This window comes from Cynocephalus volans, chromosome 15 (assembly GCF_027409185.1).
Source record: "Cynocephalus volans isolate mCynVol1 chromosome 15, mCynVol1.pri, whole genome shotgun sequence".
Lineage (NCBI taxonomy): Eukaryota > Metazoa > Chordata > Mammalia > Dermoptera > Cynocephalidae > Cynocephalus > Cynocephalus volans.
The window spans coordinates 64,711,214-64,783,302 of record NC_084474.1 but is presented as its reverse complement, the minus strand read 5'-3'; positions in this window follow the sequence as shown (position 1 = coordinate 64,783,302).

The window sequence follows — 72,089 nt, the reverse complement described above, 5'->3', positions numbered from 1 at the left end:
CAAGGGAGAGCTACCGGAAAGATACTGTGGGCAAAAGAATATAAATTGCAAAACTGGGGGCAGAAAAGAGAATGAAACCATCAGGTAGTTGAATTTCAGACTGCTAAATAAACCCGATAGAGTCATCCAGTGGTCAATATGCCCTGAAGTTACAAGTTAAATTTGCATAATAATGGTGAAATAGTCCTAATATAAAAATGTATTTATTCCGTTTTTCCATTGGATCACGCACACTGAGATTAAATGTCCCAAAATATTGGCCATATTTTCTATTACAACTGGTTTCTATCACACTTAGTGTTCCAATTACAATGAGTAATAAACTGGTTTACAGATTGAAATAAGGTATGACAAATATTTTGTTAAAGAAATTATCTATTAACCCTGCTCAAACACAGGTGATCAGAGTACTGAATTACTAGTTTTTCTACACAGATTTTGAGAAAATTGTATGGATACAAAGGGGTGTTTATATGAAAGGGGAAAGAGAAAACTATATAAACTATATATTTTAACTATATATTTCATATATTCATACATAAAATATATGACTTTCTCCTTTTGTGTATGTATATGTTTCAGGGAATCCTAAGTATTTTCTAATTGGTAAGCCTTTCCCCTTTTCCACTTGAGAAACTGTTTTAGAAACTCTATGCTTAACTGCCTTAACTGCAGACTCTGGCGTCTGTGACTTAGCTTGCTTACTTCCTGCACCCGCCTTCTGTGGGATAACAACAGTCTCACATACCCCAAGGGCCAGATGCAAATTAGGCTCCAGAAGTGACCAATGGGCTGTGTTGCATAATCAGCCAATTCAAATTAACAGGACTGCATCCCTCATTTTGCACAAGAGGACCTGAAGGGGAACTTGGGTGGGAAAGGTGCAGGAATTTAGGCTCTATAAGATGGTCTTTACCTTTTCTCTGGGAGACACCAGTTTAGGAGTCTTTGCTCCCCAGTGTTCTCCTTGCTTATAAGCAAAAGGGTGCTGTAACACTGAACAAAAATCTGCAACACAAAATAAAGAGCTGTAACACTGACGCCAGTCTTGGATTACTCTGTGCATTCGGCCCACAACATACACACACACACACACACACACACACACACACACACACACACACACACATACACACACACACACACACACACACACACACACACACACACACATTGAAAAAGAGAGAATTTTCTTTAATTTTAAAAAAGTCCTGACAATGAAACATGTAAGAACAATTATAAAATAAATAAGAAATACAAAGATAGTATTTATTCTCAAATAAAATGGTAGTAAAGATTCTACCATAATTTAAAAAACAGTAGTTTAACAGGTTTCAGGAATGAGGTAAGTATCTTTATTCAGCAGTAGATTTTCTGGGTATGAGTTATTTTGGTACCTCAGGGTTTTGAATGGAGAATTTATATTTATAGATCACTAGGTATATGTTGGGCATATTGTGATTTGTGATTTACATTTATAACTTTTCATAACATGAGAAGACAGAGAGGAGGAGAAAAGTACCAAAGGAAACCTAAATAAATTTAATCAATTAGATCTTTTCAAAGCAATTGGGCAAACTAATGTTTGGAGTCCAAAGCATTTAGTACAGTTTGTTTTCACAGATAACTTTGTAAGATATGTTCTCTAACTGTAGCAGAAATTTTCAATGTCAAAGTTTATTGGCCTAATTTGAGTTTGAATTTTCAGAGTGAAGAATACTGCCTGGAAGTAAATATGTATTAAAAGGCAATATTTAAAATCATGTGGATATCTGTGATATTGTTCAGGGTATTTTTCTCTCTTACAGCTGAATGAAATCTAGAGAATAATTTCAGAAAATAGGGGGCAATGACATTTCCTCTCTCTGTGTCAAAGGGTTCAAGTGCTAAGCAAGGTGTTAATAGCTCGTACAATTACTCAGGGTAAAGGTCAGTTTTCCAGTCCCAGCAGAAAACTTTACCTTGATAAATGAATATCAAGTTTAACCACGTATGAGATCTGAACAAACATAACAGTGATAGATAAAATTTGAACTGTATTTGGCACACATACCCACACACACACAGAGGAAATTTAAAAAGATCATGGAAACATGGAATTAAAAGATAAAAATAAAAAATATAAACTTTATTTCTCAACATAAACTTCATCGAGTTTAAGACACTTTTGTAAGAGATGATACCAGCCATTTAGTCCAGCCCAAAAGAAGTGAGGGTACTGGAAATTTAGCTATGTCAATACATTCTTTTCTACATTATTATCTGGAAAAAGGTACTGGGAATTTAACTATTTCAATACATTCCTTTTTGCATTATTAACTGAAAAATAAATGGGTGCCCTTTAAAGACTTTTTAAGATGAAGAAACAAAAATAAGTCAGAAAGAAGGAGCAAAATCAGGACTGTAAGGTGAATATCTAATGATTTCCCTTGAAAGCTCTTGCAAAAGTGTCCTTGTTTGATGAGAGAAATGAGAAGGAGCATTGTCATGGTGGAGAAAGACTCTCGGGTAAATCTTCCCAGGGCATTTTTCTTGTAAACCATTCCAGGGCATTTCTCTGCTAAAGCTTTGGCTAACTTTCTCAGAACATTCTCATAATTAGCAGGCATTATCATTCTTTGGCCCTCTAGAAAGTCAACAAGCAAAATGCCTTGAGCATCTCCAAAAACCATTGCCATGACCTTTGCTCTTAATTGATCTGCTTTTTCTTTAACTAGACCACTTCCACCTCTTGGTAGCCATGACTTTGATTGTGCTTTGTCTTCAGGATCAGTCTGGTAAAGCCACGTTTCACGTCCTGCTACAAGTCCTCAAGGAAATGCTTCAGAATCTTGATTTCACTTGTTTAAAATTTTCATTGAAAACCTTGTTGTTGTCTGCAGGTGATCTGGCTGCAACAGTTTTGGTGCCCATTGAGTGAAAAGTTTGCTGAACTGTAATTTTTCAGTCAGAATTGTGTAAATTAGGCTCAGTGAGACATTTATGGTATTGGCTACTGTTTTGTGTTAATCGTCAGTCCTATGCAATTAGGGCCAAAAAAGATTAAATTTTTCCTCACACGTTGATGTGGCTGCTTCAGGCTTTGTCTTCAATATCATCTCATCTCTTCTTAAAACAACTTATTCATTGTTAACTGCTGATTTCTTTGGGGCATTGTCCTCAGAAACTTTTTGTAAGGCATCAATAATTTCATCATTCTTCCCTCCAAGATTCATCATAAATTTGATGTTTTTGCTTCAATTTCAGCAGAATTCATGTTTTCAAACTGATGTTTTATCCATCTTAGTGTCTCAGACTAGATCCTGTTCAGACAAGCTATATCAAATCAGTATAAGTTTATTGTTGTGCAAATTTTTTTTTCAATCCATACATAGTTTTTTTTTTTTTTAATTCAAAATATTTTAACATTTTACTTGTACATATTTGTGGGGTACTGCATTTTGTTTCAATACATGCATAATATGCATTTTCCATGAACTTTTTATAGACCCCTCTTGTGTGTATATTATGTATTATTATTAATGATATTAATATTATCATCATTGCTATTATCATCATGATTGATGCTGCAAGTTTCAGTGATGCTAATTACTGGTCAACAATACTTATGATTAGGTAGTAGCTAGCATATGCTTTCCACCCGATGGTGGGGCTGACAAAACTGCTTTACAGTTGGTTAACAAAGTAATTGAAAAGTGCTGAATCTGATGCATTAGACATGGATGATTGGAAGAGATGTGACGTAGAGTATTTTGGGTCCAAAGTGGTGATTCACAGCCTTTAGGCCAATGTGTTCTTGTAAGTAGTATGCATTATCTTTCTATTCTTGGTCCAGGGAGGATCATCCCACTTTCTTTTTTCTTTCCTTTGTTCCTTCCTCTCTCTCTTTTTAAAGTTCATAGTAAATTAATTAATATGTATACATATAATGAGAACTGACCAACTTCTGATTTGTGAGACATGTAAAGCTACATTTGTTCTACAAAAGAGCAAATTAAAAAATTATAGCTTTATACTTAGTACAAAATTAAATTTTTATAGAGGAATTAATTAATACTTGTATCAGCATTACTGTGCTGTTTTTTAAAAAAATATCGTAAATGTAAATGTATTTCTGATCAATAATATAAATAGCTTATATTAGATTTGTGAAACTGAAACTGAAGATATGACTCCTTGTTTATTTCATATTTTTAAGACAACGAAGTTGTACAGAACTAATGTATGATTTGTCCTCTGTGAATTGTTTTATCTATTAGGATGGGACTTAAATTTTCTTGACTTCGTGTTTTCATTCTGATAGACCACAGCTAGCCCACCACTAGTTCAGGAGATATCTAGAAATGTCTGTGTTTTTTGTTTGTTTGTATTGTTTTGTATTGCTTTGTTTTGTTTGAGTTGCTGTCACAATGACTGGGTGGGGTGCCACTGTCACTTATCCAGCAGGGACCAAAAAGCTAACTCTCCAGCTATATTCAAGACAGTCTTGAACAATTATTGAAATTGTTTTTCCCACAATGCTAAGTTGCACCCCTGTATTTGAAACACTGAGTGAGTGTAACACTCCTAACCTCTCTCAAAGTCCTGACTAGGAAATTTGGTGAAGGAAATAACCTTGGTCAGCTTAGGAATTGTACTGACCTAGTCGCCACCTGGGAAACTGGACACAATTATTCTTTAGTTCTCCCTGTATTGATTGAGCTCTCAGATTGCAAAGGCACATGGTTGTTCAGTTGTAAAATGGACTGGGTGTGTAAATCTGTTTACAGTAATTCAGAGTTGCAGTTTTAGCAAGGCAAGGTGGTAGCATACCTATGTCACACCCTCACTTCTGTTTTTATCAATAGCGAAGCATGCATTTCAATCTTTACCTGCCTGACTCCACTACTATGCATTTGGATAGATATGTGGGGAAAGGGATAATATTTACTAGCTCTTAAAACTTCCAAAGGTAAATAAAAATTCTGTCTTTTGGTGAGTCTTTTACAAAACTCAAGGTTTGTGATTAAATACAAAAAAAAAAAAAATCATACAGCTACATACTACTTTCTTTAAAAAAAATCTTAAACAATTACTGATTTATTTTTAAAAAGAGTTGCTTCCAGAAGTATACAAAATTAGGTATTAAAATAACCTAATCGGGCATCCATCTTATCCTTCTTTCCTTTCATTTTCTTTCTTTCATTTTATTTCTCTCTTTTTTAAAATTTTTTCAAATATGAATAAATTAGAATTTCTCAGATGCTTACCATTGGTTTGTTTATATTTGTGTAATTCAATTCATTCATATAGCAAGGTTGCAGAATTCTATTGATGTTTAATATCACATTAAGATTTTAATTTTCTTTAGCCCAATGCTGTTTAGTGTGTTTCTTTCTACCTCCCTTGTATGTTTACTTCATTTTAATGGAATGGTTTCTAGTATTGGAAAGAAATGCAATCTTTGAGAATATTAATGCATACCACAGAGGTGAAGAGAGAGAATTGATTTTAGCGGAGAATGAAAAGCGTGCCTCCCTTTTTCACGCAATATACTCTAATAAAACTTCTTAAGTTATTAACTATTTTCTACACCTAGTTTTGTTTCTTTTTTTATGGCCATACACACACACACACACACACACACACACACACACACATACACAGAGGGAGAGAGAGAGAGAGAGAGCAGCAGTAACTTATGAACGAGTGTATTTTGTGATTTTTTTCAACATTCAAACTGCATTTAAACCTGATTAGTTGAAAGTTATCAGAAAGTTAAGCATCTAGTTTTAAAGGGAAAACTAGCATAATTTATTTTTAAGTTCCCTTCTTTGCTATTCTCTTCCCTCAGGCCTAAAGTTATTCTTATTCATAAATAAAAGCTTCAGTAAAATGTCTCCTGGGTCATAAATTACCTCTCAGCTAATGATTTTCAGCCACTTAATGCACACAGTGGTCACTACCAGTTTAAGTAATTGAACTAAGATGTCTATTGAACTTGTAGCCAGACAGTTCAGTCTCTGCCTAATGACTCACTGTCTAGTGCAGTACTGAAAATTGGAGAACACAATCCATAGTTTTAACACAGGTGAAGACTAGACCTACAAATTCACCATAAATCTTCTTTCCTTCCTATTCTAAAAGAGAAAGTAAAATTAAGTGTCTTCTATTACAGCTCTTATTTTATATGACTATCCGGAATAAATAAATGAGTGTATGAGTGTGTGTGTGTGTATATATATATATGTACATTTTAGCTGAGATACTATTTTACAGTGCTAGGAAAATAACGGGGACCACAATACCATGTTGCTTTTCCTTCATTATATTTTAATTAATTTGGCAGACATCTGTTGAGCATAGCAATAGGATAGAATGTAGTAGATAAAAAGATAAATAAAAAATAGTTTTATGTCTTTCAAGAGTTCCAGGTTTGGGGGGTAGACACACATGCAAAGGAGTGATTAAATTACTGCACAATGTATCATATCATTTCAGCTGACAGTTTCAATAACTCACCTCTATCCACTCAGATTTAACATTTCAGAGAGGCCAGTATCAAAATCTTTTGACTAAGGTCTTTCTCTGGCTACTGATAAATTAGTAATTTACTAGAATTCCAGGAAATTGATAAACTCTGGAGATCACAGGAGTTAATGTAAAAATATCCCACTCTTATTTTAGCTACACTGTCCATTTTGGGGGATTGAACCTCAGTTGTCCACAGTGGTAACTTGCTGGATAGCATGTTTTATTGGTTTCCTTCCTTTCCCTGTATCACTTTTCTATTTCCATATGTGTTTTTCCTGATATCAACTCCCAAATAAACTATCTGCACTCAGAACTTGTCTCAAGCTGTTTCCAGAGGAGCCTGCACTAAAATGATTATCTAAGTACTATGGAGCCATTGCATATTTAAGTAAACATAGGTAGTTTAGTGTTTCAGAGAATTGGAGATAGGACAGAAAGTTGGCATAGGCCAGATAATGATGGATAAAGTAATTTACAATGTGATGGGTTATCACTGAAGATTTAAATCAGGGAAATGATTTATTTTGATATACTATTTATAAAAGTAACTTTAGTAGGAAGAGAGATTGAACACATCTGTGCACATACACACACATGCACACAAACAGGAGATTACTGTAATGACTGGCTTAATGATTCTCTTTTCTCTGGAAAGAGAAAAAAATTATCCCTTAATGTCCTCTTATCAATTGATCTGGAGTATCTCTTTAAAGAATAAAATGTGCATAGCCTCTATTAAGTACCAGATATGTGAGATGTACTATTGAAGACAGGCTGACTCTTCAAAGCCAGTCCTTCCTTCAAGTCAAAAATAGAGCAGTAGTGAATACTAATATTTAGGGTACAGAGAAAGATAATTCACAGTGAAAGGGTTGTGAGAGCCTGGAGAAGGAGAAGCCAATGAATGGGAGAGTTTGAATAAGGAAAGAGTGATCAGTAATCACAAAGAGCACAAAAATCATCAGATCTGATAAACACTGAAAAGAGGATATTTAATTTCAACATTTATATGTCACACACATATCCTAATTAAGGAAGACAAACGATATTTATGAAAGTTTTCATTGTAATAGAATAAACACACACCAGAGTTCATAATTTATAAGCAATATTTTTGCATTATTCTATCTTCATATGCTGTTTTCCAAGTGAAAATACCTGTATCTTAAGGTGAAAATACAAAAAAAATGCAGATATTTTGATACTCAAGACAATGTTATGTTCTGATACCATGTATTCTGCATTCTAGTCATTTACTAAATTATCAGAAGAAATCATAGCTGATAACGCAAAAAATATAGTTTGAAATTGATTAATACTAGTTACACGGCCTACAGAGACAATGCATCTAAATGCTTTAACACTTTGTTGATGACTCCTACCCTATGCAAAAACATTAACATTTCACTTCTGTGGTGAAAGAAACTAGCACACAAATTTGCCATATTTCAACTTTGGTCTTTAAAATGAGCTAATAAAAATGAAGGGAGACATAAGAAATGCAATATTGTGTGTGTGTGTGTATGCACGCACACATGTACATAAAAGTGGAAAAATAAAGTTGGGAGCAGAAAGTCACTCACAGAAAAATGAAATCTGACAAAACCATTATATTAGACTATTTCTGTTGCTTATAGCAGGATACCTGAAACTGGGTAATTTACAAAGTAATGAAATTTATTTCTTACAGTCTGGAGGCTGGGAAGTCAAAGGTCCAGGGAACACATCTGGTGAGGGTCTTCTACAGAAACTCTGGGTTTCACATGACGAGAGAATGGCATGAATAAGAGAGCTAACCTTCTCACTTGCTGCCATTTGAAAGCCATCAGAACCATGACCTTTATTCCATGAATGAATCAATCTATTCAGAGGGCACTGTCCTCACAATCTAATAACATTTAAAGGCCCCACCTTTCAAATACTATAATTGGATTTCCCACTCTATTAACACTGTTACAAGGAGAGTCAAGTTTCCAATATATAAACTTTTGGGGGACACATTTAACCCATAGCATCCATTAACACCTGCCAGAGCAGACTCCATCAGACTCCCCAGACATACTCAACTTCTGTTATGAAGAGCCCTCCACTGCTCCATGCTCCTCTCCTTTCCTTTTCCACTTTCTTTCCAGCCTCCTCCAGGACATTAGAGAGTCCAGAAGTGCACACTACTTGGTGGGACCCCTCACCCAGGAGCTCCCTTGCTTTTCTGATGCCTGAATAAGGAATGCACCTTTGAATTATTTGTGATCACTGGTTTTGATGTGGTGTGTTTAGACATGAACATTATTAATGAGGAGAGAAAGAGGCAGACATAGTATTGCTATAGTTGAACAATAACAAAAATCAATAGAATGGTTACACTAAAATACAATAAATATATTTCAAACAATTCTACAGCATAATTATCTTCATATAAAGTCAAAACCTACTAAAGCACTAATTTTTTGGAATTTGCTGATTATATGGAGGTACTTCAATAAGTTCATGGAAAGATTTGCATTCTCTTTTAATTCTATTTTTCTACACCCTTTTTGAAGTATCTTTGTATTTTTTTCATTTCTTTCTTACTACGTGTTTTTTTCAAACACAAGTGGATAGCTGAATAAATAGAAGTTAAAGATTTAAATTTTATTTAATACATCCAATAAGAGCAATCATAAAGCCATAATTCTAAAAATATCGTGAAGTTTGCATCAATTTCTTATTAAAAATTTTTAACGGATTTGGATGGCTTAAAATGTATAGGTACATTAATCATCTGGCACTTTTATCTCTCAAATCCATGCTATTTCAAGGAGTAGACCTGTTTGTTTCTCTTTTATGTTAAAAAAGTTTCTATAACAAAAAACTAGAAAGTTAATGTAAAACCGAGATATGACAGATAGCCATATATTTCCAAGCAATTGAATCTGAGAAGTTCATATTCCAGGGGCAGGTTTTAAGAGAAGAGTTTTGGATGATTTGGAGGCTATCATCGAGTTTAGAAAAGCAATAAAGATGACACTTACTAAAACTGTGGGTTCATGATATTTTATAGACTGCTGCCTCTGCCGAATAAGCAACCCGTATATATATAATGTTTGTCAAGAAATGACTCTCACAGTCACTTGGAGAATAAAAAAAAAAAAAGAGCAGGAAAAAAGCAATTCATATGAAATAGTGAAAACAAATAAATAAGTAAACACATAGAAAAAATCCTCAGGTAGAAGAATAAGTTCAGCACTAAAGATCTCAAGTTATTTGCATAATAGCAAGTTCATCTGTCAAAATAATTTGTATTTATTCTTATGTCATTATACAACTGATAAAACATTAGCTGGGGATGTGAATCACATGCAGCTGTTTCTCCAGTGATCTTAAAAAAAAGAATATATATATATATATATCATGTTGAATAACCAGGAAAGCTATGATGTACATCAAGAAGACAAACTGTCGTGTTATTTTCCTAAAAGTAAACAATTTTTCCATGACTTCTGAAAACTGAAAACCAGAGCAAGCAGAACTCTTAGAAATTATGAACTGATATGGTCTCATTATTAAATTTTCATGTTATTATTTATTTCCATTTGTTTACTTTTAATTTTAATTTTTGAAAAAATAATACATTCTTTTGGCTAGGATTTTTATGTAGAGAACAAGAAATTTCATACATAGGTGTATATGCAATAGATATGCATACATGTTTTCACAAAAAGACATTTACTACAATGATTATAAAAGTATTATGTGTCTTTTAGCTGTATATATCCAATATCCTCAAACTGAAAATTATCCAGATATTTCCACTAAACTTATCCAGATCATCATCAAAATTGTATTGGATAAATATGTCACAGTATATTCATTCAATAGAATATATATATATATATATGTATGTATGTATATGTGCAAAGGAATGAATAACAAATCACAACTCAGAAGAATTTCACAATATATCACTTGTTGAAAGAAGCCACACACAAAGATTACATACTATGTTTATGACTTACAAAGTATATATACATATATATATTTTTTAATTTATTTATTTTTTTATTTTTTTAAATTTAATTTTATTTTATTTTGTCAATATACAATGTGGTGGATTATTGTGGCCAATTACCGAAACTTCCCTCCCCCCTCCCTCCCAACAATGTCCTTTCTGTATGCTTGTCATATCAACTTCAAGGAATTGGAATTGTTATGTCTTCTTCCCCCCCACCGGTTTTTTTGTTTATTTATTTATTTATTTTTAGCTCCCACAAATAAGTGAGAACATGTGATATTTCTTTCTGTGCCTGACTCGTTTCACTTAATATAATTCTCTCTAGGTCCATCCATGTCAATGCAAATGGCAGTATTTCATTCTTTTTTATAGCTGAGTAGTATTCCATTGTGTAGATATACCACATCTTCCATATCCACTCATCTGGTGATGGACATTTGGGCTGGTTCCAACTCTTAGCTGTTGTAAAGAGTGCTGCAATGAACATTGGGGAACAGATATACCTTCGACTTGATTTCCGTTCCTCTGGGTATATTCCCAGCAGTGGGATAGCTGGGTCATATGGTAGATCTATCTGCAATTGTTTGAGGAACCTCCATACCATTTTCCATAGAGGCTGCACCATTTTGCAGTTCCACCAACAATGTGTGAGAGTTCCTTTTCCTCTGCAACCTTGCCACCATTTATCGTTCAGAGTCTTTTGGATATTAGCCATCCTAACTGGGGTGAGATGGTATCTCAGTGTGGTTTTGATTTGTATTTCCTGAATGCTGAGTGATGTTGAGCAAAAAATAAAGCTGGAGGTATAACACTACCTGACTTCTAACTTAATACAAAGCTATAATAACCAAAACAGTATGGTACTGGCATAAAAACAGACACACTGATCAATGGAATAGAATAGAGAATCCAGAAATCAACCCACACACCTATAGCCATCTGATTTTTGACAAAGGCACCAAGCCTATTCACTGGGGAAGGGACTGCCTCTTCAGCAAATGGTACTGGGATAACTGGATATCGATATGCAGGAGAATGAAACTAGATCCATACCTCTCACCGTATACTAAAATCAACTCAAAATGGATTAAGGATTTAAATATACACCCTGAAACAATAAAACTTCTTAAAGAAAACATTGGAGAAACACTTCAGGAAGTAGGACCGGACACAGACTTCATGAATATGACCCCAAAAGCACGGGCAACCAAAGGAAAAATAAACAAATGGGATTATATCAAACTAAAAAGCTTCTGCACAGCCAAAGAAACAATTAACAGAATTAAAAGACAACTGACAGAATGGGAGAAAATATGTGCAATATATACATCTGACAAAGGATTAATATCCGGAATATACAAGGAACTCAAACAACTTTACAAGAAAAAAACAAGCAACCCAGTTAAAAAATGGGCAAAAGAGCTGAACAGGCATTTCTCTAAGGAAGATATACGAATGGCCAACAGACATGTGAACAAAGTGTATTTTTTAAAAAGCCAAAATAAAAATACACTGTTAGAAATCAGTTGGTGGTAAAACTTTGAGTAGTATTTCTGACTATAAGGGGGCACAAGGTGTATTTCACAGACAATGGTAATTTTGTTTGTTGATCTGAGTGTTGAAACGTGGGTGTGTTAACTTTTACAGAAAAAATCATAAAGAAGAAAATTATGATATATTATTTTTTCTACATGCACATTATTTTTAATAAATAGCAAAAATTTTATTGTCCAATCCATTTGCCTTCACAGTTAGCCCTCCACCACTACCAACCCCTGAATAATGTCTTGCTAACCACACAATCTATTTTATATCTTTCAGGTCCTCTCTTACTTTATAGACATTAGTTCATTTTCTGTCTTTAGTTATTGCAAAATTTTGCAATAAGTAATCCACTAAGTCATTTTATATTTGTGAAATTACATTAATAAGACAATTCTCCTAAGTGGAATCATGTCATTTCTTAATTAAGTGTTGTGTGTGTGTGTGTGTTTGTCTATGTCTGTGCTGATATTGCCTTTCATTAGGGATGTACCAGTATATACTGACACCATCATGGAGGAGTATGCCTGATGGAGTTTAAATGTACAGTAGTCCTCCCAGAACTCATGGAAATTTGATCTCCAATGTGGCAGTTTGGGTCATGGGAGTGGATCCCTCATGAATGGATTAATGCTCTCCCTGGGGGAGGGGGAATTAATGAGTGAGTTCTTGCTCTATTAGCTCCCGCGAGAGCTTGTTGTTTAATAGACATTGGCACTTTCTCTCTCTCTCTTGCTTCTTCTCGCCATGTGATCTGCTTGTACCCACGGGCTCCCTGCCACTTTCCTCCATTAGTTGAAACAGCCTGAGGCCCGTGACAGATGCAGCTGTCCCTGAATCGTAAGCCAAATAAACTTCTGTTATTTACAAATTACCCAGTCTTAGATATTTCTGTCATAGCAACACAAAATCGACTAATACAATGCCTCTTCCCAAACAGCTATAGCAGTAGAGTCTATGATCAAACATTTTGATTTTCACCACATTATCACATGGTGAAACTTGTTGCTCACCATGGTCTTCATTTTTAATTAACCTATTACGAGAGAGATTGAAGAAATGTTCACATGTTGAAGGGTCATTTCTATTTTATTTCCTACAACTTGTCTACTTGCATTGTTATTTTTCTCTTAATTTATTGCTGTGTGTATTTCTTTATAATTTAGGAAATTAGTTCTTAATCTATATTGACTACAAATACATTTTCCAAATGTTTTATTTGACTTTGATTATTTCATATTTTAATCATGGGTATTTATGTTTATGTAGTAAAATTTACCAACTTTTTTATGACTTCTGGATTTTTTTCTTTTCTTTTTTTGTATTTTTGTGGCTTCTGGATTTTTAGGTAGTTTATTTTTTTTTTTATTTTTTTAAAAAATTTTATTTTGTCAATATACATTGTAGCTGATTATTGCTCCCCATCACCAAGACCTCCCTCCTTTCTCCCTCCCCCCCTCCCCCCAACAATGTCCTTTCTGTTTGCTTGTCGTATCAACTTCAAATAATTGTGGTTGTTATATCTTCTTCCCCCCTCCCGGTTTTTTTTTTTTTTTTTTTTTGTGTGTGTGTGTGTGTGTGTGTGTATGTGAATTTATATATTAATTTTTAGCTCCCACCTATAAGTGAGAACATGTGGTATTTCTCTTTCTGTGCCTGACTTGTTTCACTTAATATAATTCTCTCAAGGTCCATCCATGTTGTTGCAAATGGCAGTATTTCATTCGTTTTTATAGCTGAGTAGTATTCCATTGTGTAGATGTACCACATTTTCCGTATCCACTCATCTGATGATGGGCATTTGGGCTGGTTCCAACTCTTGGCTATTGTAAAGAGTGCTGCGATAAACATTGGGGAACAGGTATACCTTCGACTTGATGATTTCCATTCCTCTGGGTATATTCCCAACAGTGGGATAGCTGGGTTGTATGGTAGATCTATCTGCAATTGTTTGAGGAACCTCCATACCATTTTCCATAGAGGCTGCACCATTTTGCAGTCCCACCAACAATGTATGAGAGTTCCTTTTTCTCCGCAGCCTCGCCAGCATTTATCGTTCAGAGTCTTTTGGATTTTAGCCATCCTAACTGGGGTTAGATGGTATCTCAATGTGGTTTTGATTTGCATTTCCCGGATGCTGAGTGATGTTGAGCATTTTTTAATATGTCTGTTGGCCATTTGTATATCTTCCTTAGAGAAATGCCTACTTAGCTCTTTTGCCCATTTTTTAATTGGGTTGCTTGTTTTCTTCTTGTAAAGTTGTTTGAGTTCCTTATATATTCTGGATATTAATCCTTTGTCAGATGTATATTTTGCAAATATTTTCTCCCACTCTGTTGGTTGTCTTTTAACTCTTTTAATTGTTTCTTTTGCTGTGCAGAAGCTTTTTAGTTTGACATAATCCCATTTGTTTATTTTTCCTTTGGTTGCCCGTGCTTTTGGTGTCGTATTCATGAAGTCTGTGCCCAGTCCTATTTCCTGAAGTGTTTCTCCAATGTTTTCTTTAAGAAGTTTTATTGTTTCAGGGTGTATATTTAAATCCTTAATCCATTTTGAGTTGATTTTAGTATACGGTGAGAGGTATGGATCTAGTTTCATTCTCCTGCATATGGATATCCAGTTCTAAGATGTCGGCGGCTGCAGCGGCTGGCGCGGAGTAGCTGAGGTGGAAAAGGCGGCCACTGGGCCTCAGGCAGCCGGGAAGCTTGTGGACCTTCCTCTTGCAATCTCTTAAGGGAGGACCGCTGCTGCTGGCCGGTCGTGGGGGGTGACCGCCACTTTGCCCCCGGCAAGAGAGGCTGCCTCATTTAGGTAGTTTAAAAAAACTTCTTCATCCCAAAGTTGCAAAGAATTTCTCTATTATCTTTCAGTTCACTAATGACTTTTAAAAAGCAAATCTCTGATCTATATAAAGCTAATTTTGGTGGTTCTATTTTTTATTGAGATATTGGTTTCACACTTATATTCACATTTAGAAAATTCTTCAAAATGTATGCTTTTTTGTTTGTGCACATTTCTGTAAGTATATCTCTATATACATTATATTTTTTAAAGGCGCATAACATAATAAATCTAATATTTTATTAATTTTGGGTTGTTTTTTTTTTAAATGAGTACATGTTAGTGGAATAAGAGAAATTGTATCTGGGCATGCTAGACTGTCTATAAAAATTGGACAAAAATGTGACTCTCACATGTGATATCCAAACATGATACATTTTTCTTCTGCCTTAGTTTATAACATGCATAGAAACATCATATGTATATATTCAAACAAACCAGTAAGTAAAGAAAAACAAATAGCAAGTAAATAAGCACAGAGGATCAATTGAGAACATATATATTATTAAATGAGTTCTAGAGGGAGAAAAAGGTTGCCAAGAAAATGGGAAGGAGACAATTATTCCAAAAGAAATAGCATGATGAAATTGAATTTCAGTTCATGTTGACCCCTTATTATCTTCATTTCCTTCCACTCTTCTTGCGCATTCTACCCAATTCATACTGAACTTATCTCTGTTTATTCAGCTTCCAATCTTCTTTACTACTAATTGCATTAAGATATCTGTTACCTCTGCCTGGTATACTTTTTCCATCTTCCATGGCTGATTTCTATTCATACTTTATATCTCAAATCGTACTCCTATAAGAAGACTTTTACTGCACTAGTGTTCCTTGTTGCATGCTTTAATTGTACTTCAAAGCTCTCTTCACAGTTTTAAGTATAGTTAAATAGAAGTACGAACACTTTTGCAATCATGAATTGTTGCATTTGTACTCTCCACATAGGAAGGTCTTGATTTTGAATAGTTTACTTTCATGTAATTAGTATATTGATATTAGACTAAGGCTAATTTTAAGTTGGATGTCTTCTCTTTGGCCCTGGAAAATCCTAGAGTTGAGCATAGTGGATTTAATTATGTCCCCCAAAGCTCACTGAAACTTGAATTGTGTCCCCCAAGTTTTATGTATTAGAAACTGAGCCTCCACTGTGACTGTTAACAGGGTGGGAATCCTATTACGGTAATTGAAAGGTGGGGTCTTGAAGACGTGATTAGGTTGTAGGGCCATGTCATAGTGCATGGATCAGGGGCATAGTTCCAAAGGCTTTAAAAGAAGAGAGACAAGAGTCTGTCTCTCTCTCTCTCTGCTTTCTCTACTTCCACCATCTTGCAATGTGAGACCCTTGGGTCACTGTCACCACGACTAGATGGACTTTGGACTTCCTAGCTTCAGATACTGTAAGCAATAAATTTTCTTTTCTTTCTAAATTACCCACTTCCAGGTATTTTGTTATAAGCCACAGAAATAAACTAATACAGTGGGTAAATTTGGCCTGCTCTGTTTTAGGCACAAGTGAAGAAAATAGAGAATCTAAGAAAGTGACAGAATAAAGCAGACTTAAAGAAGATCATGAGAAGTCTGTCTTTTGGGTTAATTCAGAGAGCATCTGAATAGTAAGAAAAATTACCTGTGAGCAACAAAGGAGACTGAAAGATGTAGTGAAAGGACCTAGAAAGAATGCAGTGGCACATACATAAATAACTTGAACATCCATGGAGTCCTGGAAGGCATCTTTGTAGAGTAAACCAATGGAAGATTTTAGGTAAAGCAACAAAGACGTATCCATTTATTCAGATTATTTTTCTCGATTTTCTGCTTGTGCCATAAGTTTTACGGGTAAAGTAGAAAACAAAATAAGCAGTCACATTATTATATTTAGAGGGCTTTAGGTTTAAGTAATATTTATTTGAGGGATTTTATTTATACAACTTACAAATCACCCTACTTTCAGATATACATTAGTGTTTCAGGTTAATAATTTGAAGACTATACTTTTTACTTGACATATTTCTTTCTTGTACTAAAAACATTTTTTTACTTTAATGTGTGGATGACTTTCTTTCTGTCTTGCAAGTTTTCATGGTATGAGATTATAAGACAGTAAATTAACAAAGAAATTATAAAACATTACCTTTGTACATTACATATCATTGCTGAAAGCCTCACCAAACCTCATATTTAATCAGATATATCTATATAATTACAAAACTCAGAGTAAATAGGAAAAAAGGAGGTCAGCCAGAATATTCTCCTTCCAGAAAATTGTATGTCATTCTCTTCTAAGAAAATTGTAGTCATTTTCTACTATTGGCTTGTAGCACATGAATAAATTCTTACTTCTCAGATATGCAACAGAAGGTTTGGAGAAGATGTCCCTCCAAACCTGAATTTCAAGCCAAAAAAAAAAAAAGTAAATAAACAAAGCAACAACAACAAAAATATCAAAAATGAAACAAAATCACTACTTTTTAATACATCTACCATTTTCTACCTTATAATGAAGTGATAAAAACTGTATGAACCTTCAATTTACTGTGGAGAGATAGATTTTGCTCTGGGAACTTCTCAATTATGCTAAGGATCATTAATGTTTATATTCGTTCTCTTTATTATTCATAGCAATCCTCATTATTGGGAAACAATTTTCCATGGATCTCTCATATTTCTGCATGTCTTTCCAGGGAGAAACTAACTGTCCTAAGTTCTGGATGCTTTTCAAGAATGTTTATATAGTGGACAGCCTTAGAGGACAGAGATAGTATCTCCCTCTAAAGCAAAGAACAGGCATGCTTACAAGCCACTAGAAAATACCTGGGTTGCCTAAGCTCAGGGTTCCTCTCCCGTAAAGTAACCCACTGTGTGTGTAGGTGTCTTTAGGCCTCTTCACATCATCTTGTATGGGTTGGAGATTAGGGAATCAACTAAAAATGATGATACTCTGTCTACTGCTACCACTGTGAGTAATAAACTGCCCTTTATCTCTGACCTAAGTCTCATATTGTTTACCAGCATAAGCAAAACTGACTCAGTCTAAATTTTTAACTCGTAAGCCAGGTAAAATCTTGGAACACTCAAAAGTTTTGATACCTATTCCTGTGGGAGTAGCTATGGTTAAAACTATCTTTAAATATTCAATAAAATATTGATATAATTTAACAGCTGTTATTTTGGGAGCTTAAGTTAATTAATCATGAATATCTAGAACCTAATATAAAATCAACTACATGTCTAAATTCTTAATATCAATTTATTAATATATAATTTTATATTTATGTTATAGCTTAAATTAAGTATTTTGTTTGTTTGTTTATCAAAAGTATTGACCTGTTATCTTTTCTGCTCAGATACCACACTTTTGTTGAGAGACAATTCTCTGTACATTTCTGGTTTTACTTCATGTTTGGGGAACAAAGGCATTGACTAGAAGATCTTTTAAAATAAGTTTATATAACAAAACACTTTGGAAGGCAGAGAGAGTATCTCTTCCTTAAGCAGAAGGCAAATTTGTTTACTCTTCATTGTAATAAAAATAAGGACATCCTTGAGGCATTTTGCTTGTACCTGTTATAAAAAAATAGATCCCTTAAGCTCAGCGTTCCTCATCTGTGATACAAGCCCATGGTGTACACAACATCTACCTGGGCAACCCCCCAGGGACTGGTAGGGAAGAGAAAGCAACACAAACCTGAAACTCATGCTGCTTGCTGGGATGTGAGTGGTTTCTGACCAAGGAGCCCAGTGACACTTATCAGCATCTATGAAACTGTAAAATCTTAGACCATCATAGTTTTTGGAAGTTTTATGATATATCAAGATTTACAGTTTTAAACAATTGCATTCATAATCAAGTCCTCAACTAAATAATTTTCTTGCTAAGTTAGAATATTAATTGAAAGCAAGTCATTCATGTCTGAGATAATAAGTAAAATTCCTCATAATTACCACTATATTCGCTAATTAATAACAGTTCACAGCATAAAATCTAAATGTGCTACAAATCGACAACATTTTTTTAAAATCCAGTTAAGTGGCTCCATGATTAAGGATTTGACTTACCTATTTTTCTTGCCTGATGAATTGGCTTAATTTCTCTAGTCAGAATAAGCTGGATACAAGATAGTGAGGTAGTATGTTCAATTTCAGTTACCATGTTCTATTCATATTTCTTTTTGCCTAAAAAGAAAAGAATTACTTAATTATTCCATCAGTTACTGGAGAGCAAGACATGGTTTCTTAGTTGAAAGACATTTTATTAAATATTTTTAAACAAATCTGAAAAGCGGTTTTAACTTACATAATTAAAAGGTCCATATTAAATAAGAAACACTAAACCATTTAGTTGCTTTTTATTTTACATTCATGTTATATCTATAGATCTGATGTGATACCAAAAATATTGTAATATGAATTTGTATGCCTCTTTCCAATGTTACATGAGTTACATATGCTGAAAGTGAAAGTGCTGTTTGTTCAAGGATTCTAATATTGCTCTTAATTATATATAGTGAATAAGTTACAAACTAATTAAGTGTCAAGAAAAAGATTTTTTAAAATTAATTCCCTGAAAAAAATAAATGTTTTGCTTAGCATTTTATCTGTAATTATTAAATAATAAAATTCAAAACACAGCAAAGTTCTCTCGTTCAAGATAATGTACAATCCTAAAGTTAAAAGCTATTATACTATCCTCTATAAATCCAAGTCTTAATTCAATTAATTAGTTCTTGCATGTCACTGACTTTCATTATACAATAAAAAAGTAATGAGTAGACTTTTCTCTGATTTGCTATTTAAATCACAATTTGAGATGCTTGAAGTCATTAAAAATAGTCAAGTACATTGTATGAATCCTATTAACATTACTACTGTACTTTTAATATTTCTGATCATGGCTATAGTACTGAAGTATTATTTATACAGTCACAAGAATAAAGTGAAAACACTAAATGTCTACATTCAAAAAAGAGAAAGTTTTTAAGATTTTTTGTTTTCATTTGGAGTGATGAGTTTTGAAGATCACAAAACTGTCTATAATTGAATATACATGAAAAGTTAGGAAATCTCCCAGATAATTAGGTACAAACATTATTTAACCCTTTAATTGTCCCAGAGGTATCCCCTGATAGAGTATCTTTTCTACTACAGAGTTGAATACATGCTTGTGTCAGTTACTCTTTGCCTCATAACAAAGCAGACCAAAACTTATTGTCTTGGGCCAGCCTGTGGCTCACTTGGGAGAGTGTGGTGCCGATAACACCAAGGCCATGGGTTCAGATCCCTGTATAGGGATGGCTGGTTAGCTTACTTGGGAGAGTGTGGTGCTGACAACACCAAGTCAAGGGTTAAGATCCCCTTACCTGTCATCTTTAAAAAAAAAAAAAATTATTGTCTTAAAACACCGAATGCACTTAGCTCATTATATGGAGCTGGAATGAGCTGGGCTGTGATCTTACCTGCCTCGTTCACGATACCACAGGTTGGTCGTCAGTTGGTGCCATACAGATATCTTTAGTGACAATGACATCTGGCCACACATGATGGTATTGAGTTTCTAAGGAAGAGAGGGAGAAGCATACGAGGCTTCTTGACACTCTGGCTCAGAACTGGCACAATGTCACTTCAGTGTGTTCTATTAGTGAAAGCAAAGTAAAACACTAACCCCATTTAAAATGTTGAAGAAATAGACATTACCTCTTTAAGAAAGGAGAAGATAAGTTCCTTTACAGGAAGCATGGGTATAGGGAGGAGAAAAATTGTGGCCATTTTTAATTTTTTTACCATCTACTCAATGATGGTGCGTAAGATGGTAAATTATCATGGTAAAATTTGACCTTAAAGTTGTGTTGTGTTAATATAATTACAGTTACTTACATTCATAACCTTGAAGATTTAAAAGCTATATGTATTAATCTACATGGAAGAAATTGTTATTGGCACCATGGCAATTTTTGTATTTTACAACCAATTTTGATATTTTTGTTCTCATATTTCTGTGTGTGCACATGTGTGTGCATGTGTATGTTGGTGGGTGAGGAAGGAATAAAATAACACACACACACACAAATCAGGTGCTAGGCACAGAGTATACAATTGAAAACTTATATATGTTACCGGTGTTGTAAGGGAACAATTGCACCATGGAATCCTGATGACTTTGCATGTGTCCACATAGGCCACTCAGGAAAAGGTTTGAACCACAGCTAATCTGAGCTTTGTGATCTTCCTGGAAAGATAGAGGATAGAAGACAATGAGAAGCCACTTTGAGGTCATCCCACTCACCTCCCTATATCCCATGGGAGGCTGCTATGCCTCAGTTTCTCATCATGTCCCAGGTTCTGATGAGGCAAGAGGCTTTCTGCACTGTGCCCCTTCAGTTATATAACTGCAGGCTTTAAATCCACCTAACTGTCTTGTAGAATTGGCTTCTCAGGAACAGTGTCCCACAACTTGCACTGCATTGTCATCTAGCCTCTTTTGTTTGAGTTTTACCCTTTTGAGTGTGTGGGACAAGAGGCACAGTGAGTTGTCTCCTTTTACAACTCTTCCTTTTGCTGGCTATGCAAGTAAAAAACTGTTTAAATCTAAAAGTGGCTTGTATTTATTTTACTGGCTAAATCTGTCTCTCAGACCTTGGCTTTGGCCTTGCCTACTGCTGTGTGCTTAACAGGGATATATTTAGAAATATTGCTGCAGCAGTACTCACTTTGGCTTATCTCCTTTTACTTTTGCTGTTCTTTTCCCATCACGAAAACCTAAAAACTGCAGGTAGTGTTTCTCCTTAACAACATTAGGTAGCATACTATATTGAGCTTCCAAGAAAGTAATTGGCTTGGTTTCCAGAGCCTTCCATCTTGACGGGGACAAATCCCACTGGGATTATTTGAAACCACATGAGCAACTTGACCTAACAAGCTCTTCAGACAGATTCTTTCTCATCAACTATGAATCAATATCATAATAAGAAACTGAAACCTTAATGTTATCCTCCTATATTTGGTGTGATCTCTGCATTCCTCCTAGAGGCTAAGAGAAATCTTTCTTTTCTTTTGTGTTAAGGTCAGCCGTCTCAGCCTCGAATCGAGGGTGCTGAGTGTTTGTGATGAAAACCTGGTTACCATTCTCTAAGTCTTTGGGTATAAACAGTGTCTTGTTTGAAATCTAAGATTTCCTAAGGTGTAGAAACAGATTATCCCCCACTCTTCCCTTCACTATGAACATAACAAGTAGGCTCTGTCAGTTGCATGATGATAAACAAACTTGTTTTATTTTCTAAACATTTTCAGATTGAGTGTTACTGTAAAATGTTTCAGTTTCAACATGACATACTGATAGGAATAAATGCATTTCCATGAAATGCTGTTAGTTTACACAGGCCCCGTAGAAAGTTCTGTGATTCTTAACGGCACAGTCATGAAGCAAAGTATAAATCAAGGATATGTACTCCTAATAACTCTTCAAAAATCACATCCATTATCTATATATAATTTTTTAGCTTTCCTTTGTTTTGGGGGATTTCAGGATCTTTTTTATTTAAAAATCTGGTCATAGGTTTGCAGTGTGCTTTGGCCAAAGCTGAAATATATTGAGAGATTTATTGTATTAAAAACTTCCAAATTCATTTTCCGTATGAAATACTGCCATTTGCAACAACATGGATGGACCTTGAGAGAATTATATTAAGTGAAACAAGTCAGACACAGAAAGAGAAATACCACATGTTCTCACTTATTGGTGGGAGCTAAAAATTAATATATAAATTCACACACACACACACAAAGAAAACCGTGGGGTGGGGGAAGAAGATATAACAACTACAATTACTTGAAGTTGACACGACAAGCAAACAGAAAGGACATTGTTGGGGGGGAGGGAGGAGGGAGGGAGGTTTTGGTGATGGGGAGCAATAATCAGCCACAATGTATATCGACAAAATAAAATTTAAAAAATAAATAAATAAAATAAAAATTAAAAGCTTCCAAATTCATTCTTGAAGTGCAGCTCTTAATATTCTACTCATCTATATTTAGCACAGATTGTTTTAAAATATCCATACTTTTCATTGTAATAAAAAAATCAAAATTTTTGACAAAACATTAGTGTTTTTTAATTAATATAAAAACTGAATGTATAACATAAATTGACCCATCCGTCATACTATTTTCAAAAATAAAGTATGAGCACTTTCTAAGAATTGTGAAGAATGTCGTTTCTTATATTTTAATATTTAATATATTTATGCCTAAATACCACAAGAATTATAATATTTTAAATGACAATTGGGGGTATGATTAACCATAGTGAGCAGAAGAATACAGTTGAATATTCATAAAAAAGATTGCATTTAAATCTGTCAGTTCTGTTTTTTCTTACAGAGAAACCAGCAATTTTTGACAGGTGTGAGTTGCAGCAATGATGCAATTTCCCCCAGAACATTCAAATTGAATTTTAAACAAAAATGTTTCATCTTTATTTTTATAATAATGCACCCTTGTATTCTAGGATACCTCTGAGATTTTCACACAAGAAAATGACTTTGTAAAAGGAAAATGTATCATTGGGAAAGTTAAGCACATAGTCAATTCCTAATGAGTGAATGCAACGCTATGCATATCAAACCTTTTTTTTTTTTTTTTTTTTTTTTAAGAATAACAAGCTCTTCATTATCACACCTGAAATACCTAGGCAGTTCTAAAATTAGTTTTGTGACCGTAGGTTGTTTTAAACAACAAAAGGAATTATGAATCCTTATAAATACAATTACAAGACTTTAATAAATATTTATGATTCTTTTTTATTAATTTAAGGATTATGATTTCCTCTTTCTGTATTCCTTTATATGCCATATTCTCTCTCTAGCATTTATTCTAGAGAAATTTGATGAGGCTTAAAGTCTTAATTGCCTATTAAATTGTCCTAAGGCTAATCAAGTACTCTAAAAAATTATTAGAAGAGAAAAAAAGAGCCTGCAGTTTGGATATTTTTATGACTAATGTTTACTATATATTTTTTACAGTAAGAGCACTCTGTAAACACCTAGGACATAATGTGATATGTTGGCGTCACTGGATCTTTCATTTCTAAATGTGGTTTGTTGCAATAATGTAATTTTATGGTGTTACTTTTTTGGCAATTGTTATATCTAAAATCTTTTTGTATCCCTACTATCATCAAGCTATGAGCATTTTTCTGGGGAAATATTTTGCCTCATTCTATAAGCCTAAAAATTAACATAAGGAATGAATATTATTTATTTAAGATACAAAGTTAATGGAAAAAATATGCTTAAAATATAGATACTGAGTGTGTTTTTGTAAGCCTTTCAAAAATGGCATGATACAGAATCTTATGAATGATTTGGGAAATCAAACATGCTCACAACACTTCTTTCAGGGATAAGAAATTCCTTCATAACTAACTATATAACTTCTTGGCATACTTTGCAGAGGTCAACAGAGAAAAATTGGAACTGGGAGGGGAAAACAGTTTACTTAACTCATTGGTTTAATTCAGATCTGGAGATAATCATGACTATTAATATAGGATATCAACCATAGCCAGAAAGGGACTGTTCTTCCAGAGCTGAAAAAGTAAGGAAGGAAGGAAAGAAGAAAGTAAGGAAGTCAACCCATATCTCATGTGAATTCATACCCCGAATTATCACTGCCTAAGTAATCTGTAGATTCTCAAGCCCAATTAAAGGTGGGTCCCAAGCTACTGGCCAACCCAAGCCATTCACAAAAGCAAACGCAAATTCACTTAAGAGGAACCCACCTTCTCAGGACTTAAGTGATTATCATGGATAAAGTTCTGAAGAAAATGTTCAGTCAAAAATGACAAAACATATGAGGAAACAAGCTATCATTAATGAAAGCTAGTAGAAACAACTGATAGCATAATCAAACCCCAAAGTCTTCAAATATTAGCATTAGAGCAAAGAGATTAAAAATAAGTATGCTGCAAGAAATATAAGATAGCTTTGAAGAGATGAGTAAAGACAAGTAGATTATTAAAAAGTGTCAGAAAGAACTTCTAGGAAATAAAGTACAATACGTAAAATGAAATATTTCATTTAGAGAAGCTAAAAAAAGTGGGGGGGGGAATGTTAACGTAAAATAGTGCTGATTTCTCATAAGGAACAATAGATGTCAGAGACAGAAAAATGGTACATTCAAACCATTTCAGAGAAAATGACTGTTAAGTTAGTGTGTTAGACATATCATATATTCAGATCAAGAAAAAGGATATCATATAGACATTTAAAATCAAAACAAAATAAAACAATGGAGATAATTTATAGTCTGCAGATTGTCACAAAAGGAAATTCTAAAGAATGAATTTCAGGTAGAACATGAATGAAGATCAAAAAAGGGATAGATATATTAATATATCCATACAAATTAGAAAGTATGAAAAAATAAGGTCTTTCGGGATTAAAAAAAAATAATGTGTGTAAAATATCTAAAATGATTACAAATATGAGGATAGTGTGTAAAACCAAAAATGATTCTAAGGTATTCATGTTGTTTAGGAAGAGATAGGGTAGTATATTATATTTTGCTAAGTTATGAGACTAAAAGTATGGAGTTGGTAGTATAGAGAGCTGCAAAAGCAGGCACATGACAAAAAGAGAATCTGTGGTGTTGCTGGATATATTATGAATTTTGGATTTTATCTAAAAATTATTAAGACACCACCAAGCAGGTTTCAGTGTGGAGAATAAATTGGTTAGAACAAAAGTAAATGTGCAGAGAACAGAAGTCTGGACTTAATTTGGGGAAGATGACAAATGAGGAAAATAAGTAATTACGAGATAAAAATGACCAGACTCATTGACTGATTGGCTGTGTAGAAAAGTGAGACCAAGAATGACTCTCAGATCTTATCTTATTTATTTATTTATTTTATTTATTTATTTTATTTTTTATTTTGAGTTTTGTGTTTATTTTATTTTTTATTTTTCTTTTCTTTTCTTTTTTTTTTCTTTTTCTTTTTTTTTTTTTATTTTATTTTGTCGATATACATTGTGGCTGATTATTGCTCCCCATCACCAAAACCTCCCTCCCTTCTCCCTCTCCCCCTCCCCCCCAACAATGTCCTTTCTGTTTGCTTGTCGTATCAACTTCAAATAATTGTGGTTGTTATATCTTCTTCCCCCCCCCCCCCGGAACCAGCCCAAATGCCCATCATCAGATGAGTGGATACGGAAAATGTGGTACATCTACACAATGGAATACTACTCAGCTATAAAAACGAATGAAATACTGCCATTTGCAACAACATGGATGGACCTTGAGAGAATTATATTAAGTGAAACAAGTCAGACACAGAAAGAGAAATACCACATGTTCTCACTTATTGGTGGGAGCTAAAAATTAATATATAAATTCACACACACACACACACACACACAGATCTTATCTTATTAAAAGTGCATACAGAACCTCCAACTTATGCTCCTGTGTGCACAGAGCTTTAAAGTCATCAATCGGTCCTACGACAATAAATAAGCTGAATAAATAAAATATTAATGAGTTTTCTTGAACCCATCAGAGAATTGAGGTCATAGAGCAAATCGCCACCCTGAAATCTGGAAAGAAGCAAATGTAATGAATTACAGCCAAGTTCTGCTTACCAGGAGCAGAGTCCACCAGAGCCATAAACTGGTAGGGATATTTAAACAATACGTACAAAGGAATAAGGATAAGGACATTGGCTCTGTTCTGAAGCCATGCAAGTGAGAAGTGAGTGGAGTGAAATATTTAAAATGTTGAAAGACAAATAATAATTTAAAAAACCCTACCAACCTATAATTTTCTACCCAGCAAAATTGTCCTTCAAAATTGAAGGAAAAATAAAAGAATTTCTTAAACAAACAATGAGAGAATTCATCCCCAGTAAACCTACATTGTAAGACATGCCAGGAAAAAAAATTTATTTTCATGGAGAATGAAAGGGATATAGTTCAGAAACTCAGATCTACATAAAGAAAGGAAAATCTTCAAAGAAGGAATAAATTAATATAAATATATTCCTTAATAATTTATCTAATAGACAACTGCTTAAAGTAATAACAGTAAAAGATGTATTTGATGATTATACTGTATCAATTAGTGAAATGAATAACAGCAAAGTTATAAGAGACTGGATGGATGAATTGAAATGATCTGTTATAGGGTACCTGGACAGTGTGGTGTTATTTGAGATTGGGATTAAATTAGTTGCAAATGTACATTGCAAACTCAAAGGCGAACACTTACAAAAAAAAAAAGCATAATTAATATGCTAAGAGAGCAGAGAAAATAAAGTAATATAAAATGCTCAATTGAAACTAAAGATGGCAGAAAAAGAAGAGAACAAAAAAGATAAAGAGAACACATACAATAATTAGAAAATATTTACAAACATGGTAGATATTAAACAAATTATATTAACAAACGTTTTAAATGTTTAATAACTGCTGGTGAAAAGGCTAGTGGATTTAAGTATGGAAAAGATATTAGGTCCATTTTACACATGATATTGTAACTTAAGCAAAAAGGTAAAAATTTAAAAACTACAATTCTCACCCCAATATGGTGTACAGGAACTTTGTGACAATTAACAAGGTAGATCCAGTAAAAGAAAAATTTTTTTAAAAATGTACCAAATAGGAAAAAGACAAAACAAAAGATGGAATAAAAGAGCTATTTTCATTACATGTGGATAAGGTGCTTAATATTTTTTAAAAACTACATGCATATCCATAAGGCTTTGTAGTCTTTACTAGACAAATTTACAAAGGGATGGCATACAAATGAGAAAACACAAATACAAATCAACTCTTAGAATGGTATTCAAATTTCCTAATATTAAAAATGCAAATTGAAACAATTTTGACATAGTTTGTGCTATTAGATTCATAAAATTTCTAAAAAATTATACATGCCCTCATACTAGTAATATTGCATATTAGTAGTATTTTTAAAGAACTATTTAGAAGAATAAAACAAGCATTCTGTAACATCTATCTTTTGACATAGTAACTCACTTTGAGTAGCATATGACCAGAAAAATATTTGAAAGAAAAAAAAGCTACCTGTACAAAGATGTTTCTAGCAATTCCATTCATAAGAGTTCTAAAAAGAAAAAAAAAAAAATCCTAACAATGGATAAGTAGATTTTGGTGTATCGCTATTGCTATCATAGACTGTTATGTAGCCATTAAATAATATTAATATATGTAAAATTGTATGCAAAAATGTGACTCGAAAATGTTAATTAGAACAAATTATTTTGTTTGCTGATTATATCTGTGTAAAAGTTTAGTTCTCTGCATTGGAAAGAATCAGGAGACATATGAAGACATACTTAACGGATCACACTTTAACATTCTGGTTCTTTATTTTTTTCTGTAAAATATTGATGTGTGCAATAAAAAATAAAAGACTAACTGAACAAAATATTTAAATATGAATGGTCTAAATACAACAATTAATAGACAGAGATTGTCAGGGTGGATTAAAAAAAAAAAAAAAAAAAACAACCAAGACCCAACTATTAACTATTTGTTGTCTACAAGAAACACACAAATAGGTATAAAAAAAGAAAAACAGACACTAATAGGCTGGAAGTAGAGATGAAAAAATGATATGCTATGCTGAGGTGAGTTGAATGTTGGCCCTTCAAAAGGTATACTCATGTCCTAATCCCTGGAACATGACCTTATTTTAAAAAAGGGTCTTTGCAGATGTAATTAAGTTTTTCTGGATGAAATTATCCTGGAACATTTCAGTAGGCTATAAATTCAGTGCCTTTTTTTTTTTTTTTAGTAAAAAACACAGAGAGGAGAGACACACAAAGAAGAAGGAGGCCATATAAAGATGCAGGCAGAGATTGAAGTTATCCAACCACAGGACATGCAATGCCTAGAGCCAGCAGAAACTGGAATAGGCAAGGAAGGATTCACACTTAGAGCCTTTGCTGTGGGTTAAATGTGTCCCCCAAAAGTTCATGTATTGGAAACTTAATCTCCATTGTAACAGTGTTAAGATGGCAGGAAATCCTTTTACGGTAATTGAAAGGTGGGGCTTCTATGATGTGACTAGATTGTGAGGACTGTACTCTCGTGAATGAATTAATTCACTGATTATTTAACTGGTGGTCATAGGCATGGTTCTGATGGCCTTACAAGGAGAGCCAGTGAGGAGGTTAGTCTTCTCTTGCTCAGCCATTCTCACCACGTGGCTCCCTGGTCACCACGGGATCCTGTAGAGTTCCCATTAGGAAGGACCTCACATGATGAGCCTTCTGGACTGTGGACTTCCCAGCCTCCAAACAGTAGTAATTAAATTTTGTTTCTTTATAAATTACCCCATTTCAGGTATTCTGTAATAAGCAACATAAACAGACTAAGACACCCTGAAAATGGAACACAGACTTGACAACACTTTGACTTGGATTTCTGGCTTCCAGAATTGTTAGACAATAAATTTCTGTTGCTTTAAGCCACCTGATTTGTGGTAAGTTGTTATGACAATCCTAGAACACTAATACACATGCTAATAATCATCAAAAGAAAGCTGAAGTGGCTATTTTAATGTCAGTAAACTTTAGAAAAAGCAAAATTTTCAGGGATAAAGAGGGTTATTACACAATGATAAAAAGGTCAATTCTCCAAGGAGACATAGCAGTCCTTAGCATGTATGCATAATAACAACAAATTGTCAAAATGTATGAGGCAAAAATTGATGGAACTGCAAAGAGAAATAGACAAATTCCCTATTATATTTGCAGATTTTAGCACCTCTCTTTCAGCAATTGACAGATTGAGCAGGCAGAAAAACGATAAGGATATGGCTGATCTAAACAGCACCATCCGTCAATTTGATCTAATTGACATCATAGAATACTTTATCCAACAACAACATAATACTCATTCTTCTCAAGCTCATATGGGACATTTACCAAGATAGTCTATATTCTGAGCCATAAAACATACCATAATAAAATGAAAAAGAATTTTTCAATGGATATAAAGGAGGATGCAAGTTGAATAAGTTCTAGAGATCTACTGTATAACATCACACCTATAGGTAACAAATCAGTACTGTACACTTACAAATTTGTTAAGAGGGTAGATCTTTTGTTATCTGTTCTTCACACACAAACACGAAGGGGGCAAAAGAAATTGTTGGAAGAGATGAATGTGGTTTTTTTTTTTACCTTGATTGTGGTGATAGAACATAATGTGTTATCCTACATGGAATTCTGAAACCAAAAACAGTACAAACTAAGGAAATCTAAAGAAAACTATGAATTTTTGTTCAAGATAATGTATTAATATTGGTTTATTAATTGCAACAAATATATCATACTGATGTAAGACGTTAGTAACAGGAAAGTGGGTGCAGATTATATGGAGACTTTCTGTATTGTACTCTTTTTCTGTAAATCTAAAACTGTCCTATGAAATAAAGTCTAACAAAAAGTGGGAGGGGCAGGAATCTGCTAAAACAGTGTATCTTTGAGGATCAGATGAGATCAGGTACAAAACAGATCTCTGAATGTTACAAAGCTTCGTACAAAGGTATAAAATTTCTTGTTGTAAAAGAATAATTTTCACTTGCTTCTGGCTTCACATGTGTGTTAATGTAGGAATTCTCAAATTCTTATTTCTGTATTAATGGAGTAATAGCTAAGTTACATTTAATTGATTAAAGAAGGGAGGATATATATCATAGAATTCTCTCAAAGTATCCATATTTGTTCAAAATGATATTGAGCACTTTAACTCTTTTAGCATAATGATTTGAAATTTACTTGGGGAGAGGAGGTTCATCTTTTAAAAATTGGATAAAAACTGTTTCAATAATGTCTCATTCCCACAAATGTTAGTTTAATAAAGCTGAAATAAAGCTTGAAATGTACTGTTGCTAATCTACTTCCCAACAGCTTTTTAATCGATAATATAATGTTCAGAATTCACAGTGCTACTTTTTTTTCCTTTTTCTATTTAGAATAAGCGAGACAAATAGGATATATTTAAATAATTTGGATTTATGTATAACAAAAAATCTAAACTTAAAGACTAGGTGGTCTTTCTTAAATCAAGTTCATTGTTTGAATTTTATACTACTTTTAATAAAAAGCATCTAATCGGCAATAAACCAATCAATTATTTTTAGCTGGCTCTCTAGGTTTCTCTAAGATAATAAGCTGACAAAAGTTTATATTAAAAGAGGCAATATTCTCTCTTTAAAACTTATAACCCAGAAGATAGGAATAGAGCATAAAGCAAATTATTAAAGTGTTTATTTATAGCTCTTGGCACTCCTGTGCAGTATACTTGTTTAAAGTGTTATTTCTATATGTTACACCTCTATCGAAATTGAGAATTTACATTTGACTTCTCTTTAAAGTGGCTACTTCTGCTTATTTTGCAAGGGTAAGGATAGTTCAAATGCAAATCTCACCGAATATAATGGGGATGAAAAATGTGTTTCAATAGTTTGATTACTTCGAATAGTAGTTTAGAATAGTATTTGTTACGAGATATTGTTAAGACCAGTGGACTTAATAAAGAGAGAGAAAGTGAAAGAGAAACAGAAACAATCATTGTTTAGCTATCTGCTAAGTGTCATTAAAAAGGCTTGGAATTCTTCCACATAGTACCTTACTGAATAATATAGGAGGGAAGTATTAGTATCAACATTTTCAACGTGAGAGAGCTGAGGCTCAGAATATATAAATAACTTAATGTGGGAACGTATGCAGTCAATAGCATACAATGGAGACATCTAGATTCTGGAATATCTGAATCCAAAATCCATCTACTTTTCAGCATACAGCAGGTACTTATAATCATTGACTCCTTCTACCATGTGATCATTACAACAGCCCCCAAGAGCAAATAATTTGTAGGCCAGCCTCCTGTCAAAAGTAAAGAAAGAAGGAAGTGAGAAAAATGTTTTTGCAGGGAGGGTGAGTAATAGCATCTTAAATAAAAGTTTTGTATATTTTCTCAAAAAAAAAGCAAACTGGAGGAAACAATAATGAATATCATAAAAAATTACTAAAATGATAATCATAACCAACAAAACATAAATCAGAAATAGCTACAGACACTTTCATAGACATTGAGTCATCAGGGGGAACTGTATCAATATATATATATTTTTAATAATGGATTGTCCTTGTAGAGTCTTTTAGGCAGTATTTGAAAATAAACATGAATTTAATCTTCTTTTATCTGAAGAAAACAAGTTGGGGGCGGAGTAGGACGTCTCCAAAAATAATCCCTTAGTTAGCACTTTGAGATAACTAAAAAATGTTGTTTGTTTTTTATTTTGTTTTTAGCTTTTTGTTTGTTTGTTTCTTGGTTGTTGCTCTGATATTTCCATGTGGAAACAGCATGATTGCATTAATTTTTTGAATTGAAATGTATTTACGAGTACTTCTTCTATCTGTAATATAATTGTCCATCCTTTTTTTTCATGTATTGCCTATTTAGACTCACGCTATTATCGCACAGCAGACTCTCCAAATCAACAGGCATAATATTTATCTACAGAGCCAGTATGTAACAGCGGCTTTGCTAATACTTCCCTCGGTCCTGTACCCTGGCAGATTTCAAGGGATTCGTAAACACTCACAGAACTGACACTTCCAGTTGGTAATAAAATTGAATTTACAGTTAAACTTAATTTGTCTACATGTGGTGAATTTATGGACCATGACTTTAGAAATGTGAACTTTTATATTCAGTAATATCAACATTGTATTTTCGACAGTGATATTCTCTTCCTTGGCTATATATTAATTTTAACCCAGGCCTGAGACTCATAGGTCAAGCAAAACAAAAGAAAGATATTGCAAGGCTGAAAACATACATAGCTGCATAATTGCATCCACCACCACCTCTTCATTGCCATTCTCCAATCCTAGAAACCCTTCCAGTAAAGCTTCTGCCTTATTTCTTCTGATATCCATTATAGGACACGTTAATTTAACTTACTAATTAAACACCAAATGCTATTCAATACATCCTTCAAATAACAAATACTTCAGTTGCCCATTCTGATTTTCTACGAGACCATTATTTTAAGGGTATAAGGAAATATAGCATGTCCATGTACTATTATGTTTTCTTCAACATTTAGTAGCAGTGAAATATGTATCTTGATAGGAAGAAACTTATCAAAGCAAACAAAATTGATAAAGAATTTGCTGTCTCCAACATTAAGTGTATTTTCCAAAGTTGCTTTGGAATAAGCAGATAAGCAGAGCCTAACATGGTACAGGTGTCATGCCTAGTAATATCTACTTGTGACGCAGTGATGCTACTGGTCAAGTTTAATGTCTAAGATCAAGGTTGTCTGATAAGGGCTGCACCACCCTTCGGAGGGGAGGAACACTGTGGCCTTACATGGTCAAGCGGGGAAGGGCAAGTGAGGGAACACGGCATAAACCCAGTTGTATAAAGATTGTAACCTCATTCAAGATGGAGGATCTCAGATGACCTAATCACCTCTTAAAGGTCCCACATCTTAATATTATCACATAGGCCATTAAGTTTTAAAACTTAAATTTTGGAGATGATACATTCAAACCACAGAAATATACGTGCATGAACCCAGCTATTTTCCTTTATGGATACAACTAAAATATCTGCCATAGCATTTCAATTCCCTGCTAGGTAACCATTGCGATTTTTTTTTTTTTTTTTTTTTTTGCTTTGCATCCACTTGACTCACTTCAACTCTTCCTCTGATTTTCCACATAGATGTCCATAATTGAGTGCTCCCGTAAGAGTGTTTTTCACTAGACATCTAATGTCTAGGAACATAGCAAGGTTATAGGATGTGCCGTAAGATTTTGTGAATATCTAATTATCTATGAAAGCAGGTGCTTAACCCTTTATTCACAGAGAAGTAAACAGCTCTCAACTCTGTCAGTTGTTCAGTCTGTCTTTATTGAGGTTTTACCATTTGCTAGGCATATTGCTTCTAATTTCTAAAGAGCAATTCAACCTTCAATTTAGAAACAGCCCGTTTTAACTGTTGAAAAGATGTCTTAGGACTCAGATTACAGAATGGGGAAGAGAGATCTCAAAAAAGATATATCATTGGCTTAAGAAGCAGAGAAACTGGCTCATGTATAGAGTAGACTGTCTATGAACATTTCCATTAATATTCACTTGACTATGCCACTTCTATTTTATGAATGATTGTGCTAAGTCACCTCTTCAAATTTCTCTGATATTATCTAAGACAAGATGTCTTGAAGATTATCTGATGCTGCTCAGTGGTGGTGGCAGTTTAGAAGTTATCAATCAACTCTCTTTCAAATGCGCCATATGAGCAGTTGCTTAAGGAAGACTTCATATCTAACACCAAATAGTCTTCCCTAAGAAGTCCTATGAAATTTCTGCAAATTGCTGTAATCTACATATATTCTTACTGCATATATGAAAAATTTCATCTGAATAGTTGAATTATAAAGTCCAAATGAGATGCTTGAGCTACCACTCTCCTTTTTTTTAATCATTTTTTATCTGCTTAGAGTCCCCTCAAATTCAGATTTTTCTGACATTGTGAATAGGATCCAAAGTAATTCCTAGTGTATGATTTTTGCCAAGACCCAAATAGCTCTGCTTTTCTCTGGGCTTCTCACTTGCTGGGAGTGTCCGTTAGAGGTAATTTATTTTTTATAATTTGATCACTGTTTCTGTTTGCTCCAGCACATGTAATTTCCAAGAACTCAGAAATTGGTGTGGGACTTGAATTTTAGCTAGATTTATCAACCAGGCTTTGTTTGTTGTACATGCCATTATGATTCTTTATTCCCTCTGATCTTCTTCCTCTGACGAGGCAATTATGATGATATCTTCAATACAGCACACTAACACACTCTTGATGGCTATTAACACCTTCACATTTGCACTGTCCAATATGGGAGCCACCTGCCACAAGTGGCTATTTAAATTTACCTTAATTAGTTCCCCCTCCCCCAAGTTGGCTGAGAAGAGAGGTCTGGCATTAGTCCCTTCCCCATAAAAAGAGACCAAAACAACAGAAAAACAAATATATTTTGACTAGAATCACTGAGGAGACATGCTGCAGAGCACCAGGAGAGTGATTAAACCCTTGTGAAGGGTGGAAGAGGGGGACGGTATCATAGACAGCAGAGCAGGGCATCCGGCCTCCGCCCTGCTACAGGGACTGGCCTGGAATTAGGCAGAGAGAAGATAAGCTGGGAAAGACTCCAGCTGTTCTCACTGCCATCACAAACGCCAGCGATCCCTACCACAAGAGAATCCCCCAATCTTTTTGGGACCCAGGCCCAGCTGGAGAGTTGCTGGGAGTTAGCGTAAGTGTACAGTTTTGTAGTGGAAGTTTGAGGAGATTAAAATCCCTCTTGGGATGAGTGGCTGAGATGCAGCATTATCTGGCAGCCGAAAACATGGGAGTAGTGTGTCCTGCCTTGGACCCAGTGAGTCTGGCATCATTTGTCTAGAGGTTCTGCCTGCATTCTACTGCATTCACACAGGCACTAGTGGGATCATGGCCCAAGCTTCCCAGAGTCTAAGACAGACAGAAAGACCGAGACCCCAGCATCTAAACCCACACAGCACCCCCTCACAGGTGAACAGGAAGACATGCTGAGCAGAAAATCTGCCAAGGTGCAGCAGTTCCCCACATGCACAGCCTGCCCTGCACAGCCCATGAGGGCCAAACACACAAGTATCTGCCTGACCCACAGCAAGCCCGGTGGTAGCTGTGCTTACACCCATGACCCGCCATATGCTCACATGGGTGCCAGCAAGACTGCAACTCCAGCTACCTGGAGCCTAGACCCCTGGGCAGGACCCAGCAAGTCTGACTCCCTTTGTCTGGAGGCCCTGCCTATATTCTACTTTGACCACATGGGCGCTGTGAGACAAAAGCCCAGGCTGCCTGGAGCCTTAGACAGACAGAAAAATCAAGACCCCAGTATCTGAACCTGCAAAGCACTCCCTCCCCCCCAAGTGATCAGGCAGTCTTGCTAAGTGGAATAGCCACATTTGTGACCCTCCCTCTGTGGCCCATGGAGATCAACCCCACAAGTGCCTGCACAGTTCATAACTAGCATGGTGGTAGCTCCACCTACCCCCGTGACCCTCAATACATTTGCTTGTGCACTGGCAGGACCATAACCCCAGCTGCCTGCAGCCTAGACCAGACAGAGGGTCCAAGACCCCAGCATCTAAGCCCACACAACCCATCCCACCCCCAGGCAGTCAGGCTGATGAGCTGGGCAGGGAAGTCACTAGTAAACAGTTATCTCCCAAGTCCGCATGTACCAGCCTTGCACAACTCTTGGTCCTGCTGAGTCCATGGTTGCTTGAGCCCACAGTAATCCCGGTCGTGGTCCTGTCTCCCCACATAGCCCTCCATAGCACTAGTAAGCTGGTGGATCCTGTAGCATCTATGCAACCTTCCTTCAGACTCAACAGACAATCCAGTGGCCCTCTACAGATATGCCAGGACCTGCTGCAATAGTATGCACCTGCTCATTGAATAAGAGCAGACCAGGGAGGAGCTTTGATGCATGAAAGCAGGCCTCTACAGGGCTTCTGGGCTTGGCTGCATCCTTGCAGGCTTGCATTGGCCTCAACAGCTGTTCAGGCAGCCTCCTACAGAGCTGCCATACACTGTACAGCTGTGTGTACCTACTCCAAAACCAGCAGCTGATTGGGTACCAGCTTTTCTTCCCTACAGAATGCCTCTGGAGAGCTCTTGGGTCCTGTGGCATCCATGAAGGCTTCCAACAGGCTCAACAGCTGAACCAATGGCCCTCCACAGAGCTTCCAGGACCTGTTATACTGATGTATATCTGATCCCACACTGACAGTAGACCAAGTAGGAGCTCTGACACCCCAAAGTAGGGTGCTGCAGAGCTGCTGGGCCCAGCTGTATCTTTGCAAGCTTGCATCAAGCTGAACAGCTGACTAGGTGGCCACCTTTACAGCAACCAGGCCCTGTGACAGCTGTGTACACCTACTCTCAATCCAATAGCTGATTGGGTAGCAGCCGTTTCTCCCTACAGCATGTCTCTAGAAAGCTGCTGTGTCTTGAAGTATCCATAAGGCTTGTTCCAGGATTAGCAGCTGAGCCAGTGACTTTCTACAGAGCTCCCAGGACCTGCTGCAACAATGTACATCTGCTCACTGACTGACAACGGATCACCCACACCACCAAGAAACTCACCCCAACAAGAAACTGTCAAGGGCCCCACCACCTAGGCCATAAAGGCACTCACAGACAACTCTAAGATTGAATACAGTTGAGGAAGTCACAAAAAGTCTGCACTACCACACTTACACAGATTCAAACCTAAAATGCTTAACTTGACTGTCAATATAAAATACTTTTATGGGAAAGAGCTTCTCCCTTTAAAAGCCATTCCCAGAATTAAAAGAAGTGGCTACACCACCATATGTCCAGATATGAAAAACATGTAAAAGCAGGGAAACATGACTCTTCCAAAATAAGACTACAATTCTCCAATACCAGAACCCAACAAAAGGAAATTAAAGAATCACCTGAAGAGGAATCCCAGAAAGCAATACAAAGGAAACCCAAAATGATGGATAAAAAATAAATCAAAGTTACAATGAAATAAAAAATAAAGTTGAGGACGAGTATGAGAAATTCAATAAAGAGCTAGAAACAATGAAAAAAAAATCAAGCAGAAATCCTTGAACTGAAGAATGCATTCAATGAAATAAAAAATACAACCAAGATCATAAGTAGCAGCCTAGAACAATAAAAAGAAAGAATCTCAAAGCTAGAAGACAGGCTTTTTGAATTAACACAGTTGGACCAAAAAAGAAAAAGAAAAAAGAATTAAAAAAAAAAAAAAGAAGTCTATGAGATCTTCCTGATAACCATAAATGTACAAACATCCACATTATGGGTATACCAAAAGGGGATATGAAAACATATTTTATGAAATAATAGCTGAAAACTCCCAAATATTGGGAGAGATATGGTCTTACAAATCCAAGAAGCTCAAAGATTCTCAAACAGATTCAACCCAAAAAGGACCTCTCTGAGACACATTATAGTCAAATTATTAAAAGTCAAAGACAGAGAAAGAATTGTAAAAACAGCAGGAGATAAACACCAAATCACCTATTAGGGAATCCCCATCAGGCTAACAGCAGACTTCTCAACAGAAATCCTACAGGTCAGGAAAGAATGAGATGATATATCCAAAGTGCTCAAATAAAAATAAAAACTTCCAGCCAAGAATACTATATCCAGCAATACTTTCCTTCAGAAATGAAGAAATAGTACCTTTCCCAGATGTACAAAAACTCTGGGAATTCACCACCACAAGACTAGCCCTTCAACAAATCCTCAAGGAAGTCCTACATCTGGAATCAAAAGAGAGATATATGTCACCATTAATACATGAGAAAGAATAAAAACCATTAGTAGAAGAGATACATGAATGAGAAAGAGAAAGAAAATGCATCTTATCGCTATACAAAAAAAAAAAAAACAGCAAAGATAAACAATAAAAGGGAAAGAAAGGAACAAAATAAATATAAAACAACCACAAGTTAATAAAATGACAGGAATAAAGTAATACCTTTCAATAACAACCCTGAATATAAATGGACTAAATCTCCCACTTAAAAGGTATAGACTGGATGAATTAATCCAAAAAAACTATACCCAACTGTATGCTGCCTACAGGAACTCACTTCATCAACAAAGACACACAGACTAATAGTGAAGGGATGGAAAAAGACAGTCCATGAAAATGAAAACTGAAAGTTAATTCTAGGAGTCAACTTGATTCAATTAAGTAATATCAAGGAACCTGGTAAATCAATCTTCTTAGGTGTGTCCACGAGGGTGTTTCCAAAAGAGATTAGCAAGATAGCCTGTGTGCACTGAGGGGGAAAGATCCATTATTAGTATGGACGGGAACCATCCAATCTACTGGGGTCTCAGAGAGAACAAAAAATGGAGAAAAAATGCAAATCTCTCTTTCTATCTGTTGAAGCTGGGACACACTTTTCTCTCCTGTCCATGAACATCATAGATCAAGACTCGTCAGTTTTTAGGTTCCAGAACTTACACCAAGGGCACCATGGGCTTCCTTAGTTCTGAGGCTTCAGATGTGGACTGAGCCAAGATACTGGCATCCAGAACTTACACCAAGGACACCATTGGCTTCCCTGGTTCTGAGGCCTTAAGGCTTGGACTGAGCAACACTGCCAGCATCCAGTTTGCAGATAGCCTAACATGGGACTTCTCTTCACAATCATGTGAGCTAATTCCTCTAATTAATCCCAGCTCGTATATTTATAACATATTCTATTAGTTCCATCTCTCTGGAGAACTCTAACTAATACAGAAACTAAAAATAAGCACGAGTTGCTAAACTTAGGTCAGATAAAATAGACTTCAAACCAAGAACTATAGAAAGAGCCAAAGAAGTACACTATATAATGATAAAAGGACTAATGAAGCAAGAAGACATAACAGTCATAAATACAATATGCCACCAATATTGGAGCATTCAGATATGTAATGCAACTGTTATTGGATCTAAGGGGAGAGATATACCTCAACACAGTAATAGTTGTGGACTTTAACGCCACCCTCAGCATTGGAAAGATCATCTAGATAAATAATTAGCAGAGAAATATTGGATTTAAACAGCGTTTTAGACCAAATGCAGTTGACAGACAAATACAGAACATTTCATCCAACAATAACAGAATATGCATTCTTCTCATCAGCACACACACAGATCATTCTCCAGGATACACCACATGTTAGGCCACAAATTAAGCCTCAACAAATTCAAAAAGATTGAAATCATATCAAGTATATCAGACCATAATGGAATAAAATTAGAAATCAACAACAAACAAAATTTTGGAAACTATACAAATTCATGATAATTAAACAACATGCTTCTGAACAACCAATGGAGGAAAGAAGAAATAAAGCAGGAAATCAAAAATATTCTTACAACAAAGAGAAATGCAAACACAACTTACCAAAACCTGTGGGACATAGCAAAAGCAGTAGTAAGAGGGAAGTTTATTGCAATAAGCACTTACATCAAAGGAATAGAAAGACATCAAATCTGAAAGAGCTAGAAAAATAAGAACAATCCAATTACTAAACTAATAAATGGAAAGAAACAAGATCAGAGAAGAACTAAATGAAGTTGAGACCCCCTAAAAAATAAAAAATAAAAAATAAAAAATATCAACAAAACAAAAATTGGTTTTTTGAGAAGATAAACAAAATAGACAAACCACTGGACTGACTTACAAGAGAGAGAGAGAGAGTCCCAAATAACAAAAATCAGAAATGAAAAAGGATATATCACAACTGATACCACAGTTATACAAGAAATCATTAGAGACTATTATGTGCAACTATACAACAACAAATTTGAAAATCTGGAGGAAATGGATAAATTTCTACATACATACAAACTACCAAGACTGAACCAGAAAGATGTAGAAAATCTGAACAGCTCTTGTAACAAAGAAAGAAAGAGAGAGAGAGAGAGAGAGAGAGAGAGAGAGAGAGAGAGAGAGAGAGAGAGAGAGAAAGAAAGAAAGAAAGAAAGAAAGAAAGAAAGAAAGAAAGAAAGAAAGAAAGAAAGAAAGAAAGAAAGAAAGAAAGAAAGAAAGAAAGAAAGAAAGAAAGAAATCACCGAACTATATTGAGCTATCTGAAGAAGAGAACAGAGCTATGGTTAGTAGAGATGGCAAAAGGGGAGGGGGAGGTGGGTTGAGAAGAAATTGGGTAATGGACACAAAGAATAATTAAGTTTATAATGATGAACATGCTAATAATATTGATTTGATCATCATGTATTATACAAAAATACTGACAGTAAACTCTGTAACCCATAAATATGTATAATCAATTATGTGTCAATATAATAAGTAAATAAATAAAAATGCTTCACTCAACTTCAGTGAGCATAAAAGCTTCTGAAAATAAATAAATTTACATTAATTAAAATTAAACAAAACATATTCAATTAGTCTCCCTGTCTCACTAATCACATTTTAAATATTCAGTGGCCACATGAGGTTATTGTATGTCACATTGCAAAGCATAAACACAGAACATTTTCATCACAGTAAAAAGTTTTAGTAGACTGTACTGTAGTAGATTATAAAAATATGTCAACACATTCAAATATCTTTGTGGCAATACAGTAAATATATATGACGTTCCATTTCATGAGGATGCAAATTATACCTGGCTGGATTCTAAAACTCGGTTGGAAAAGATGGTATTAGGTTTAAAATTGCTTACTAGTTCTCCTGACATTTTGTACTTCCTTCATAGTTTTTATTACTTCAGGAATTGCTAAAACAACTAGAAGAAACACCTTACTTAATATAGTCTAGTATTAATCAGTAAAGATCTCTAATTTACTCCCTGGCCAGATGGGACGGTTCAACAGGATATTATTAAGAATCAATATTTCCACAATGTCCTTGATTAGATCAATGAACACTTAACAACATCCTGGAATTCTAAATTGCTTAATGCTTCCTACTCAGGAAGGTCAGTACAATTCCAATGGCTTCCTTACCATGACCAGTGCAAACTACGTGAAAGTTGGACTTAGGCATCTACGTGAAAATGACAAAGACCACAGGTCCCATTCACAAAATAATATTCATCTCAATTATACATTCAGGCATAGATGACAAAACCACGAAATAAAATCTCCAGTCACATATTCCAATTAGTTTGTTTACCCCTACTTTGTTCCTTTCAGCCACAGAGTATCCATTCCTCACAATTTCAAATACATCATCATTTCTATTTATCTTAAGGATTACTGTACTTCAAGCACCTGATCTCACAATCCTGAGAATCTTTGCATATCACTCATAGGTCATTTACCCAAATGTTTGCAAGAAGGCTAATATTCCCCAGATTTTTAGCTGATTGCAACCTTTCAACCCATCTTTTTCTGATTCCTTGGCTTTGGCGGGGAGGGGGCGGGTAACTTCAACCCTCTCTTCCTCCAGACCAGGACAGAAAAGGATAGAGAGAGGGAATTTGCCATTTTGCTTTAACAGATTGGGTTGTGGCAGGACTGATAATAACAACCCATATAACTATTAAAAGACTTTTAAAAAAAATTCTCAAGGGCTGACCCGGTGGCTCACTTGGGAGAGTGCAGCGCTGGAGCGCCGGGGCTGCAGGTTCGGATCCTATATAAAGGATGGCCGGTGCGCTCACTGGCTGAGCACGGTGCGGATGACACCAAGCCAAGGGTTACGATACCCTTACCAGTCCCCCCCCACCGAAAAAAAATTCTCAAAATCCATCTAAAGAGCTTTACCTTGTTTTCCACTTACCATGTTTCATTTCTCTTTATTGTGATTTTTCTTTTTTTTTTATATGGTACTGATCTTTTGCTATTGTGCAATCCTAAGCACTCCAATTCAACTAGCCAGTAGGTAAGTGTCTGGATATATCCTTGTCTTACCAAAATCAAAATGATGCATGATGACCATGAGTCGATAACCCATGCCGCCTCTCTGATTACTTATGTCCTCATCATCAGTGTCATTTGCACTAAATCATGGTCATCATAAAGTCAGACTAATGCTTCCTATACTCACTGCCTTCTAACTGTTTGGAAAAGAATATTCCATTTGTGGGTGGAGGTAAAATGAAGTTTTGTTTTGTTCTCAGGATAGGTTTGCCAAACTATCTGATTAACCCACTGTGCCTGATTTGCTGTCATATCATCTTGAAGCATCTGATCACAAATGTTCAAAAACATTTGGAGATCAGTTATCCTCAGTAGCAGTACTGTGTAGAGGCACAAGATGGCTGTTATGTTTTTGTTGCAGGTAAATGAAAGACTGTCTCAGCTACACAGCTCCTCCAGGTTTGCTTGAAGCCTCAGTCAAAAGTGCACTGGAGATAAACTTTTTCTTTTGTCCAATTTTGTTTTCTTCATTTCCTCATTGTGGACCCACCATACCCCATTAATGTTCTGAATGGACATTTTCATCAGTCTTTCCAAAGAACCTGATATAAGTCTCTGAAAGAGTTGATGGTTGGTGGTGAATTTGTGCATCAAGTGAGGATGCTTTAGTTGGACCATTTTTGAAAATTTTCTGCTGTCAATAATTTTTGGTTCTTCCTTGTGATCTACTCTGATTTCTCAATGAAGAGGCTGTCAATATTCATATGCCACCAGATGGTAAAGGACTAGCTTCCAGGATTCTTAGGGCCACATGGAGGAGGGCTAGGCACTCTCAGTGTTCAGCATACAGTATTCTTATATTCACTGAATTCCCTTGTTTTGGGTACTGTACACATGTCCTCAACTCTGACTGTGGTCGCTCAGTGCATAGACTCTCTGCTCTTCCCTCTACAGCGAGTAAACTTCCAGCTTTCTGATAGGGTGTGGGAAGAGCAATCAACTGGTAAAGATCAAACTTCTTAAATAGGATTCAATTAATCTTTATTTAGTTATCACTGTTCTCTCATCCCTGGTACTGCTGCATTAGTCATTTGAGGATTCTCTCTTAGAGACCAGGTTATGGTTCATCTTCCCCTGTATTCATCTTAGAATTTTGTATTTTCTGGGTCTTCTAAGCCTGTTATTTTCACCCATAGGCCTGCCAAACACTCCAAAATATTTTCACCATTACTGCACCTTGAGGTTCTTTTTTCCCTATTGTTTTACAATTCATTGTTGAAATTGATAATTTGCAAATATACATCCCAAAAAAGAAACATTTTTAAAACATGAATTGGTCTTTGGTGTAAGGAAATTTGTAGGGTTGAAAAACTAATTTATCCATCACATTAACTGGTCGCCATAAAAATTTAGAAAAATAAGTCTAAAACTGAATATTTCTCAATAATTTGTTTTGAGTTCTCAGTCTTATCTAAGTCTTTACATCTTCACTTGAAAGATGAAATTAATGTCTATATTTAATACTCCTTATATTTTTATAAGAATGTACATGATATTTTAAATACATATATCAGTGTTATGGGGTGTATTAGCACACACTAAATATCAGAAAAAAGTGGGGTGTTTTTGGTGTATGTCTTTCTTTAGTCATAAGAGCTTGAAATACACACTTACCTGTTCTTATGTCAGGAAATTCAGAAAGCATTATGGTAAATATATAGTGGATATTATCCAATCCTTAAACATTTAAGCCTAATAAATGCTTTGAATGTATACACTATCTTCAAAAAATTACAGGGTAAGAGTGCTCTGAACATATTAAAAATCAGTTCCCTTACTCGAAATAAAAGTCTGTAAATTATCCAAGTTTTTTGAATTAAATAGAGTCCATATAATCCTTTTTAAAAAAGATTTTGGTCTTTTATAAATTCTCATACTTTAATGTTAAAAGAGAGGTGATCAATGTCTTATCCATGTATCTTAACAAAATTATGTCTTTCACCAATTATACTTTTGTACCATGATCTCAGGTTCATGTTAAACATTTCTAGATATGAATTAATTGCATTGTCTTTTCTTTCATTATCCCCAATAGTTCAAAATAAAATAAATTAAAAATTCATAAAGTATTTATGTTAATCTTTTAAAAGTGTTTTACTTTTGAACTAAGTTTTTATAATTAAATGACACCTTAACATCAATGAAAATCATCTCTTACTTTTTGATAGGTATTTTCTATAATTCAATTCAATGTCTTTAAATATGGAGTGTTAAAGCCAATTATAATATCTATAGTTATTTTGCACACCCTCAAACTGTCTTTGTATTGGTAGACGAATAAGGTAAAAAATAATGCATAAGCCATTTTATCTATTGATCTCTGATGTCAAATCAGTTTATCTGTTTGGCAAAATACTTATCTCCTCTTCCCTTACCAATCCATCCACATCACTACTGAGGCATGCATTAGATTATTCATCTGTAAGGAAACGTCATTTTGAAACATGCATTGCATTTTAATCAATTTTCCTCGGCATTCTTAGGATAGCATTTCTCCCTTCAATACTTTTTTTTTTTCAGTACTGCCAACTGGGGATCTCTAGAGCCCTCTGTTTTAAAAACACATCAGGCCACTTCTCTGCTTAAAAAGCATTCAGTAGCTCTCATGGCGTTTATGATTGATGCCAAACATCTTACCAATTTCTCCAACCTCCCGGTGTACTTTTTCCTTTCCGTCAGTCAATAATTTCTAATCATACCAAGCTCCTTCAATATCTAGGATACACTGAGCTCAGTTCAAACTCTGCTTTCTATCCATAAATATTTACTCTGCCTGGAACAATTTTCCCCCAGTCCACCATATAACTAGCTGTTGCTTCTCCTTCAGGATTCAGCATAGAATTCACTTTTTTCAGTGAGGTCTTAAAAGACCACAAATTGGAAAATAGAAAAATATATTCCCTGTGTTTCTTAGTAATATAGCACCCTGCTGTGGGTTCAATGTGTCCTTCTCAAATTTGTGTGTTGAAAACTCGATCCCCATTTTAACACTGTTAAGAGTGTGGAAAATCCAATAATGATATATGAAAGTTGGAGCCTTTAAGAAGTGATTGGATTGTGAGAACTATGTTGTCATGAATGAATGGATCTTGGACAAGTGCCAGTATTCCTAAGCCTTGTTCTTCTATCTGGAAATTGGTGGTAATTGAATTAAGTTTATCAGGTTGCTGGGAGGATTCAAAAAGATAATACCTGTAAAGTAACTAGTGTAGTTTCTGAATTATATTAATTATGCAACGTACATTAGTTGTTATTGTTAAATAAACATCATTTGGAAGTGGTCTTTTAGTTTCCATTTGTACAACTTACCAATTATATTAACTATACCACGCCGAGTTAATAATACTTTTCAGCTATATTCTAGTTTGGCAAAGCTGTCTATAAACTGGTGGCTTTTTTCACTAATTCAGACTGAGGAACCATTCTCCATTGCATATATCATGTATTATCACAGTCCAAAAGTATAAAAAAAAGCAGTCCATGAACTGATCTGATCTGATCACAACAAAATTATCTCTGTTCTTCCTTCAAATATGGATATTCAAAATGCGAAATATTTACAAACAGTCAAAATTATGGAGATTTTGTTTGGGAAAAATATTCTCAATTCAATAGAAATAAAGTAGAAAAGTAAAGTGAAACACATGCTTACCATATAAGTACTATGGCATTATAAACTGTGAGTACAATATTTTCCTAAGTCATGATATACTGTGGCATAAACTTTTTCAGAAATTGGCTAAGAGAGTTGAAACACTTGTTCTGATTTTTAAACCTTTATTTTAATGTTCTTAATTTCAAGCAATTGGGGTAAGGGTTAGTATTATTTTTCACTTGATTTGTCTAAATAATTATCTCAATTTTCCATGTCACTTCTGCATATCAATATAAACTTGGGCTATTTCTTTAAGGAGTTATTTGACATAGTGTGACTTTCCTCTGCCTTTAAAATAAAATGTGCCACACTTGGGCTTTCATAATAGTAATTGAAGTGAATCTTTAAGAATTAGGCAGTTAATATAAGTTTGATAAGTGTAATTAGCCAAGCTGGGTAACTGACAAATTTTGATTTTATTTTATTGCAATTCAGTGGTGTTGGCTTTAGCAGTTTGAGTGTCATACTTCAGGCATTCTTGCAAACACTTGTTCCCCCTTTGTTACTTCTACAGACCTCTACTTAAATGAATGGTTTTATATATACATTCCATTTATTCTGTTTTAATTTTAGGATATACATGACTGTGCATTTGTATGATACTTTAGAGTTTCAAAGTGGTTTCACATTCAATAAGTGATCTAATTCTATCATTTGCTTTTGTTTTGGTGGAGTGGAAACTAATGGTGATAATTTTTCAGCTTAGAATTGCTTTCTCACTTCTAGGCATAATACTAATTATGGTAGAGTAGTTACTGTTCTCCAATATTTACTCCCTCACTTTGCAATTTAACATTGAGTACCTCTGACTACAGTATGGAAAGTATATTTCTCTGCCCTACTCATGTTTCATTTGACCATATGATTAGATTTGGCCAGCAGAACATTAAACAAATGGATGCAAATAGAAGCTTTAGATGTGGTTAGGCAATTTGGCTTGGTCTCTTTGTGTACTTCTGCCATCTCCATGAGAAGAGCATCTGTTGCTGCTAGTTCCAGAATAAGATATGTACAGCAGAATCCTGTCAGACTCATTGTCTGGAGCCAATTTCAACCCATCTACTGATCAAGGAACAAGAATATACATATTTGTTGTTGTTGGGGTGTTTTTTGCTATGCACCTCTCTTGCAGCAAAAACCTTATACTAATATATAAGATTGAAACTTCAGTGGAAATGTATATAATATGAGACTTTTCCCCCTTTCCTTTACTGATTGTTCTAGGTATTGAAATCTTGGTCCAAGGGAGGCTTAGCACCATGAAAGAAAAAGATAAAGTTATTTCTGTCCTTTAGTTGTTATGTATTATAAAAGCAGCATCTTGCCTGATCATCATACAGCACTGTATACATTCTATATTCTATCCACGCAGAATCAAGAACTCCATACAAAGGAAAATCTGAAATATGAAAAAGAAAGACAAAAATAAATAAATAAATACAATTAAAAAACCTGGGGACTTCTACTTCTAGTAAAGTGGAGTAAAACTACTTTCGTTTTTTTTCCACATTAAATTCAACTAAAAACCTTGGCTGTTATATGTAAAACAAACATAAGAAGATGCTGAATGGTGGAGAAAAGAAGAAAGAATGGCTAAGGACATCAAGATTCAAGGAATGACATGGTTAATACCTGGATTTTCTTTTTGCCTCATTTCCCAGACTTGGAGCTGAAGAAGCTAGCATCTGGAAATACTAACACATGAAGACAAAAATTTTCCCCAAAAGCCTGTATCTATAACCAAATTTCTAGAGAAAGGGCAGCCTCATAAGACAGAAAACTCGTAGACTTAACTCAGCTTTACTCTAGCCAAAGAGTACAGAAAAAACCCAAACCAAACCTACAAACAAAAATCAATGGCTCACACCCAGCCATGTAGCAAAGTCTAAGTGGGAGCTTAGAATTCTGGTATCACCATGCTGTAATGAAGCTTCCCAACGCTCCCACTGGGGAGGTGTTAAAGAAAGCCTGGTAGAGAGCCAAATCCTTCATCCTTGCCAGTAGCAAAGCCACCCTTGTTGTGTCAGAGGGGATTGCATGACAAGCCTAGATTTTTAAACCAATCTGTCTGTAATGAAACATCCCTCCTCCACCCCACTGAAGTGTCAGAAGAGATCAAGCAAAGAGTCAAAAATTTTACCTCTACCCAGCAGTTATGAGGACACTTTTCCCCAAGGTATTAATGGAATACAGCAACAATGTTCTCCTAACCCTTCAAGCCACAGAGGTTTCATTGAAGGCCTAATAGAGACCAGAACTATTGCCTCTACCAAACCATAACAAAGAGCATTCCCTGTTGGATGTAAACATCGTCTGAGTGAGGACTCCAGACGTCTAACCCTCCTGGCAGTAAAGAAGAAGCACACTTCCATTCCCTTGTAGGAATGGTATCAGAGAAAACCAATACAAACAGAAGCTTTAAACAAGGCCCAGGGTCTCATAATCTATATTTGAAGTGTCAAAGTGTTAATAAGCAATCACTGTCATACAAAGAATCTTTAAGATTTCAAACTAAATGAAAAAAGACAATCCATAGAGGCCTACACCAGGACAATTAAGATGTTAGAATTTTCTGACCAAGGTATTTTAAAATAGCCATTATAAAAATGCTGTGATGAGCAACTACAAAAATGCTTGAAACAAATGAAAAAAAGTCTCATCAAAGAAATAGTCTCAAAAAATATATAATAACTGGTAAAAAAATTAATTAGTGGCTCTGCCCAAAACCAGAATGGAAAGAACAAAACAAAAAATTTTGTAAACTTGAAGATACAACTGCAGAAATTATCCAGTCTAAGCAAAAGAGAGAAAATGCAATGAAAACAAAATGAACAAAGCCTGAGAGACCAGTGAAACTATAACAAAAGTTCTAATATTTGTGTCACTGAAGTCCTAGAAGGAGAGAATAAAGAGGGTATAGCTAAACATATCACTCAAAAAAACTAAAGGATGAGCATTTTCCAAACTTGGCAAAAATTTAAACCACAGAGTCAAGAAACTAAACAAATCCCAACCAAAATAAACTAAAAGAAAAAAAAATCCATACTAACACACATCACTGTCAATCTTCTAAAAACTAGACAGAAAGAAAAAAAAATCTGGAAAGCAATGACAGAAAAAATGACACCTTAAGTATAAGAAGAATATAATTCAAAAGATAGTGGATTTCTCATTAAAAACCATGAAGGCCAGAGAAAGTGGCACAACATTTTTCAAGTGTCAACTCAGAATACTACAGCAAGCAAAAATATCCTTTAGGATAAAGATGAAATCCAGACATTCTCAGAAGAATTTAAACTAAGAGAATTTTGCCAAGGAAATCTACCCTAAAAATGGATAAATAAAACTCTCTGGACAGAAAGGAAAAAATGAAATAAGCAAAGCTGAAACATGAGGAAAGAAGAAATATGACAAACAAATTTATTGATAAATACAACAGACAATACAATACAATAAACTTCTCTTCTTGTGTTGCCTAAATTTTGCTTGACTATTGAAGCAAAAATAATGTTTTCTAATGTGGTTACAAATGTATGCAGAGGAAATATAAAAGACAATTATATTACAAAAGGGGAAGGTAAACTGGCATAAAGAAATTATAACTTTTATACTTCAATTGAACTTGTAAAGCAACAACACCAATAGACTGTGTTAAGTTACATACATTTATGCAATCACTAGAGCAACCACTATAAAAGCTATTCAAAGTGTCAAAAAAAAACTTGGCACACCTTGTTAAAAATGACAAAGAAGACTTTATTCAAGACTATGGCAAGGAGGTAGAAAGACTTTTGCAATAGGAGAGAAATTGAACTCATCACTGTTGAAACAAAAGGCAAGAGAGTTTTTAAGCACTGGGGTAAGCTAAAGCAAAAAGTACTTGAGTATATTAAGGGGAAGGTTGGTCAATGGGATTAGGCCATTGGTGTTTGCTAATTGATAATTATGGAAGTTAGGTTACTACTCTCCCACAGATATGGGAGATGAAAGGTATGGGAAACATTAGGAATGCCTTGGTCAAAAGAGATACACTGAAAAATACTACACATAAATCAAAATAAAATTCTAAAATAATGCTTCAAGTTGCCCACAGTAAGGCAGGCAACCTAAACCAAAGAAATTAAACACAGAGAACCAACAGAAAACAAAAAATAAAATGGCAGTTCTGAGTACTAACTTAATAATTAAATCAAGTATAAGTTTTCTGAAATTTTCAGACAATTCAAGACAAAGATAGGAATAGTGAATTAGAAAATTCTATTAGTCTGCTTTCTGTTGCTTATAACAGAATACTCGAAACTGGGTACTTTATAAGAAAATGAAATTTATTTCTTACAGATTTGGAGGCTGGGAAGTCCAGGTCCAGAAAACACATCTGGTAAGGTCCTTCTTCTTGGTAGTCACTTTCTCCAGTGACATAGGGTCTCACATGGCAAGAATGGCATGAGCAAGAGAGCTTACCTTCTCACTTGCTCTCCTTTTAACGCCATCAGAACTACACTCATGGCAACCCAATAAACCATCAGCCCACTACTTCATGAATGGATTAATCCATTCACAAGGTCACTGTCCTCATGATCCAATCACCTCTCAAATGGTCCACTTTTCAAAAACCATAAATTGGACTTTCCATCCTCTTAAAACTGTTACAGGGGGGATCAAGTTTCTAATACATGAACTTTTGAGGAACACATTTGACTCATAGCAAAAATACTACCTGGTGGTAAGCAGTATTGAAAAACTCACTTCAAATACAATGATATGGGTAGACAGTAAAAAGATAAAAAGGATATACCATGTAATTATTTCAAAAGAAAGCAGGAGTGACTATTAATATAAGTTAATATAGACTTCAGAATAAAGAATATTACCAGAAAGAGATATTATATAATGATTAAAAAATAGTTAATATGGCAAAAAAGTCAATCTAAATGTGTATGCAACAAACAACAGAGCAGCCAATTATGTGAAGAAGAAAAAACAAAGATAGAACTAAAAGAAGAAAAAGACAGATCTGTAATTATAGTACAACACTTTCCACTTTGAACAACCAATAAACAAGAGAGAAAAGCAAGGATATGGAAGAACTCAATAACACCGTCAATCAGCAGGATCTTATTGACATTTATAGCACCCTCTACCCAACAAAACTAGAACACTCATTTTTAAGTGCCTATGAAGCATATACTAATAGGTCATATCCTGAACATAAAATAAATCTAACAAATATAAAAAAATTAAAATCATGCAGATTGTGGTCTCTTATCACAGTGGAATCAATCAGGAAATCAGTAACAGAAAGATAAAAAGAAAATCACCAAACTCATAGAAACTAAATTCTACACTTCCATATAATCCATGGTTCAAAGAGAAAGTCTCAATGGAAGTTACAAAACATTTTGAACCAAATTAAAATGAAAATGCAACACATCAAGATCTCTGAGATGCTGCTAAAGCAGTAAAAAGGCAATTTATAGCACTAAATGCTTGTGTTAGAAAAGAGGAAAAGTCTAAAATCAGTCATCTAAGCTGGGATCTCAGTACTTTAGATAAAATAAAACCAAAGCAAGCACAAACAAGAAAATAATAAAGATAAAAACAGAAATTAATATAATTGGATGAAGAAAAATAGATAAAAACAATTAGAAAAAATAGCTGCTTATTTGAAAAGATTAATTTCAAAATTGACAGAGAGCAAGTGCGAGAGAGAGAGAGAGAGAGAGAGAGAGAGAATACAAATTACCAATATTAGGAATGAAACTAGGGATATTACTCCAGGGCCTGTACCACAGTCATCAAAAGGATGGTAACAGGATACTACAAACATCTTTAAACACACATTTGACAGCTTAGATAAAATGAACCAATCCCTGAAAAATACAAATTAGCAAATATCATCCAATAAGAAATAAATCATTTAAATAGCTGTATAACTACTAACGCAATTGAGATAACTTAAAACCTCCTCTAAAAAGAAATCTCCATGCCCAGATCATTCTACCAAAAATTTAAAGAATTAACACCAATTTTACACAATCTCTTCCAGAATACAGAAATAAAGAAAACACTGTCCAATTTATTTTATGAAACTGGTATTACCCTGATACGAGAACCACATAAAGATAGTATAATAAAAGGAAATTGAACACTAATACCTCTCATGAATAGAGTTACAAAAATCTTTAACAAAATATTAGTAAATGCAATGCACTATATGCCTAAAGAATAATACACCATGACCACTTCAAGTTTATTCCAAGTACTTAAGCCTGGTATAGTATTTTAAATCAGTGTCATTCACCACATTAACAGAATAAATTTTTGAAATCACATCATTGTATCAATCGGTGTGGAAAAAGCATTAGACAAAAAATTCAACATACATTCATGATAAAAACTCTCAGGAAAATAGCAATAGAGTTAAGCCTCCTCAACTTGATAAAGAACATCTCTAAATAAATAAATAAATAAATAAATAAATAAATAAATAAATAAAAATTAAAAAAAACTACTAGCATGATATTTCCTCCTATGATCAAGAGTAAGACAAGAATGTCTGCCCTCACCACTCTTATTCAACTTTGTGCTGGGAGTCTCGGCTATGCAATAAGGTAAGCAAAAGAGATAAAGTTATTCATATCAGAAAGGAAGAAATAAAACTCCCTTGTATGCAAACAACGTATCCACAAAGAAAATTCCCCCCCCCAAAAAAAAAATCTAAAAAAATAAGAAAAAACAAAACAAAAGAACTTCCTAGTGAGATAGGAGATGCTCAGTTTCCATGGGTTTTGGTTTAGGGGCTCACCTCTGGTTCTCAAGCCACTCCCCAAGGTCTCAGGCCACTCCTCTAGGATCTCCCCTGGAGGAGAGTTACTATGGCTTGTTAGACATATTTTCAACACCAACACAGGAAATTGAGATTTCACGGGGCTGGCTTATGCAAATCCAGTGTCTGGGCATGCTCACTACAAACGGGTTCTATAACCCTAATAGCTGAGCACACTGTGTAAAGTGGAGTTGATCCTTTGATTGACCTTTCGCTAGAGGGGCTAAAGAGAGCTGGATATTCCTGAATGCATCTAGTGCTTTGATAGAATTTGGCCAATGAACATGCCCTAAAAAGAGAACAACTGAGCATGTGAAAGACTATATTACATAACTGGGGACCACCCCCTGAGGTGAATATTCATTAGATAACATGAATATGCATTCAATAGTGAAATATAAAAGTGGAATCCTGGCAGTAGGTGCTGTTGTTGCTCACTTTTCTGGGGCCACGCCACACTTTGCTGGCTGAGGTGTGTGTGCTTTCTTTTGTATCAAACTTACTTTCAGAGAGTGGCTACTCACTCTCTTGAGCAAGCCTGTACTCCCTTCTAAACTTATTGTATATTTCTTACATTTGTATTAAACTTGGTGTGGCCCCTGCTCAATCTCTGGAGCTAGGCTGCACTCTCTCTGTGAAATCTGTATCTCCTATTTGTTATATTAAACCTGTTCTCACTTTCTACTATGACTTTGCTCTTGAATTCTTTCCTGTGGCAGAGTCAAGAACCTGGTAAGAGGATGGGTTGGGTTGATGCCAAGTATGGGTCCTCTCCAGACCCTCTCCTCTGGCATCATTAGAAATAATAAGTGAGTTTGGCAAGGTTGCTGGATACAAAGTCGACAAACAAAAATTAATTATCTATATAGTAGCAATGAATGTGTGGACACCAAAATAACAATGAAATATTATTTATAATTTCTCAAAATACAAAGAAATACTTAGGTGTAAATCAAACAAAACATATACTGGACTTTTGTGTTGAAGACTACAAAATGCTGTTGGAAGAAATCAATTAAGATGAAAATAAATGAAGATACATATTGTGAATAGGGTTGGAAGATTCAACATAGTAAAGATACTAAGCCCCCCAAATTGATAAACAGGCTTAACATAATTCCTGCCAAAATATCTGCAAGATATTTGAAGGTATAGAAAATATCATTTTATGCCTTAACATAAATGCTTTAACAATACCTTAAAAAGTAAATTGAAAAGAACTTGTTTACCTGATTTTAAGACAAGCTAGCAAAAAGAAAAATGAAGACTGTATGATATTAGCAAAGGGAGAGATACATAGAATGAAGGAACAGGTCAGACAACCAAGAAATAAATCCTCAAAATATCCATAACAGATTTTTGACAAAGTTGTGTAAAACTTAATGCAAGCAAGATGGCCTTTTCAACAAATGGTGTTAAAGGAATTAGACATGTATGGGGAAAAAAAAAAAAAAAAAAAAATGAAGTCACATTTAAAGTTCAAACTTTATTAAAAAATTGAATAAGAGACAATATGAATATAAAACATAATATGTAAAACTATAAAACTTAAAAAAAGCAAAGAAAAAAAAGAAAAACACCAGTAATTAGGACTGGTAAGACTTCTTAGGCTTGATACTGAATGCGTAATCCACAAAAGGAAAAATTTATGACAAACATCATAAAAATTAAAAAAAAAAAACTTGCCCGATGAATGACCCTGTTAAGAAGGTGAAAAGACAAGCAATGCACTGTAAGAAAATATTCACAACCATATATTTGACAAAAGACTACCACCTAAAACACACAATGAACTCTCAAAACTCAACAGTAAGAAAATATATAAAATCTAAAAAAACTATAAACAATCCAATTAGAAAATGGGCAAAAGCCATGAAGAGATATTTCATATCAAAAAGAATATACAGGAAGCATAGAAGTATCTGAAAAGGTTTTTAAATTATCAATTAGACACATGCAAATTAGAACCACAATGAAATACCTCTACATACCTGTCAGAATGGCTAAACTAAACTCTACTGACAACACCAAATGCTGGTGAGGGTCTGGAGGAACAAAAGTCACTTATATATTGCTGATTGGAACGTAAAATGGTAGAGCTACTCTGGAGAACAGTTTGTCAGCTTACTAAAAAAAGTAATAATAACATGCAACCACCATATGATTCAGCAATTGCACTCTCGAGCATTTATGCCAGAGAATTGAAAATTATATTTACACAAAAACTTGTACATGAACACTTATTTATAATAGCCATAAACTGGAAACATCTCAGATGTCTTTCGAATGGTGAGTGGTAAACAAATTACAGCACATTCGTTCATTGAAATCCTATCTAACAACTATTGCTAGCTCAGTTGTGTCCCCCCCAAAATTCATATGTTAAAGCCCTAACTCCCAGGACCTCAGAACTTGACAGTATTTGAAGATAGGGCATTTATAGAGGGGATAAAGTTAAAACAAATTATTAAGGTAGATGCAAATCTAATCTGACTCATGTCTTTATAAAAAAGAGGAAATTTAGACACACACAAAGACCCCAAAGATGTGAATGCCCACAGAGGAAAGACCATGTGAGGACATAAGAGGACAGTTCTCTACAAGACAAGGAGAGAGGCCTCAGAAGAAACCAGTCCTTACAGACATCTTGATCTTGGACTTCCAGCATCCAGAACTGTGAGACAATACATTTTTACTGTTTAAGCCATAAAGTCTGTTGCATTTTGTTATGGCAGTCCTGCCAAACTAACACAGTAATAAAAAAGAACAAACTATTGATGTAAACAACTTACATGGATCTCAGAGAATTATGCTGAATGAAAAATACTAATCCCAAAGGCATAAGTATATACTGTATAATTCCATTTATATAATATTCTTGAGATGACAAAACTACAGAAATGAAAAACAGGTTTGTATTTGTCAGGATAAAGGAATATGTGGGTGTGGATATAAAAAAGCACCATGAGGAACTCATGTGGTACTAGAAATGTTCTGTATCTGGACTGTGTCAATGTCAGTATCCTGGTTTCAATATTGTACCACAGTTTTGTAAGATGTTACCATTGGGATAATGTGGTTAAAGGTACACAGGTGGATGTCATGCCATAAAATTACATGTGAATATACAATATTTCCAAATAAAACATAATTTTAAAAAAATTCTAGAGAATGTAGAAGCAGATAATTCTACAAGCAGCATAGTGTACTTAAATAAAATCTGCAATTATTAGCTTCAGTATTATTTGAAAGACTGACACTGAGATATCAGAATAGGACAGGAAATACAAGAAAAATGCACCCTCAGATACTAAAAGCATGACAGGGAAGATAAACAAAATAATAAGAGTTGAAAATAAAGTAAATTTTCGTATATGTAAAAGGGAAGGATAAAGATATGGAAGAAAATAGAGGAAATTCAAGAGAAAATTACATCTATCCATTCAGAATATAAAAATACCAATTACCAGAAATCCCAAAGACTATTAATAGAGAAAATAAAAAAGGAGATCACTGACAAAGAAAAAAAAGTAATTTACAGGAACTGAAGAGAGGTGAGTTTCAAATTAAAGATTTTCCATAAAGGCAGCATTATAATTTAAAAAAAAAAAAGATAAATAATTCACATATAGTCATGCCACTGAAAAATCTTAGACACATAGAAAAGAGATTACTTAAAAGCATTTCAAAGGGACAAAAGAAGTTCCTATAGAGATCTGGCATCAGAATTCTTCTCAGGCATAACTGAATAATTAAAGAGAATGTAAAAAATCTTCAAATTTATGACAAAAAATAATTTTCAGCTATAAAATCTTTATCCAGTGAAATAATTAACTATGAGACCAGAAAATGTGTGTGTGTGTGTGTGTGTATGAGTATATGCCATGGTTCAAAGGCTTTTTTTGAAGCGTCAGTTTAGCCAGGCTACAAGTCTTCAGTTATTTAATCTAACAACCCATCTAGGTGTTGCTGTGAAGGTATTTTGCAGATATAACTAAATCTCCCAATCAGTTGAATTTAAGGGAGATTATAGTGGATAATTTGGGTGTTCCTGATCAAGGTCAGTTGGAAGACCTTATAAGTAGGGCTGAGGATTCCCTGAAAGAGAGAAGAAATTCTACCTGTGGATAACATCTTTGGCTATTGTTCAAGCCCTGGATATCCCCTGTGAATTTAGGTTTTGCTTAATCTGCCTCATAATTAGTAAGACAATTCCTGATAATAAATCTCTCTCTTTCTTTCTCTCTCTCTCCCTCCCTCTCCCCTGCCTGCCTCTGTTTGCTAGTTCTGCTTCTGTGGTTTATTCTGGTGACAAATCAAGAGAGATAAAAATGATGTAACAGGGAAGAAAAAGAAAAAAAAAACAAAACTGAGAATCAATTTCTTCAGTTCAGCCTAGGAAAGCACGATGGCAGCTGAACAGCAGGACTAGGGAAGAGTAAAGAGCAATAGTAGGATCTTTCTGGGGTTGGGAGTAGAGACAGACTGCATAGAAAATTTGTTATGGTTGAGAGCTTGGGAAAACTAAATAATATAATGTAGTCACACAATGCAAGAAACAAAAAAGAAAATTAGAAAGTCTAAGAGGGAGGGGGATAATGCCATATAAGAATGTCAACATATGTTCAAAATATGAAGACCCTAGTCCAAACTAAATTAGGAAGACAATGGGTTTTGCAAAAAGTTATAGATTGACTTTAAACATCAGACATAATGTGCAATAAATTGTGAAATGCTAGCAACACAAAGAAGGCATATCATTATGCATCTATAAACTAAAAACAAAAAGGCAACAAGAAATTCCAAATAAAAATATGACAAAGAACTATATCCAAATATAGAAGAAACTACATGCATCACTATTTGTGCCATATTTGGGGTGCAAATTTAAAAAGAATTTCAACTTGATGTGAGGAGGATTCTTTGTGGCACGCCATCTGTACTAGCATTGGAGTGACAGCAAAATAACTGTTTTCATTGTGCAGTGCTGGATCCTACCCTTTACAATATAGAGTAGGCACAGTAATTGGAGTGCACTTGATTCATATTCATCTTTTAAAATCAATATTTAGACCTATGATTTCCTAAGTTTTTGATCTTAGTATCCCTTCACATTTTTAAAGATGAACCCCCAAAACACTTGTTAATGTGGGTTCTATCTATTGATACTGAATGGATTAGAAATTTTAAATGATACATTTAAAAATATTAATTAATTTCCAAATAACAATATTATTTTATTAAATGCTAACAGAAATAATACATTTCATGAAAAATAACTACTTTTAAAACAAAATGTTTAGGGATAAAAATTGCATCATTTTACATTTTTACACATTCCTTTAATGTCTGGGTTAAGAGAAGGCAGCTGGAATTTTATATGCTTCTGCATTCAATTGATGCAATATGTTGTTTTGGGCGAAGTATGCAAAGAAAATTCAGACTCACGTGGATTTATATTTTAAAATGACAGGAGTGTTTTATTTTTTTTTATTTTATTTTTATTTTTATTTTTTAAATTTTATTTTGTCGATATACATTGTAGCTGATTATTGCTCCCCATCACCAAAACCTCCCTCCCTTCTCCCTCCCCCCCTCCCCCCCAACAATGTCCTTTCTGTTTGCTTGTTGTATCAACTTCAAATAATTGTAGTTGTTATATCTTCTTCCCCCCCCCCGTTTGTGTGTGTCTGTGTGTGAATTTATATATTAATTTTTAGCTCCCTCCAATAAGTGAGAACATGTGGTATTTCTCTTTCTGTGCCTGACTTGTTTCACTTAATATAATTCTCTCAAGGTCCATCCATGTTGTTGCAAATGGCAGTATTTCATTCGTTTTTATAGCTGAGTAGTATTCCATTGTGTAGATGTACCACATTTTCCATATCCACTCATCTGATGATGGGCATTTGGGCTGGTTCCAACTCTTGGCTATTGTAAAGAGTGCTGCGATGAACATTGGGGAACAGGTATACCTTCGACTTGATGATTTCCATTCCTCTGGGTATATTCCCAACAGTGGGATGGCTGGGTCGTATGGTAGATCTATTTGCAATTGTTTGAGGAACCTCCATACCATTTTCCATAGAGGCTGCACCATTTTGCAGTCCCACCAACAATGTATGAGAGTTCCTTTTTCTCTGCAGCCTCGCCAGCATTTATCGTTCAGAGTCTTTTGGATTTTAGCCATCCTAACTGGGGTTAGATGGTATCTCAATGTGGTTTTGATTTGCATTTCCCGGATGCTGAGTGATGTTGAGCATTTTTTCATATGTCTGTTGGCCATTTGGATATCTTCCTTAGAGAAATGCCTACTTAGCTCTTTTGCCCATTTTTTAATTGGGTTGCTTGTTTTCTTCTTGTAAAGTTGTTTGAGTTCCTTATATATTCTGGATATTAATCCTTTGTCAGATGTATATTTTGCAAATATTTTCTCCCACTCTGTTGGTTGTCTTTTAACTCTTTTAATTGTTTCTTTTGCTGTGCAGAAGCTTTTTAGTTTGATATAATCCCATTTGTTTATTTTTCCTTTGGTTGCCCGTGCTTTTGGGGTCGTATTCATGAAGTCTGTGCCCAGTCCTATTTCCTGAAGTGTTTCTCCTATGTTTTCTTTAAGAAGTTTTATTGTCTCAGGGTGTATATTTAAGTCCTTAATCCATTTTGAGTTGATTTTAGTATACGGTGAGAGGTATGGATCTAGTTTCATTCTCCTGCATATCGATATCCAGTTATCCCAGCACCACTTGCTGAAGAGGCAGTCCCTTCCCCAGTGAATAGGCTTGGTGCCTTTGTCAAAGATCAGATGGCAGTAAGTGTGTGGGTTGATTTCTGGATTCTCTATTCTATTCCATTGGTCAGTGTGTCTGGTTTTATGCCAGTACCATACTGTTTTGGTTATTATAGCTTTGTAGTATAGCTTAAAGTCAGGTAGTGTTATGCCTCCAGCTTTATTTTTTTTGCTGAGCATTGCTTTGGCTATTCGTGGTCTTTTATTGTTCCATATAAATGTCTGGATAGTTTTTTCCATTTCTGAGAATAATGTCTTTGGAATTTTGATGGGGATTGCATTGAATTTGTATATCACTTTGGGTAGTATGGACATTTTCACTATGTTGATTCTTCCAATCCAAGAGCATGGAATATCTTTCCATCTTCTTGTATCCTCTCTAATTTCTCTCAGCAGTGGTTTGTAGTTCTCATTATAGAGATTTTTCACCTCCTTGGTTAACTCAATTCTTAAGTATTTTATTTTTTTGGTGGCTATTGTAAATGGGCAGGCTTTCTTGATTTCTCTTTCTGCATGTTCACTATTGGAGAAAAGAAATGCTACTGATTTTTGTGTGTTGATTTTGTATCCTGCTACTGTGCTGAAATCATTGATCAATTCCAACAGTTTTTTTGTAGAGGTTTTAGGCTGTTCGATATATAGGATCATGTCATCTGCAAACAGGGACAGTTTGACTTCATCTTTTCCAATCTGGATGCCCTTTATTTCCTTCTCTTCTCTGATTGCTCTGGCTAGTACTTCCAACACTATGTTGAATAGGAGTGGTGAGAGTGGGCATCCTTGTCTAGTGCCTGTTCTTAAAGGAAAAGCTTTCAGCTTTTCCCCATTCAGGATGATATTGGCAGTGGGTTTGTCATATATGGCTTTAATTATGTTGAGATACTTTCCCTCTATACCTAACTTATAGAGGGTCTTTGTCATGAATGAGTGCTGAACTTTATCAAATGCTTTTTCAGCATCTATAGAGATGATCATATGGTCCTTGTGTTTGAGTTTATTAATATGGTGTATGGAGTGTTTTAATAGCCTCTTCACAGAATTTTTATTCACAGAGACTTTTTATTACTGATTCAACCTCATTACTTGTTATTTGTCTATTTAAGTTTTTTGTTTCTTCTTGGTTCAGTCTTGGTAGGTCATATATGTCCAGGAATTTATCCATTTATTCTAGGTTTTTATATTTATTGCTGTATAGTTGTTCATCATAGTTTCTAATGATCCTTTGTCTTTCAGTGCTATCTGTTGTAATGTCTCCATTTTCATTTCTGATTTTATTTATTTGGGTCTTCTCTCTTTTTTTCTTGCTTAGTATGGCTAATGGTTTATCAATTTTCTTTATCTGTGCAAAGAATAACTTCTCAGTTGATTGATCTTTTGTACTGTATTTTTCATTTATGTCTATTCAGATTTTTATTATTTCTTTTTCTACTTATTTTGGATTTATTTGCTCTTCCTTTTCTAGTTCCTTGAGGTGCATTGTTAGTCTGGTTATTTTAAATCTTTCTATTTTTTTTTTTTTTTTTTTTTTGATGTCGGCATTTATTGCTATGCCTTTTTCTTTTAGTACTGCCTTGGCTGTATCCCACAGGTTTTAGTACGTTGTGTTTCTGTATTCATTAATTTCAAGAAAATTTTGATTTTGTTCTTAATCTTTTCTTTGACCCATTGGTGGACAAGAGTATGTTGTTTTATTTCTACGTATCTGTGTAGTTTCACAAGTTCCTCTTTTTGTTCATTTCTAGTTTTATTCCATTATACTTAGAAAAAATACTTTACATGACTTCAACTTTTTTTTTTTACTTGTTGAGACTTATCTCAAGGCCCAATACATGGTCAGTCCTGGAGAATGTTCCATGTAGCAATGGAAACGATGTGTATTCTGCAACTGCTGAATAAAATGCTGTGTATATGTCTGTTAGTATGTCTGGCCTATAGTGCAATTTAAATCCAATGATTCCTTATTGATTTTCTGTCTCAATGAACTGTCCAATGCCGAGAGTGTGTTGTAAACGTCCCCAACTATTATTGTGTTGTTGTCTATCTCTCCCTTTAGATCTGATAATGTTTGCTTTACATATCTAGCTGTTCCAGTGTTTGGTGTATATATATCTATAATTGTTATATCCTCTCACTGTATTGATCTCTTTATCATTATATAGTGACCTTCTTTGTCTCTTAGTACACATTTCGATTTAAAGTCTGTTTTATCTGATATAAGTATAGCTACTCCTGCTTGCTTTTGTTTTCCATTTGCATGGAGTATCTTTTTCCACCCCTTCACTTTCAGTCTGCGTGTGTCTTTGTAGATGTGTTTTTTGTAGGCAGCATATGGATGGATCATGTTTTGATTTAATCCATACAGCCAGTCTATGTATTTCAATTGGGGCACTTAATCTATCTACATTCAAGCTTATTATCCATATGTGAGGTCTTAGTCCTCTCATTTTGTTGGTTGTTTTCTGATGGTTTTGTGTATGCTATGTTCCTTTATTCTTTTATTGTTTATCCTTGGAGTTTGGTAGATTTCTATATTGATAAGTTTTGGTTTCTTTTTCTTTCTAATTTGTGTATCTACTCTACCAGTAAGTTTTATATTTTCAGATATTTTCATGATGGTTGTTATCATTCTTTCTCTTCTAGATGTTGGACTTTCTTAAGCATTTCTTGGTAAGTCCAGTCTGGTGGTGATGCATTCCCTTAATTTTTGCTTGCCTGAGTAAGACATTATCTCTCCTTCAGTTCTCAAGCATAGCTTTGCTGGGTAGAGTATTCTTGGTAGGCAATTTTTGTTTGTTTTGTTTGTTTGTTTGTTTGTTTCAGTTCTTTCAGTATATCATCCCACTCTCTCCTGGCCTATAGGGTTTTCTGCTGAGAAGTCTGCTGTTAGTCTAATGGGGACTCCCCTACAAGTGACCTGACATTCATCTCTTGCTGTTTTTAGAATTCTCTTTGTCTTTAAACTTGGCTAGTTTTGACTATAATGTGTTTTAGAAATGACCTGTTTGGGCACATTTGAGCTTCCTGGATTTGGATGTTCATATATTTACAAAGGCTATGAAAGTATTCATCTGTTATTTTATTAAATAAGTTTTCAATATCAGTTTTTGTTTCTTCTGCTTGTGCAATGCCCATAATTCAAATATTTGTTCAATTAATAATTATCCCATAGATCTTATGTTGTTCATTCCTTTTTATTCCTTTTTGGTTTTCTATTTTTGTCTTCCTGTGTTATTTCAAAACTACTATCTTCGAGATCAGAATTTTTTTCTTCTGCTTGACCTAGTCTGTTGTTGAGACTCACAGATGTATTTTTTTTATTTAATTCAATGAATGATTCAATTTCAAGATTTCTGCTTATTTTTTGTAATGATATCTGTTTGTTGAATTTTTCATTCAGATCATGAATTGCTTTTCAGATTTGATTGAACTGTTTGTCAGTATTTTCTTTTACCTCAGTGAGTTTCTTTAATCTCAGTGAATTCCTTTTCTTGCATGTCAGCAATTTGTGATTCTCTGGGATCAGTTATTGGAACATTATTATTGTTATTTTAATTTGGCTGTGTCATGTTGCCTTGTTTTTCACATTCCCCTGAATTGATACCTGTGCATCTGGTGGAACTCTCACCCTCTTTGAGTTCTGTGGATTAGCTTGCATAGGGAAAGAATTTCACCTGAAAAGGTAACTTAGGGTGTCAATTGTGTAGAGTGTGATGGTTTGTTCAGTATGGATGCAGTAGTGTAGACTCTGTGTAATTTCTTCAGCTGTAATCCACTTCCACTATGTCTGTGAGTGACTCAGTGCCCTGTGCTTGGGAGGTTTGTGGCAGTGGTGGCACAGCTTTGCTGGGGATGAATTGCTGATTGATTCACTGACTGGGGATATGCACGCGTACTCTGTGGGTCAGTCCTATCAGGAGCTGACTCATTGGCAATGTGGTTGCTAAATTGATTCTCGACTGGGAGTGTGAGTGTATGGCATGTCAGGTTCTCTGGGACTGGTTTGCCAGTAGCAGGTCACTATGCTGCTTCTCTGACCAGAGGTAAGCCTGGCAGGGGCACATCAGCCTTGCTTTTTCTCACTTGGATACGTGTGGCTGTAATGCCTCAAAGACTTGGGGGTGTGTCTTCCAAGGGCATGACAGCTGAACTGTTTCTCTGAACCAGGAGCATGGGTGCACTTTGGCTCAGCTAGCTGAATGATGGCCTGTTGGTGGACTTTCTGCTGTTCCACTTCTTGGGCCTTATGTGAAGCTGTGCTTCCTTTGATTTTTCAGGAGCTGGTCTGTCAAGGACAAACTTGCTGAGCCGCTTCTCAGGTGGTGGGTGTGGCTGCTAGGCAAACCCACAGAAAGTGGGCCCATCCAGCTGTTGCTCAGATTGTTGGCAAGGCCTCAAGATAGGCCTGCGGTGAGAAGACCCAACCAGCCCCTTCCCAGTTGTTGGGCAGGGTCACGAGGCAGGCCTGTATTGAGGGGCCCATCCAGTCCCTTCTTCGACTGTTGATAAGGCCGCTTAGCAGGCCTCAGCAAGGAGGCTTGACCAGCCACTTCTGGGAATGTTGGCAAGGCTACTAGGGGGACTGCTTTGGATGGAATCATCTAGCTGCTTCTCAGGGAGGGCATGGATGCATTTTATTTTCAATGGCCCAAGGACACATTCATTAGGGTACGGAACTGTGAGTCATTTCTCCAGCTTGGGGACTCAGGCACACACAATTCAGTCAGCTGGCAGGTTAAAGGAAAGAAAGGAGGTGGTCCACCTGAGGAGGGTCTGTCTGTCTGATATGTCTGTTCAGCAGAACTAGGGTTGGCTTCCAAGACTGCAGAACTAGAGTCATAGCTGCTGTTAGACCAGGTTTCAAGCCACCAGGATCAGGACATTGTAGCTTCTTCTGTGAGTGTGCTGGGACAAGAGCCAAGTCTTAAGGCTGGGGAAGCACCATGGCTACTGGCCCAAGGGCACAGTGCATCCCAGGCCATGGCTCTGGTTTCAAGATGGCACTGTCCTGCATTGGCTTGGGTCATGACAGTGAGGGTTGGGGAGTGCACAGTTTGTGCTGCTGTTCTACAGCAATGTAATATGTGTACTCTAGGCTGTTCCCCATGATTGGCTCTGGGATTGTCCTGTCGAAGGATCTGTGGGCCTCTGCGGTGAGAGCAGGGCTTTGTGTGAGTCCTCTGCCTAGCTTTTCACCACAAGAGAAAATTCCTCCTGCACCAATCCCAGTGTCAAAGATGAGGCAGCTGAAACTATGTGACTCTCTCTATGTCACAATCCTGGGTTTTCATGCTCCACGGGGATCTCACCAGTCTCGTGCTGCACTCCTATACTCTCCCACGGATGCTCCCATCAGTATTTAGCTCTCTGTTAGGTGTTCTGGTTCTTTCCTGTGGGAGAAACATGCTCTGAGCACCTGTAGGTTACCATTTTGTCTCATCTCTTAGGAAAGTTTTTGTGTGTGTGTGACTGGCCAGTAGGGGGATCTGAACTCTTGGCCTTGGTGATATAACACCACAACACCACACTCTAACCAACTGAACTAAGTGGCCATACCTTATTCTTTTTTAATGGAGACATTTATTGATATAAACTTCAGTCTTGGGCCGACCCCGTGGCGCATTTGGGAGAGTGCGGCGCTGGGAGCGCAGCAGTGCTCCTGCCCGCGGGTTCAGATCCTATATAAGGATGGCCGGTGCGCTGCTCACTGGCTGAGCGCAGTGCGGCCGGTCACAAAAAGACCAAAAAAAATAAAATAAAATAAAAAAATAAAATAAACTTCAGTCTTATTGATGCTTTTTTTGCATCCCATAGGTTTTGGTGTGTTGTGTTTTCAATGTCATTTCTCTCAAGATACTTTCAAATTTCTCTTTTGAATTACTGTTTTTCTGAGTCATTGTTGAAGAATGTGTTCTTTAGTTTTCACATGTCTGTGAAATTTATGATTCTTAATTTTTTGTGTAGATGTTTTATTCATTATTTTAAGTGTGGTATTAAAATTTTCTATCATTATTGTATTGCTGTCAATTTCTGCCATCAAAACTGTCAATTTGTGCTTTATATGTTTAGGTGATCTGCTATTGGGTGCATATAATCATATATTCATAATTATATTGTCTTGTTAAATTGACACTCTTATCATTACATAATAATCTTCTTTATCTCTACAGTTTTAGACTTAAAGTCTATTTTACCTGGCGTAAATATAGCCGCCTTGCTTTCTTTTGTATACTATTTGCATAAAATATCTTTTCATCCCTTCACTTTCAGCTTAAGTATATCTTTAATACTAAAGTGAAATCTTTTGTAGACACCATGTTACTGGGTCTTGGTTTTCTTTGTTTGTTTTTTTGTTTTTATTTTTATTTTTTTAATTAAGCTACTCTATGCTTTTTGATTGGTGAGCCTAATCCATTAACATGTATGGTAATTATTAATAAGGACAGACTTACTATTGTCATTTAGATGTTTTCTTTTTGTCTTGCAGAAAACAACTAAATGACAATGTTTTTGTCTCTGTTCATCTTTTACTGTCTTTGCTATTTAACTTTTGTAGAAATTTTTTTTTTGCTCTTTTTATCTTTTGTGTGTCTATTACATTATTTTCCGTGTGATTAGCTCAAGGCTTACATACAATATCTTGTAGTTATATCCTTCTATTTTAAGGCAATAACTAAACTTCAATCACATACAAAAACCTACTCTTTTACTACTACATTCACACATACTTGTGTTCTCACAGAGACTTCTTTGTATTTTGTGTCTACATTAACAAATTTTTATCTAATAACTTTTATGTTAGAATTAAAATTTATACAGCACCTTTATAGTGTTATATTAATCTGTATATGTGTATATACTTACCTCTACCTGTGAGATTTATGCTTTCATTTGCTTTTGTGTTTCTGTTTAGCATATTCTCATTTCAATTTAAAAATTCCCTTAAGAATTTCTTGTATGGTAGGTTTAGTTTTGATAAACTCCTTCAGTTTTTGTTTGTCTGGGAAAATGTTATCTATCCATTTTTAAAGGATAATTTTTCTGGGCATAGTACTCTTGTTTGGCAGGCGGTCAGGGTTTGTTTGTTTGTATGTTCCCTTCTTGAATGTATCATTCCACTCTCTTCTGGACTACAGGATTCTGATAAGAAATCTGAGTACAGTCATTTGAGCGTCCCTTTATACATGATGATTGCTTTTCTCTTGCTGCTTTCATAATTCTCTGTTCTTGACTTCTGCCACTTTCATTGTAATATGTCTTTGTGGAGTCATTTTTGAGTTGGTCTAGTTTGGGGACTTTTGAATTTCATAAATTGGGGTATTCGTTTCCTTCCCAAGTTTTGAGAAGTTTTCAGCCATCATGCATTATATTTAATAACTTTATTATGGTAGTATACATGTTTATCAAAATCATCAAAATGCACACAATCTTGATGGATTTATTACATGTAAATTAAACCTAAATGAATTCATTAAAAATAAATAAACAAACAAAGTTCCTATCATAATGTCTCCCTTGCTTCCAGGCCAAAGAGACTAACACAGTAAAAATGACAATAAAGAGGAGAACCAGCTGTGCCCTATCAGGGACTAGTCTCATCTAGTTCATGCAGTATCACAGACTTGAATTTAATATTAAAAAAAAAAATACCCTAATAGAAGTCTGGCTGGTCCGGCTGGTTAGCTCAGTTGGTTAGAGTGTGGTGTTATAACACCAAAGCCAACCTAATAGGAATTTCAATAGATTTTTTATATTATTTTTATTTATTCAATAAACAGGATAGAATATCTATTATATGCCTAGCATGCCAACTGCTGGGGTTACAAGAATGATAAAATTTTGTCTCTGCCCTTAAGGCAAACTCAGAATAGCAAGATGTAGTAACTTAAATAAATAGCCCTAATACATCATGACTTGTGAAATAAAATAGTTTAATATACAGCACTGCTAGAAAAAATGAGTGAGCAACTAATTCTGTTGGCAAAGAGGGTAACTAGTATAAAAGAGTATTTAAGAAAGTCCTCAATGAGAAGATAATACTTGAGATATGTGACTCTTCATGTTGGAAAAAATTTAAAGAACAGAGTAAGGGCATATATGTATATGGTATGTTTAAGGAATAAGGAATTATTGGGAATGTTTGGAACATGGAGTGTTTCAGACGAAATTTCTAAAACCTGATGTTATATGACTGTTGCATCAAAACAATATGACTTTAATTAGTTAATACTTTTGTGTATGGTGAGTTCAGAAAAGGTTTGCTGAGCAGTCCTTCTCAAATCAAAGTAAGGTCACTTGAGGTGACTGTGGAGGACTCATTTTCAAGGTGGCTTCTTTACTTATATGTTTGGTGCTTCCATATTTTTGGTTTCTTTCTATGCAAATGGCATTGCATCATCCAGAATAATCCCATGTATCTTGGGACTCTCACATCATGGTGGTCATGGAATAGTGACCTGCTTATAGTAAGTTCAAAAAGGGACAGTTAAAAAAGGCTTCAAAGTTCAAGGCTTTTTACAACAGCCTCAGAAATCAAAGAATGTCTCTTCTGTTGGCTGTGGGTAAAGCAAACAGATGCCATCCTAGATTCGAGATGAGGTGAATTAGATTCTACCTTTCTGGTTCTTAGACCTCTAAGACTGGAATCTATACCATGGACTTTCCAGTTTTCAGGCTTTCAAACTATACCACTGGCTTTCCTATGTCTCTAGCTTGCAGATGCGTATTATACAGCTTCTCATCTTCCATACCTGTTTGAGCTGACACCACACACACACACACACACACACACACACACACACACACACACACACACACACGCCATATATATATATAAACATAATTCCTCCAGATGGAAGGTGTGTGAACTAGTATTACAAGTCTTCTGTCCCCCTATCGCCTCCTTATACACAGTCAGGAGATAATGATAACATACGGATAGTGCAACCAATATATACATTTTGAAATCCACCTGGCCCATGACACCATTATATTAATTAGAACCCAGTCCTGTTCAGATAAGTGATTATATGCTGCTCTAACACTTTGTATTTTAAGCTGATTACTGTTCATATGAGTTTTTAAAGTAATTTTAAGTTCAAAATGATCTATTTTGTTTGTGTTTTTTTTTTTTCTTGTGTAAGTTGGAAGTTATTTTGAACAAGATAATTATTTTAAAAACTCTGTGGAATTTCTATAATCCTAAATGGGTTTCATGTCACTAGATATAAGCCACATACACAAATTACATTAACCAAGTTTCCTCTTGCTGAGAATCAGGGAGATGTGTGGAAAATTCCGATATTCTTAGATCTTTTGGCCAGGAGAGAGCATTAAAAACACACACCTTTAGGATTCTCAAAAGCATTTTTGTTTCATAAGTCCCTAACTTTCTTCTGGGATTTTAATGAACAAACTTATAGCCACAACCTAGATATGAATTTGACCCTGGTATCATGTTTTACTGGCAGAGCCATAATTAAGATCTTTTTTTTCCCCTGAGACCATTAAAAACTATGGAGATGAATGGATATTTTTCAAAGGAAGACATACAGATGGCCAACAGGTACAAGAAAAATGCTCAACATCACCAATCATCAGGGAAATGCAAATCAACACTACATTGAGATATCTCACCCCAATTAAACTGGCTGTTATCAAAAAACTAAGAATAACAAATGCTGGTGAGGATGTGGAGAAAAGGGAACCCTTCTACACTGTTGGTGGGACTGTAAATTAGTACAGCTATTATAGAAAACAGCATGGAGGTTTCTCAGACAACTACAGATAGATCTACTTTATGACCCAGTAATCCCTCTGCTGGGTATATCCCCAAAGGAGCGGGAATCATCATGTCGAAGGGATCCCTGCATTCCCAAATTCACTACTGCTCTATTTATTTATTTTTAATTTTTTAAAATTTATTTATTTCAAATATTCATGAGATACAAAGCTGATTTTCCCTCCTCCTGCCCATGATGTAGGGGCCAGATTCATATTGGGGGCATAACCATTATACCAGAAATTACTTTTGTACCCTTTGCCCCCTTCCAATTATCCTCCAACCTCCCTCCCCTCCCCCCTCTCCCCTCAACTCCAATTTGTAGCCCTAGGAATGTTCCCTCCCTCTGTTGGATCATGGGATTACTGTGGTCTTTCTTTCCTGTCTTTCTTTCTCTCTTAGCTCCCACATAGGAGTGAGCACATGCCGTATTTATCCTTCTGTGCTTTTCTTGTTTCGCTGAATATAAGTTTCTCCAGGTTCATCCATGTTGCTGCAAGTGGGGGTATTTCATTCTTGTTTTATGGCAAAGTAGTATTTCATAGTGTATGTATACCACAGTTTCCTTATCCAATCATCTATTAATGGACATTTAGGTTGTTTCCATATCTTGGCTATTGTAAACAGAGCTGCAATAAACATGGGAGTGCAGGTATCTCTTCGATAGGATGATTTCCATTCCTCTGGGTATATACCCAGAAGTGGGATTGCTGGATTATATGGAAGATCTATCTCCTACAGCTCTATTTACAATAGCCAAGATATGGAACTAACCTAAATATCTGTCGACAGATGACTGGATAAGGAAAATGTGGTATACAAATTACTCTGCCATAAAAAAGAATGAAAGTGTGCTATTCACAGCATCGTGGATGAGCTTGGAGAAAATTATCTTAAGTGAGGTAAGACAGGCACAGAAGGAGAAATAACATATGTCCTCACTCATAAGTGGGAGCTAAGAAAGAAAGAAAGGCCACAATAAAGCATTGAAGTTTCAGAAGGAGAGAACAGACCTATAGTTTCTAGGTCCATTATTGAGGTGGGAAAGTGGGAGGGGGAAGGGAATTAGGAAGTAATTGGGTAAGAGACACAAAGAATAATTATGATTTGTAATGAACATGCTAATAACATTGATTTGATCATCACATACTGTACACAAATACCGAGAGTCCACTCTGTACCCAATAAATATGTATAATAAAAAATAAATAAGTAAATGAATAATAAAAGTAAAAAAAAGTTATTTTACAAAAGACAATTATGGACAACATATTTATGTGTCAAAACCATCTGAATTCCAGATAAGACTAAAAAGTGAACAAATTCATAAAGTGCTAAGAAAGAAAGAAGAAAAAGTCAACACAAAATGACACTATAAATAAATTTAGAAACATCAAAAAAGGTGAATTCGTAGGAGCTTCCAAGCCAAAAATCATATAACGTACTAATGAGAATTTTCAACAGAAATATTAGATTTAAAAACAAAATGGGGAACAATTTTTAAACTTTGGAAAGGAAATAACATGTATTCTATGGTTTTATTTCCAGCTAAGGCATAATTTAAATATGACTGAAGAGTAAATATGCAATTTATGACACAAAGTCTCAGAAAACTTACCACATATTGGCTAAAAAAAAAATCTCATGAAGAAATTCCTCAAGGACAGAATGAATTCAATATAAATTGATATTATATTGAATTGATATTGTATTGATTAAATATCGCGTTCCTCCTCCCTCTGTTCACTTTCTAATGCTTGAAACCTCTGATTGTACTCCTATTACTTTACACAGAAAAAGGGACTTTGCAGATGTGATTAAACCAGATTCAGAAGGGCAGATTATCCAATATTTTCTTCGTGAGCTCATGTAATCACAAGTATCCTTAAAGGTGAGAGGAGGCAGAAGCCAAAAGGTGGAGAGATATTTGAGGATGGTTTACTACTGGCTTTGAACATAGAAGAAGGCGTCATGAGCCAAAGAATGCAGCAGCCTCTAGAGGCTGGGAAAGTCCGGGAAACAGATTCTCCCAGAGCCTCCAGAAGCAATGCCTTTGGCTGACATATTCGTGTATAGCCCAGTAAGACCCATTTTGGACTTTTAACCTTCAGAAGTGTAAGTGTAAGAGAATACATTTGTGTTCTTGTAGGCCACTAAATTGTGATAATTTGTTATAGCACTATGGAAATCTGATATAATAGTTTATATATAAATAATACATGGATACATTATATATAAATTATATATGACCACATATACCAGAAAATTAAAATGTACCAGGAAATTGAAATATAATACACAATTTCTAAATAAACAGAAGAAAAAAAATGAGAAACACAAGGCAAAGTAAATAAAATTTTGACTAATTGCTTTTTTTTAAATGTTAAAGCCAAAGTAGATTTAGGGAGGCAATTTTAATACTGTCCAAGGAAAATTTAAGGTACACAATAGCTTGAGATAAAAGGCATGATTTTTTAAAAAATGGAATAATATCACGATACTACTTTAATTCAATTTTATTTGTTAAAGAATACATTTGCATTGCTCTAGGCCATTTAGTTTAAATTTGTGATAATTTTTTACAGCAGTAGGGGAAACAGATATAATAACTTAGATATATATAT